The sequence below is a fragment of the Grampus griseus genome, assembly GCF_964374135.1.
Source record: "Grampus griseus genome assembly, chromosome: 1".
Lineage (NCBI taxonomy): Eukaryota > Metazoa > Chordata > Mammalia > Artiodactyla > Delphinidae > Grampus > Grampus griseus.
In genome coordinates, this window is record NC_139017.1 from 28412096 (window position 1) to 28484184 (window position 72089).

Consider the following 72089-nt stretch of genomic DNA (forward strand, 5'->3'; position numbering starts at 1 on the left):
CCACCTCATTACAAATAGCTCAATTTTGTTTCTTTTTATGGCTGAGTAATATTCCATTGTATATATTTGCCACATCTTCTTTATCCATTCATCTGATGATGGACACTTAGATTGTTTCCATCTCTGGGCTATTGTAAATAGAGCTGCAATGAACATTTTGGTACATGACTCTTTTTGAATTATGGTTTTCTCAGGGTATATGCCCAGTAGTGGGATTGCTGGGTCATATGGTAGTTCTATTTGTAGTTTTTTAAGGAACCTCCATACTGTTCTCCACAGTGGCTGTATCAATTTACATTCCCACAAACAGTGTAAGAGGGTTACCTTTTCTCCACAACCTCTCCAGCATTTATTGTTTCTAGATTTTTTGATGATGGCCATTCTGACTGGTGTGAGATGATATCTCATTGTAGTTTTCATTTGCATTTCTCTAATGATTAGTGATGTTGAGCATTCTTTCATGTGTTTGTTGGCACTCTGTTTATCTTCTTTGGAGAAATGTCTATTTAGGTCTTCTGCCCATTTTTGGATTGGGTTGTTTGTTTTTTTTGTTATTAAGCTGCATGAGCTGCTTATAAATTTTGGAGATTAATCCTTTGTCAGTGGCTTCATTTGCAAATATTTTCTCCCATTCTGAGGGTTGTTTTTTGGTCTTGTTTATGGTTTCCTTTGCTGCGCAAAAGCTTTTAAGTTTCATTAGGTCCCATTTGTTTACCTTTGTTTTTATTTCCATTTCTCTAGGAGGTGGGTCAAAAAGGACCTTGCTGTGATTTATGTCATAGAGTGTCCTGCCTATGTTTTCCTCTAAGAGTTTGAGAGCTTCTGGCCTTACATTTAGGTCTTTAATCCATTTTGAGCTTATTTTTGTGTATGGTGTTAGGGAGTGATCTAATCTCAAACTTTTACATGTACCTGTCCAGTTTTCCCAGCACCACTTATTGAAGAGGCTGTCCTTTCTCCACTGTACATTTCTGCCTCCTTTGTCAAAGATAAGGTGACCATATGTGCGTGGGTTTATCTCTGGGCTTTCTATCCTGTTCCATTGATCTATATTTCTGTTTTTGTGCCAGTACCATACTGTCTTGATTACTGTAGCTTTGTAGTATAGTCTGAAGTCAGGAAGCCTGATTCCTCCAGCTCCATTTTTCGTTCTCAAGATTGCTTTGGCTATTCGGGGTCTTTTGTGTTTCCATACAAGTTGTGAATTTTTTTATTCTAGTTCTGTGAAAAATGCCAGTGGTAGTTTGATAGGGATTGCACTGAATCTGTAGAATGCTTTGGGTAGTAGAGTCATTTTCACAATGTTGATTCTTCCAATCCAGGAACATGGTATATCTCTCCATCTTTAATTTCTTTCATCAGTGTCTTATAATTTTCTGCATACAGGTCTTTTGCCTCCTTAGGTAGGTTTATTCCTAGATATTTTATTCTTTTTGTTGCAATGGTAAATGGGAGTGTTTTCTTGATTTCACTTTCAGATTTTTCATCCTTAGTGTATAGGAATGCCAGAGATTTCTGTGCATTAATTTTGTATCCTGCTACTGTACCAAATTCACAGATTAGTTCTAGTAGTTTTCTGGTAGCATCTTTAGGATTCTCTATGTATAGTATCATGTCATCTGCAAACAGTGACAACTTTACTTCTTCTTTTCCGATTTGGATTCCTTTTATTTCCTTTTCTTCTCTGATTGCTGTGGTTAAAACTTCCAAAACTATGTTGAATAAGAGTGGTGAGAGTGGGCAACCTTGTCTTGTTCCTGATCTTAGTGGAAATGGTTTCAGTTTTTCACCATTGAGGACGATGTTGGCTGTGGGTTTGTCATATATGGCCTTTATTATGTTGAGGAAAGTTCCCTCTATGCCTACTTTCTGCAGGGTTTTTATCATAAATGGGTGTTGAATTTTGTCAAAAGCTTTCTCTGCATCTATTGAGATGATCATATGGTTTTTCTCCTTCAATTTGTTACTATGGTGTATCACGTTGATTGATTTACGTATGTTGAAGAATCCTTGCATTCCTGGAATAAACCCCACTTGATCATGGTGTATGATCCGTTTAATGTGCTGTTGGATTCTGTTTGCTAGTATTTTGTTGAGGATTTTTGCATCTATGTTCATCAGTGATATTGGCCTGTAGTTTTCTTTCTTTGTGACATCCTTGTCTGGTTTTGGTGTCAGGGTGATGGTGGCCTCGTAGAATGAGTTTGGGAGTGTTCCTCCCTCTGCTATATTTTGGAAGAGTTTGAGAAGGATAGGTGATAGCTCTTCTCTAGATGTTTGATAGAATTCACCTGTGAAGCCATCTGGTCCTGGGCTTTTGCTTGTTGGAAGATTTTTAATCACAGTTTCAATTTCAGTGCTTGTGATTGGTCTGTTCATATTTTCTATTTCTTCCTGATTCAGTCTTGGCAAGCTGTGCCTTTCTAAGAATTTGTCCATTTCTTCCAGGTTGTCCATTTTATTGGCATATAGCTGCTTGTACTAATCTCTAATGATCTTTTGTATTTCTGCAGTATCAGTTGTTACTTCTCCTTTTTCATTTCTAATTCTATTGATTTCAGTCTTCTCCCTTTTTTTCTTGATGAGTCTGGCTAATGGTTTATCAATTTTGTTTATCCTTTCAAAGAACCAGCTTTTAGTTTTATTGATCTTTACTATCATTTCCTTCATTTCTTTTTCATTTATTTCTGATCTGACTTTTATGATTTCTTTCCTTCTGCTAACTTTGGGGTTCTTTTGTTCTTCTTTCTGTAATTGCTTTAGGTGCAAGGTTAGGTTGTTTATTCGAGATGTTTCCTGTTTCTTAAGGTAGGATTGTATTGCTATAAACTTCTCTCTTAGAACTGCTTTTGTTGCATCCCATAGATTTTGAGTCGTCGTGTCTCCATTGTCATTTGTTTCTAGGTATTTTTTGATTCCTCTTTGATTTCTTCAGTGATCACTTCGTTATTAAGTAGTGTATTGTTTAGCCTCCATGTGTTTGTATTTTTTACAGATCTTTTCCTATAATTGATATCTAGTCTCATAGCGTTGTAGTCGGAAAAGATACTTGATAAAATTCCAATTTTCTTAAATTTACCAAGGCTTGATTTGTGACCCAAGATATGATCTATCCTGGAGAATGTTCCATAAGCACTTGAGAAAAATGTGTATTCTGTTGTTTTTGGATGGAATGTGCTATAAATATGAATTAAGTCCATCGTGTTTAATGTATCATTTAAAGCTTGTGTTTCCTTATTTATTTTCATTTTGGATGATCTGTCCATTGGTGAAAGTGGGGTGTTAAAGTCCCCTACTATGAATGTGTTACTGTTGATTTCCCCTTTTATGGCTGTCAGTATTTGCCTTATGTATTGAGGTGCTCCTATGTTGGGTGCATAAATATTTACAATTGTTATATCTTCTTCTTGGATCAATCCCTTGATCATTATGTAGTGTCCTTCTTTGTCACTTCTAATAGTCTTTATTTTAAAGTCTATTTTGTCTGATATGAGAATTGCTACTCCAGCTTTCTTTTGGTTTCCATTTGCATGAAATACCTTTTTCCATCCCCTTACTTTCAGTCTGTATGTGTCTCTAGGTCTGAAGTGGGTCTCTTGTAGACAGTATATATATGGGTCTTGTTTTTGTATCCATTCAGCCAATCTGTGTCTTTTGGTGGGAGCATTTAGTCCATTTACATTTAAGGTAATTATCGATATGTGTGTTCCCATTCCCATTTTATTAATTGTTTTGGGTTCGTTATTGTAGGTCGTTTCCTTCTTTTGTGTTTCTTGCCTAGAGAAGTTCCTTTAGCAGTTGTTGTAGAGCTGGTTTGGTGGTGCTGAACTCTCTCAGCTTTTGCTTATCTGTAAAGGTTTTAATTTCTCCATCAAATCTGAATGAGATCCTTGCTGGGTAGAGTAATCTTGGTTGCAGGTTTTTCTCCTTCAACACTTTCAATATGTCCTGCCATTCCCTTCTTGCTTGCAGAGTTTCTGCTGAAAGATCAGCTGTTAACCTTATGGGGATTCCCTTGTGTGTTATTTGTTGTTTTTCCCTTGCTGCTTTTAATATGTTTTCTTTGTATTTAATTTTTGACAGTTTGATTAATATGTGTCTTGGCGTATTTCTCCTTGGATTTATCCTGTATGGGACTCTCTGTGCTTCCTGGACTTGATTAACTATTTCCTTTCCCATATTAGGGAAGTTTTCAACTATAATCTCTTCAAATATTTTCTCAGTCCCTTTCTTTTTCTCTTCTTCTTCTGGAACCCCTATAATTCGAATGTTGGTGCATTTAATGTTGTCCCAGAGGTCTCTGAGACTGTCCTCAGTTCTTTTCATTCTTTTTTTTTATTCAGCTCTGCATTAGTTATTTCCACTATTTTATCTTCCAGGTCACTTATCCGTTCTTCTGCCTCAGTTATTCTGCTATTGATCCCATCTAGAGTATTTTTAATTTCATTTATTGTGTTGTTCATCATTGTTTGTTTCATCTTTAGTTCTTCTAGGTCCTTGTTAACTGATTCTTGCATTTTGTCTATTCTATTTCCAAGATTTTGGATCATCTTTACTATCATTTCTCTGAATTCTTTTTCAGGTAGACTGCCTATTTCCTCTTCTTTTGTTAGGTCTGGTGGGTTTTTATATTGCTCCTTCATCTGCTGTGTGTTTTCCTGTCTTTTCATTTTGCTTATCTTACTGTGTTTGGGGTCTCCTTTTTGCAGGCTGAAGGTTCGTAGTTCCTGTTGTTTTTTGTGTCTGTCCCCAGTGGCTAAGGTTGGTTCAGTGGGTTGTGTAGGCTTCCTGGTGGAGGGGACTAGTGCCTGTGTTCTGGTGGATGAGGCTGGATCTTGTGTTTCTGGTGGGCAGGTCCACGTCTGGTGGTGTGTTTTGGGGTGTCTGTAGACTTATTATGATTTTGGGCAGCCTTTCTGCTAATGGGTGGGGTTGTGTTCCTGTCTTGCTAGTTGTTTGGCATAGGATGTCCAGCACTGTAGCTTGCTCGTCGTTGAGTGAAGCTGGGTGCTGGCGCTGAGATGGAGATCCCTGGGAGATTTTCACTGTTTGATATTATGTGCAGCTGGGAGGTCTCTTGTGGACCAGTGTCCTGAAGTTGGCTCTCCCACCTCAGAGGCACAGCACTAACTCCTGGCTGCAGCACCAAGAGCCTTTCATCCACACCGCTCCTTAATTTGGGATGATTTGTTGTCTATTCATGTATTCCACAGATGCAGGGTACATCAAGTTGACTGTGGAGCTTTAATCCGCTGCTTCTGAGGCTGCTGGGAGAGATTTCCCTTTCTCTTCTTTGTTCTCACAGCTCCCAGGGGCTCAGCTTTGGATTTGGCCCTGCCTGTGCGTGTAGGTCGCCGGAGTGCGTCTGTTCTTTGCTCAGACAGGACGGGGTTAAAGGAGCCGCTGATTCGGAGGCTCTGGCTCACTCAGGCCGGGGTGTAGGAAGGGTCACGGAGTGCGGGACGGGCCTGCGGCGGCAGAGGCCAGCGTGAGGTTGCTAGCCTGAGGCGCGCCGTGTGTTCTTCCGGGGGAGTTGTCCCTGGATCCCGGGACCCTGGCAGTGGCGGGCTGCACTGGCTCCCTGGAAGCGGGTGTGGATAGTGACCTGTGTTTGCACACAGGCTTCTTGGTGGCGGCAGCAGCGGCCTTAACGTCTCATGTCTGTCTCTGGTGCCCACACTTTTTAGCCGTGGCTCACGCCCGTCTCTGGAGCTCTCTTAAGCAGCGTTCTTAATCTCCTCTCCTCGCGCACCAGGAAACAAAGAGGGAAGAAAGAGTCTCTTGCCTCTTCGGCAGGCCCAGACTTTTCCCTGGACTCCCTCCCGGCTAGCCGCGGTGCACTAACGCCCTGCAGGCTGTGTTCACGCCGCCAACCTCAGTCCTCTCCCGGCGCTCAGACAGAAACCGGAGCCTCAGCTCCCAGCCCCGCCCACCCCGACGGGTGAGCAGACAAGCCTCTCGGCTGGTGAGTGCCGGTCGGCCCCGATCCTCTGCGCTGGAATCTCTCCGCTTTGCCCTCCGCACCCCTGTTGCTGTGCTCTCCTCTGCGGCTCCGAAGCTCCCCCCCTCCGCCACCCGCAGTCTCCGCCCGCAAAGGGGCTTCTAGTGTGTGGAAACCTTTCCTCCTTCACAGCTCCCTCCCGCTGGTGCAGGACCCGTCCCTATCCTTTTGTCTCTGTTTATTTTTTTCTTTTGCCCTAACCAGGTACGTGGGGGGTTCCTTGCCTTTTGGGAGGTCTGAGGTCTTCTGCCAGCATTCAGTAGGTGCTCTGTAGGAGTTGTTCCACACGTAGATGTATTTCTGGTGTATCTGTGGGGAGGAAGGTGATCTCCGTGTCTTACTCTTCCACCATCTTCCCGGAAGTCTATTCTTCTTATCTTAGTGCACTAGCCAGTGTCCATAGAAAAATGTTGAATAGTAAGATTGATAGAAACCTTGCCTTATTCTGACTTTCATGAAGTTTCTTTTATGTTTCACCATCATGTTATGATGTTTTCTGGCAGATATACTTAAGTTGAGAAAAATTCTTTCTATTTTTATTTTACTAATAATTTTCTTTTTTAAATTAGGAATAAGCATTGTATTTTAGTAAGTGCTTTTGGGGGGACTTCTATTCATATCTCATAGTTCTGTACTATTAATCTATCCAAGTGATTGAATTGCATTTCTAAATATTATATATTCTAATTGTTCCAGATGAATTTTTCTGTTGGCAAACAATGAAAAATAGTCACTGAATAGTAATTTTAAAAGGATGTATTGGAAATATAGTGAAGGTATTTTGCAGAAGCACAGTAGAAGCTGAATGATTAAAGCTCGAAAAGGACAGGAATTGGGACTATGTCAAGAGCAACAGAAAGTAGTGCGTCATTTTTCTACTATGGCACCATTGTATAATTTGTCCTGACTGCCTTTGTTGCCTTTTGACTTTTTTCAACAACAAGATTTCAAGCAGAGAGAATTCTGATTGGTCAGGCTTAGGTCACGTGTCCAGTCCATTGTTGAGCAGGAGTTGTTGTGTGCTCTTTTGGAATGGGGGAAGAACAATCCCTTAAAGAAAGTGCCACTATTACCAAAATGTTAGTTGTTGGTGGTGAGAAAGAAATGTGTTAGCCAGGAAAAACACTGCCATAATACATGCTGGATTGGATTGTCAATTTAAAAAATAATTTTTGCATCTTTGTTGTTCATATACATTTGCATCTTTGATGCTGAGTTAGTTTTATTGTTTTTGTGCTGTTTGAAGCTTTCTACTCTTTGAAAATATATTTTGAAAAATTTAATTAATAGCAAAAACTTTTTTTCTAGATTTCTTGATAGAATTTGCCTGGGTCTAGTATATTATTATCATTGGTTAATTTATAATTTATTCTATGAATAATGATATTTTTAGGTTTTCTTGCATCTTCATTAAGTTTTGACTAAATTATACTTTCATGGAAAATTGTCCAATTCATGCAGATTGTCAAAATATATTGTTATAAATTTTTGTCTAATATTTTCCCATATTTTAAAATTTTCTTCCTACTTGTAGTTCAGGTATTTTCTCCATTTTTAATCCTGATTTTTTTTTCTTTCTTCCTAGACAGACTTGTCATAAGCTTTTTTATTTATTGGTCTTTTAAAAGAAACTGCTTTTGCTTTTAACTATGTGTTTTTTAATTAAATGAGTTCATTTATCTCCATGTTATCTTCATCGATTCTTTCCTTCTACTTTCTTGAAGGGTTATTTTGTTGCTCACTTTCTAGTTTTTTGAGTTGAATACCGATTTATTCATTTTTATTACATTTCCTTAAAAAATCATTTTATGATCATAATTATTCCTATGAATAGTTCTTTTGCTGCTTTTCATAGGATTTTCTAAAGAGTCCATAATTTATACTTTTATTTATTATTTGTTTAGGTAGTGTTTAAAAATTTCAAAGTGTATGACTTTTTTCCCCTAAACTTTTCTATTATTGAATTTTAGTGTCATTGCTCAGCAGTCAGTGAATCTGGCCTATGTTTGTTCTACTTTTGAAAATTATTTAGATGTGTACATTGAGGTATAAGAGTAACCAAATAATACAGGCAGAGACAGCCAAAACATAATCCCCCAGTTATTATTATGGCTGAGGGACTTTAAAGAAAATGCATGTCTAATTGCTATTTGTTTTCATTTTGTTTCTGTTTTGCCAGGGTGTACCATGTTGTTCATACTTACCCCAGCCCATTAACTCAAGTCTTTTGGAAAGCACTCTATGCACACACAGATTTGAGTTGATGGCAGTTTGGGCCACGAAGTGATTCGGGCAATAGCCTGTGGTAGTGGCTGGTATATCAATGTGGCACAGAAGAGAAACTGCACGTGCAAGAGGCACACAGTGGGGCTGAGATGAAGCATTTAGAGAGAGCTGGGAGGGGTGGTATAGTAGTCAGGTTTCTCCAGAACAGCAGAACCAATATGTTATTGACACATGAAAGATTTATTTTAAGTAATTGACTCACATGATTGGGGCTGGTGAATCTGAAATCTGCAGGGCCAGCCAGAGGATGAAGACCCAGGGAACAGTTCATGTTTCAGTTTGAGTTTGAGGGTCATCTGGAGGCAGAATTTCCTCTTCTTCAGGGACCTGGCAGTTTTTTTCCCTTAAGGCCTTCAGTTGGTTGAATGATACCCACACATATGATGAGGGATAATCTGCTTTACTCAAAGTTTGCTGATTTCAATGTTAATCTCATCTGAAAATACCTTCACAGAGACATCTAGACTAGTATTTGACCAACTTTTGGGCACCATGGCCTAGCCAAGTAAAATTAACCATCACAAGTCCACCCCTTGTCACTTTGGCACCCAAACATATCTCCTTAAACTATATTTAATTGCCAAATAAAAACAATAACAAGGCCATACTTCCTCCTAACATGATACAACTACATTGTATCATGTACAATTCTACATTCAACAGAAAATGCACTAACCCTTTTCCCAGAAGAGGATGCCAAGTTCTTGGTGATGTTACCTCTCCTCTTTGATATCCTGTGGTGCATAGAAGTACCTGGGAGCAAATCTTCCACTCAGTCCTCCACCTTTCCCAAATCTTGCAGATATTGGAAGTGATGCCAGCTTTAAGCCATGTTTTCCTTAGAAATAAAGGACAACATCCCCAGGAGCTGACTCCTGACCTTCACAGACTTTGCCTCCTCAACAGTTTTGCTGAGAACCAGCCATGCTCTGGCCACTCATAGTACCTATATCCTAGGTCAAGGTCTGGAAGGAAAAGAGTGGAAAAATTAGGAGCATCTCAAGCCTCTCTAGGATTGGTTGAATTCTTTTGAGATAATTCTTCTCATTTATAGCATGTCATAAAATAATACTAATCACAGAATCTTAGAGTTGGAAGGGCTCTTATAGGCCACCTAGTCTTTTGTTTTATAAGCCCTGGTCTATCCCTAGGATTTCATGGAGAAGATTTTATGTAAAGGGGTTTTTCTGTCCTAAGAATATTTGAGAAGCTCTTAGTCTAATCCAAACCCTCTGGTTCCTGGATCTTCTCTTCTTTGTTCAATCAAATGGTCAAGGTGTTTTGGGATGGAGTTCATATCCTCCCTAGGCAGTGGGTTCCTTTTTTGTATGACTTTTTATGATCACTCTATAACTTAACCAATTACAGGCATTACTTCTTTTTTGACTACTCAAATAAAGTAGAACCTTAGCATTCATAGATTTAACATCAGCAATTTCCATTTCCAATTTCTATCACCATGGTCCTCGAATGTTGATGAAATGGCCTAACTCATAATTAGAACATCAACTTGCGTGATGTTTTCCTCTAGGCTCGTCTGTAGAATTGAGTCACTTAGCTAGTAAGTCAACCTATCCAGAAAGTCAGCATTCACTTGATTTTTTTTCTCCTCTTTATGTTCATAGTAACTCGCATGAAAAGAGTAAATAGCCTTATAAAAATGACTTTGATCCTATATTTATTAAGTATAAAATATTGAAACAAATAACTTCAAATTTTTAACAATTTGTTGTTAAATTTTTCAGGAAAATATATGCTCTAGTGATATTTATGCATTTAGGATATTTGAAGGCCTTGGGAAGTATTCCTAATGAATGCCAATTGTCTACCGTGTAATCTGTTTCTACAGGGCATTTCTCCAAAGAGCTCTGAACACTACTTTAGCATTTCTTTATTACTGGGAAGGAGGTGGGAAGGGATATATATATTGAAGCCCATAAAGATTTTGACATGTTTAAAATTAAGTAACATTTTAAAGGGAAACTAAAAGAATAGCACCTGGATTAGCATTAGCATGGAGCAAGCCAGTGGCATGCTATGACCAATATGTGCCACAATTCTTTTGATGGAAATCCCCAAGATGAATATCTGTGCCCAAAATTTACATGATGGAAACTTTAAATTTAGTAACTCTTCTTCACAAAATGAATCTATTTATATCATTTTATTTATAATCCCCTTTGCTCCAGAACTGTTTTGAGTTGGCTTATAAGGCTATTGAATTGATAATACAGTATGAGTAAAAAGGTAGCAATAGAGTAGGTGACTTTCTAAAAATCTGTTTTATAAGTAAAAAGGAAAATGCATTCAAAAAGACTACCAAAGGATATCATGTATATCAGGGATCAGCAAACAATGGTCCATGGGCCAAACCTGGCCCTATTTATGTATAGCATACAAGGTAAGAAAGGTTTTTATATTTTTTAGTGGTTTTAAATGAAAAATAAACCCAAACAAAAGAATAATAATATGTCTGAGCATGTAAATGTTCACCATAATTTGGGAGATAATAATAGAGTGTTGAAAATGTTTCATGATATTGAGATTAGAGATTCTGAACAGCTCAAACATTGGCTAGCTAGTAATTGCTACTCCAACCCCCACTCCCTGCCCCACCTCATCCACCCCAGCTGCAGCTCCCTTGCCTTAGGGGTTACACTTAAGGAATTGCAACCAAATAAGAAGCAAGGTGCCAAGCCAGCACCCAATATTTCTGGTGATGACTGGTAAAAGCTGGGTTAGAGGATGAAGTTTAAGCTGTGGCCTAAGTAGTTACTATCTTCATTGCCCTAATGGAAACTGGGATCTTACTACCTTCAGTTTTCCATAGTAGAGGAAGCTGTTACACAGCCAGCAGTCAGGCATGCATGCAGGCCATACAACCCATAAGTTAAGAGCATGTTTCAAGTTTATGAACCCATAGCCTCATCAGAAAAAGAAGTTCAAAGAAGAGTCAGAAGAGATAATCTCTTGACCTACCCTACTGGTTCAGAGTTCAGAGTGGCTGTTAATGACATATGACACCATTCACTAGTGAAGGGGCCATATCAATGACTTGGAAGATGGCAAAGTAAAGTAGTGAGAAAGTAGTACCATGTTCTTTGTAATAATTATTTCCCAGTTTTTTTTGTCTGTAAAATAAAGATGGACTAAGTGATTTCGAAGGCAACTTCTTGCTTTAAAATTCTATATTCATAACTTCTACAAATGAAGAAACTATTTCAAATTCTATCTCTTACTGTTCTGATGAATCTTGTCCAAAAATGCTGCTGATTAAACGCTTGAAACAGACAAATGTGACCCCAAATTATCTCATAAGTCTTACTCTAATGAGTTCAGAAATAGCATACTTCACACCGACTTAATGATGCTGACATGTTGAAATATTTGCAATTCAAAATCTCAAGCTATTGATTTAAAATAGATTTCATGGTTCCAGTCCAAGATGGCAACATTGGAGTCTCCTTAACTCCCCTCCTCCCATGGACACAACAAATCTACACTGCACACAGAGCAATTTTCTCTGAAAGAAATCCAGAAACTATACATTGACTCCTATACATTGGGCAAATGAGAAAATACCCACATAGAAATGGGTAAGACTGAGACACACTCTTTCTATAAGCCACACCCCAGGCAAGATGCCATATAATCAGGAGGGAACTCCCACTCCCAGATTTTCCCTGAGGGGCAAAGGGTTTAAACCCCACATCTAGCACCCCACTTTTAAGACTCCCACCTGAGGAGTCTTCAAACACCTCTCTCTAAAAGCCAATGGGACTCACATCTACAAGACCCACAAAACTATATCAAACAAAGAAATAGTTCTTAACTGGCTCATAAGGACTCACCATGGTTATGCCCCAGGACTTAGTACAGAGGGAGCAGGCAAAAAATCCCCATCACCCAGTCTTTCCTTGAAAGATGCCTATTTGCATACTTTAAAAGCTGGTGCCTGAGTCAAGCTTCTAATTTAATACACATCTAGGGGCTGACTGTGATCCTCAGAGACAGAGGAAGCCAGCAGACAACACCTCAGCCTTCTCCCTCTAGCCCACTGCAAATTGCCCATATCTCTCTAGAAGGAGATTTTACCCATAACGAGTACTTTAACTTTTGCAGCTGCCACCCAAAAGATGGGTCCCTGGATCACCTAGCTTTGAGAGCAATGGGACTTGCCTTCACAAGTCCCTCAAGACTTTAGCAAGTAAAAAATCAGTTCTTAATGGGCACAGAAGCATCCCTCTGCCCTGTGGCTGTCCAATGCAGAGGGAACAGGCCAAAATGCTCACTTCCCAATTTCTCCCTGGATGGGCCTACCCACAGACTCTCCCAGCTGTCACCTGAGGGTCTGCTTCCAGTCATCCTACATCTAGGTGTTAACTGCAGTCCTCCCCTTTGGAACACTGACAGGTCTGGGCATACCTTCAACTACTGGGAGCCACTTAGAATAAACAAGGTGTCTTAGACAACCGCAAAGGTTTAAAAGTCAACCAAAAGCTTGCACCAGGATGGTGGGTAATGTTCATCCCCTACATGAGACCATTAAGTCAAGACTGGAGAAGGTGGTTGTATTATCTAACACACAGAAACTATTATAACACAGGAGTAAAGAATAATGGAGAAACAGAGGAATATGTTCCAAAAAAAAAAAGAAAAAAGAAAACTTCAGAAATAGACCTTAATGAAACAGGGATAAGAGATGTACCCTATAAAAAGATCAAATTAATGGTCATAATTAAAGATCAAAATAATAGGCTTACCAAAGTCAGGAGAACAATGCATGAAAAAAGTGAGAATTTCAACAAAGAGAAAAAATATATAAGAAAGTACCAAACAGAAACCACGGAGCTGAAGAATACAATAAATGCACCAAAAAATTCAATAGAGGAGTTCAACATCAGACTAGTTGATCAGATCAATTGGAGATAAGGACAAGTTTATAGCAATAAATGCCTATATCAAGAAAAAAGAACGATCTCAAAAAAAAAACAACCCTAAATTGGTGCCTTAAGGAACTATAAAAAGAAGACCAAACTAAGCCCAAAGTTAACAAAAGGAAAGAAAGAAATATCAAAGCACAAATAAATGAAATAGAGACTAAAAAGACAATAGAAGAGACTGATGAAAGTAAGAGATGATTTTTAAAACAACAAACAAAATAGAATTTTAGCTAGACTTGCCAAGGAAAAAAGAGGACTCAAACAAATAAAATTAGAAATTCATTTTTAGAAGACACTACAACTGATACCACACAAATACAAAGGATTTTAAGAGACCACTATGAACAATTATACACCCACAACTTGATTAACCTAGAAAACATGGTTAAATTCCTAGAAATATACAACCTACCAAGACTGAATTGTGAAGATATAGAAAATCTGAACAGACTGATTAAAAGACTAGTAAGAAGATGAATCAGTGATCAAAAATCTCCCAACAAACAAAGTCTAGTACATGATGGCTTCACTGGTGAATCCTATCAAACAATATCAAAATATTAATAAAATTCTTTTTAAACTCTTCCAAAAAATACAGAAGGGGGAATACTTCCAAACTCATTTTATCAATATAAAGCTAGCATTAACTTGCTCCCAAAACAAGAAAAGAATACCACAAGAAAAGAAAATTACAGGCCAATATACCTGATGAACATAGATGCAAAAATCCTCAGCAAAATATTAGCAAACTGAATCCAACAATATATTAGAAGGATCATACACCATGATCAAGTGGGATTTATCCCTTGTATGCAAGAATGCTTCAGTGTCCACAAATCAATCAACATGACAAACCACATTAAAAAAATTAAGGATAAAAATCATATGAGCATCTCACTACACACAGAAAAAGCATTTGAAAATATTCAACACCCATTTATGCTAAATACTCTCAACAAAGTAGGTATAGCAGAACACACCTCAATATAATAAAGGTTGTATATGAAAAGCTCACAGCTAATATCATACCAACTTTGAAAAGCTTAAAGCTTTGTCTTTAAGATCAGGAACAAGACAAGAATGCCCACTATTCAACATCCTATAGGAAGTCCTAGTCAGAGCAATTAGACAAAAAAAGAAAAAAAAATATCCAAACCGGAAAGGAAGAAGTAAAACTGCATCAATTTTCAGAAGACATGGTATAATCTATGGAAAACCCTCAAGAAACCACTGAAAAATGATTAGACTAATAAACAAATTTAGTAAAATTTCAAGATACAAAATCAATACACAAAGATACTTGCATTTCCATACATTAACAATGAACTATCAGGAACAAAAATTAAGAAAACATTTATAATTGTTTCAAATTACAATTTACAAGTGTATTGTAACATTTACAAGTGTATCAAAAGAATAAATTTAACCAAGGAGGTGAAAGACCTATACATTGAAAACTATAAGATATTGATGAAAAAAAATGGAGTAAGACACAATGAAATAAAAAGATATTCTTTCAAAAAAATTTTTATTGGAGTATAGTTGGTTTACAATGTTGTGTTAGTTTCTGATGTCCAGCAAAGTGAATCAGTTATACATATACATATATCTACCCTTTTTCTTTTCTCTTTTTTCTTTTTTTTCTTTTTTTGCGGTACATGGGCCTCTCACTGTTGTGACCTCTCCCGTTGCAGAGCACAGGCTCTGGACGCACAGGCTCAGTGGCCATCTGTGGCATGTGGGATTTTCCCAGACCAGGGCATGAACCCATGTCCTCTGCATCGGCACGTGGACTCTCAACCACTGCGCCACCAGGGAAGCCCTATCTACTCTTTTTTAGATACTTTTTCCATATAGTCCATCACAGAGTATTGAGTAGACTTCCCTGTGCTATACAGTAGGCCATTATTGTTATCTATTTTACATATAGTAGTGTGTATATGTCAATCCCAATCTCCCAATTTATCTCTCCCGCCCCCCCTTACACCCTGATTGCCATAAGTTTGTTTTCTACATCTATAACTCTATTTCTGTTTTGTAGATAAGTTCATTTGTAACCCCTTTTTTTTTAAAAAAAACATCTTTATGGAGTATAATTGTTTTACAGTGGTGTCTTAGTTTCTGCTTTATACAAAGTGAATCAGTTATACATATACATATGTCCCCATATCTCTTCCCTCTTGCATCTCCCTCCCTAGGTGGTCACAAAGCACCAAGCTGATCTCCCTGTGTTATGCGGCTACTTCCCACTAGCTATTTATTTTACGTTTGGTAGTGTATATATGTCCATGCCACTCTCTCACTTTGTCCCAGCTTACCCTTCATCCTCCCCGTATCCTCAAGTCCATTCTCTAGTAGGTCTGTATCTTTATTCCCGTCTTGATCCTAGGTTCTTCAGAACTTTTTTTTTTATATTCCATATATGTGTGTTAGCATATGGTATTTGTTTTTCTCTTTCTGACTTACTTCACTCTGTATGACAGACTCTAGGTCCATCCAACTCACTACAAATAACTCAATTTTGTTTCTTTTTATAGCTGAGTAATATTCCATTGTATATATATACACACATTTGTACCCTTTCTTTAGATTCCACATATAACCAATACCATATGATATTTGTCTTTCTGTGTCTGTCTTACTTCACTCAGTATGACAATCTCTAGGTCCATGCATGTTGCTGCAAATGGCATTATTTTGTTCTTTTTTATGGCTGAGTAATATTCCATTGTATATATGTACCACATTTTCTTTATCCATTCCTCTGTTAATGGCCATTTAGGTTGCTTCCATGTCCTGGCTATTGTAAATAGTTCTGCAATGAACTTTGCAGTGCATGTACCATGGTATTCTCTGGATATGTGCCAATGAGTGGGGTTGTTGGATCATATGGTCAATCTGTTTTTAGTTTTTTAAGAAACCTTCATACTGTTCTCCATAGTGGCTGTACCAACTTACATTCCCACCAACAGTGTGGGGTTCCCTTTTCTCCACACCCTCTCCAGAATTTATTGTTTGTAGATATTTTGATGATGGCAATTCCAACTGGTGTGAGGTGATGCCTCATTGTAGTTTTGATTTGCATTTCTCTAATAATTAGTGATGGTGAGAATCTTTTAATGTGCTTTTAGCCATCTGTATGTCTTCTTTGGAGAAATGTCTATATAGATCTTCCACCTGTTTTTTTTATTGGATTGTTTGTTTTTTTTGATATTGAGCTGTGTAAGCTGTTTGTATATTTTGGATATTAACACCTTCTCAGTTGTTTTGTTTGCAAATACTTTCTCCAACTCTGAGGGTTGTCTTTTCATTTTGTTTATTGTTTCCATTGCTGTGCAAAAGCTTTTAACTTAATAAGATTCCATTTGTTTATTTTTGTTTTTATATTCATTATTCTATGAGGCGGATCAAAAAAGATCTTGCTGCAATTTATGTCAGAGTGTTCTGCCTATGTTTTCCTCTAAGAGTTTTATAGTGTCTGGTCTTACATTTAGGTCTTTAACTCATTTTGAGTTTATTTTTGTGTATGGTGTTAAGGAGTGTTCTAATTTCATTCTTTCACATATAGCTGTTCAGTTTTCCCAGCACCGCTTATTGAAGAGACTGTTTATTTTCCATTGTATATCCTTGCCTCCTTTGTTATAGATGAGGTGACGATAACCCACCCCATAGGTGTGTGGGTTTATCTCTGGACTTTCTATCCTGTTCCATTGATCTGTACTTCTGTTTTTGTGCCAATACCATACTTTTTGATGACTGTAGCTTTGTAGTATATTGTGAAGTCAGGGAGCCTGATTCCTACAGCTATGTTTTTCTTCTCAAGATTGCTTTAGCTATTCAGGATCTTTTGTGTTTCCATACAAATTGTAAAATTCTTTGTTCTAATTCTGTGAAAAATTCCCTTGGTAATTTGATAGGGATTGCATTAAATCTGTAGATTGCTTTGGGTAGTAGTCATTTTCACAATATTGATTCTTCCACTCCAAGAACATGGTATATCTCTCCATCTGTTTTTGTCAACTTTTATTTCTTTCATCAGAATCTTATAGTTTTCTGAGTACAGGTCTTTTACATTTTTAGGTAGCTTTATTCATAGATATTTTATTCTTTTTAATGCAATGGTAAACGGGACTGTTTCCTTGATTTCTCTTTCTGATTTTTCATTGTTACTGTGTTGGAATGCAAGGGATTTCTGTGTATTCATTGTATCCTGCAACTTTACCAAATTAGTTGATGAGCTCTAGTAGTTTTCTGGTAACATCTTTAGGATTTTCTATGTATAGTATTATGTCATCTTCAAACAGTGACAGTTTTACTTCTTCTTTTCCAATTTGGAGTCCTTTTATTTCTTTTTCTTATTTGATTGCCATGACCAGGACTTCCAGTAGTGGTGAGAGTGGACATCCTTGACTTGTTCCTGATCTTAGAGGAAATGCTTTCAGTTTTTCACCATCAAGAATGATGTTTGCTGTGGATTTGTCATTTATGGCTTTTATTATGTTGAAATATGTTCCCTCTATGCCCACTTTCTAGAGAGTTTTTATCATAAATGGGTGTTGACTTTTGTCAAAAGTTTTTCTGCATCTACTGAGATGATCATATGGTTTTTATTCTTCAATTTGTTGGTGTGGTGTATCACACTGATTCATTTGTGGATATTGTACAATCCTTGCAACCCTGGGTTAAATCTCACTTTATCATGGTGTATGATCCTTTTAATGTGTTGTTGGATTCAGTTTGCTAGTATTTTGTTGAGGATTTTTGCATCTATGTTCATCAGTGATAATGGCCTGTACTTTTCTTTTTTTGTGTGATATCTTTGTCTGGTTTTGGTATCAGGGTGATGGTGGCCTTGTAGAATGAGCTTGGGAATGTTCTTTCCTCTGTAGAATGTTTGACAGAATTCGCCTGTGAAGCCATCTAGTCCTTTTGTCTGTTGGAAGATTTTTAATCACAGTTTCAGTTTCAGCACTTTTGATTGGTCTGTTCATATTTTCTGTTTCTTCCTGGTTTAGTGTTGGAAGGTTGTAACTTTCTAAGAATTTGCCCATTTCTTCTAGGTTGTCCATCTTATTGGCATATAGTTGCTTGTAGTAGTCTGTTATGATCCTTTGTATTTCTGTGTTGTTCATTGTAACGTCTTCTTTTTCATTTCTAATTTTATTGATTTGAGTCCTCTCCCTCTTTTTCTTGATGAGTCTGGCTAAAGGTTTATCAATTTTGTTTGTCTTTTCAAAGAACCAGATTTTAGTTTCTTTGATCTTTGCTCTTGTTTTCTTCATCTCTATTTCATTTATGTCTGCTCTGATCTTTATGATTTCTTTCCTTCTACTAATTTTGGATTTTGTTTGTTCTTCATTCTCTAGTTGCTTTAGGTGTAAGTTTAGGTTGTTTAGTTGAGATTTTTCTCGTTTCTTGAGGTAGCATTGTATTGCTATAAACTTCCCTCTTAGAACTGCTTTTGTTGTGCTCCATAGGTTTTGGGTCATTGTGTTTTCATTGTCATTTGTTTCTAGGTATTAATATTTTTTTTATTTCCTCTTTGATTTCTTCATTGATCCATTAGTTATTTCATAACATAATGTTTTGCCTACACATATTTGTGTTTTTTACAGTTTTTTTTCCTGTAATTTATTTCTAATCTTATAATGTTGTGGTCAGAAAAGATGCTTGATATGATTTCATTTTTTAAAAAATTACCAAGGCTTTATTTGTGACCCAAGATGTGATCTATCCTGGAGAATGTTCCATGTGCACTTGAGAAGAAAGTGTATTCTGCCACTTTCCGATGGAATGTCCTATAAATATCAATTACATCTACCTGATCTAATATGTCACTTAAGGCTTGTGTTTCCTTATTAATTTTCTGTCTGTGTGATATGTCCATTGGTGTAAGTGGGATGTTGAAATACCCCACACTTATTGTGTTACTGTTGATTTCACCTTTTAAGGCTGTTAACATTTACCTTATATATTGAGGTGCTCCTATCTTGGGTGTATATATATATATATATATATATATATATATATATATATATATATATATATATATATATATATATATATGATTGTTATAGCTGCTTCTTGGGTTGATCCATTGATCATTATGTAGTTCCTTGCTTGTTTCTTGTAACAGTCTTTATTTAAAGTCTATTTTGTCTGATATGAGTATTGCTGCTCCAGTTTTCTTTTGACTCCCATTTGCATTGAATACTTTTTTCCATCCTCTCACTTTCAGTCTGTATGTGTCCTTAGGTCTGAAGTGGGTCTCTTGTATACACTGTATATACGGGTCATGTTTTTGTATCCATTCAGCCAGTCTTTGTCTTTTGGTTGGAACATTTAATCCATTTACATTTAAGGTAATTATTGATATGTGTGTTCCTATTTCAATTTTCTTAATTTTGGGGGGTTTGTTTTTGTAGGTCTCTTTTCTTTCTTTCCTGTTTTGTTCTCTTCTCATGTGGTTTGATGACCATCTTTAATGTTGTGTTTGGTTGCTTTTTCTTTTTTGTGTGTGTATCTATTGTTTATTGGTTTGCATTTCACAAGAAGTTTTGATAAAAACAGTGTTTATATACACACGCACACACACACACACACACACACACACACACACACACGGTTATTTTAAGTTGCCCTTCTCTTAATTTCAAATGCAATTCTTATTTCCTGCTTTTGCACTCTCCTCTTCTCATGGTTGCTGGTTTTGATATTACGTTTGTGTATGGATGCCTGGAGACCCTCCCAGGCCCAATATCTTGACCCACCTGGGAGGCACTGGGGACAGTCTGCCACTCCACTACCCACTGGACCCAACCCCCTCAACATGGAGCACAGGGGTAGGCACACCAGTGTGGGAGAGTTGTTGTGCTATGGGAGGAGCAGCCCAGTGCCCCCAGTCACATGGCAAACCCCTCGGGTGTGGGCGCCAGAAGAGGGGAGAGCGCAGTGACCGGTCTTGCTCCCTCAGCCCCAGGATTTGGTGGGCTCTGCTTCCGGGGTGCTGTAACACTTGGAGGGTGGGCCCACCACAGTCCCTCAACACCCTCTGGAAAGAGGGAGGGGAGAAGATATGACCCCTGAGCCACCTTTCCTGCCAGGCTTCCCAATCATCCCAGAGCCAGTTGGGGCATACCACCTTGGTGGAAATGCACTAAAAAGATATTCTGTGTTCCTGGATTGGAAAAATGACTACTGTTAAAATTTCCCTACTTCCAAAAGCAATCTACAGATTCAAAGCAATGTATACCAAAATTATAAATGGCATTTTTTCACAGAAATAGAAAAAATAATCCTAATATTTGTATGGAGCCACAAAAGATTCTGAACAGCCAAAACAATCTTGAGAAAGAAGAACAAAGCTGTTGGCGTTACACTTCCTGATTTCAAACTATATCACAAAGCTATAGTAGTTAATATAATATGTTATTGGCATAAAAACAGACACATAGATCAATGGAACAGAACAGAAAGCCCAGAAGTAAACCCATGCCTATATGGTCAATTAATTTATGACAAAGGAGTCAAGAATATAAAATGGGGAGAGAATAGTCTCTTCAATAAACAGTGTCTGGAAAACTTGACAGGCTTCCCTGGTGGTCCAGTGGTTAAGAATCTGCCTGCCAATGCAGGGGACACAGGTTTGATCCCTGGTCCAGGAAGATCCCACATGCCGCAGAGCAACTAAGCTCATGTACCACAACTACTGAGCCTGCTCTCTAGAGCCCACGAACCACAACTACTGAAGCTCGCACACCTAGACCCTGTGTTCCGCAACAAGAGAAGCCACTGCAATGAGAAGGTCGTGCATGACAACAAAGAGTACCCCCCGCTTGCCACAACTAGAGAAAGCCGATGTGCAGCAAGGAAGACCCAACACAGATGAAAATAAATAAATAAATTTATATAAAAACAAAACAGGGCTTAAAAAAAAAAAAACTTTACAGCTACACACAGAAAGGAAGCTGCATCAATACCTGCTTTGGACCAGAACTGAAAACACTTGGGATAGATTTTCTCAGTTTAGTAGATGTTGTAGAAGCATGGGCTCCTTGAGCATCCTAGGTGTACTCTCTGTAGATTTTGGTTCATTAGAGAGAGGGTGGGACATGCATTGAGAAGATTTCAGTTTCCATCTGGCCTCCACTTGTTACAAGTGATATGTCTTGGGCAAGTCACATGCCCTCTGATTATATTTCCTCATTTGAAAATTGAGAATTTATATGATATTGTCCCTATTTTCCAGGGATTATGTAAGGCCATAAGTTAACATTTATTAAGGTTACACTATTCTCCAGTTTGTGGGCTAAATGTTTTATGTACAGTAGTTAATTTCATTGAGAGCTTGGACTCACACTCAAGACTGTACTAAATATTTATTGTGTCTATTACGTGCAAAATATTTGAATTCAGTGGTAAATAAGATAGATATGTCCCTGCCCTCCAGGAATCACATTCTGTCAGGAGCCAGACATTAAGCTACACACTTACAGAAATAATTGCTCCATGACAAATATTCTCAGTGCCATGAAGGCAAAGTACAGAGTCCTATGAGGGCTAAAGAAGGGAATGTGACTTATGGTGAAAAGTCAGGAAAGACTTCCTTGGAAGGAGACACAGAACCTATTCTGGAGGAGGATTAGAAAGAAGGCAAATTGGTGGAAGGTTTTCAAAGATGAGGTTTCCACATATGAAAAATCAAAAATGTTAGGAGTAAAAATGAAATTCTTCTCATTATAAGAAGAAGGAAGGATTGTAAAGATCTGTGTTTGGAAGGGGAGGCAAGAATGTTTTAAATTGCTTATTTCTCCTGTTTTCCCAAGTATATACATGTATACATTCTTCTCCACATAAGTGAGAAAATTGGGCTGAGTTGTATAACCTTTAACTGTAATTACTTTTATCAACAAGCTGAAATTCTTCAATCCTAGCCAATTCTGTCCTGCCAAATTCCCACTGAAGTTGAATTAATAGATGATCTGAGAAATAAACACCTTGTACCATTTCTCCACACAGTTGGAAGTCTGTCACTGTAAAATTGGAAGATATCCAGGACCAGCATTCTCCTCAATTCTCCCTTACTCATAAGGTTAGGGCCCAGGAAACGCCTTTGTCATAAAATATACTACAGCTGCCCGTTGGTAATTTTCATCATCAGCAAACCTCCATGGTTGGCTTGCACAAAATTACAGTATCAGCCAAAAACATAAGATGGTAGAAAAGTATTGAAGGTAAGTGGGAAGCCAACCAAAATACCAATATTCTTCATTTGTTGATGGTTTTATTGCCAGATTGGAGAGAAAATAACTAACTTGAATTTTTTTCTGAGGATTAAAAACTTCTCTAGGGCACATAATGTCTTTAAGACACTTGGTATCAAACCCTTTCAAATGACTTTTCCCTAGTCTTCAATATCTAATAAAAAACTTCATATATCTGATTTTACCTTCTTGGAGGTAAAACTGTTACCTTCTTAATACTACCTTTTAGCTCTTTAACATACAGATCTGTAACAGTGGCAAACTAGAGAATGACAAATAACAGCTTTAACCTGAGAACTTGAACTTTATCTTTGGCAATAAATACTGTCAGTTGTTTTCTTGAAGTCCCTGGCTTACTTTGTTTATTTTTAATAAATAGTCCTTAAATATCCAAGTCTGATTGTCAGTTGTTCTTTCAAGTAAAAATAGTGTTCAGTGAGAAAAGTGGGTAGATCAGCTCACAATGAGAGCAATTGCACTAGTGCTTTTCTGCAAGACAACCATGAAATTTCACTGCGCATCAGAAGTACTTTATGTATAGTTCCCATTTCATCACAGAAAATATTAAAAAGACATGTTTTCATGAGTTAATAAAATTAACACCTTTTTACTGCTTCTTTGTGGATATCCTTAAGGGACACCGACCTTTCTTTTTCTGTGTGTGCTTGGTAGTGAAGAATAGTGACTGCTAGGATGGTGTGGAGCCACCACCTTGATTCATCCTAAGACACCAGCAGTTTTACCCACCTTAGTGCAAACGTCAGCACAGTGGAAAAGGTGAATATATTATAGTATTACTACAAAAAATAGTTTTGAACTCACAGACCTCCTGAAGGATTGTGGGGATCACTAGGCATCCATGAACCACATTTTGAGAAGTGCTGTTACAAGATGTAATTGTTTCCATCTTTTTTAGAAATTCAATCTCATTTCTATTCTTTTAGGATAATTAGAAGGTTTTAGAATTTGGTTATTTATTTGCCAAATACTAATTCCTAAGAATTCTAGATCCTTTGCCTTTCCATATAAATTTTAGAATCAACTTGTTGATGTCTATAATAAATCCCTCTGGGATTTTGATTTTGCAATTTTGGAATCGCATAATATCTGTAGACTAATGTGGGGAGATTGTGTCTTCCAATTATTTGCATGGTTTATATCTTCTTTTATTTAGGTCTTCATTGTTTCCTTTCATTATTGTTTTGTAGTTTTCAGCACTAAGATCCTCTCCAGATTTTGCTAGACTTATAACCTAAGTTGTAGTTGTTGGCAGTGGTGTTGGTGATGGTCCTCTTCCTGCTCTTCCCCCTTCTTCTTTTCCATCTCCTCTTCCTTCTTTTTGGTGCTATGAAAATGGTACTTTAAAAAATTCAAATCCTTGCTGTTCACTATTGATAACTAAGAAGGCAATAGACTTTTTTATATTGATCTTGCGTCCTGAGACCTTGCTGAGCTCACTTGAATTCAGCACTAACTCTAGGTCATTTTGTGAATTTCTTGGGATGATTTTCTACACAAACATTTTGTAAATAGAGACAATATTGTTTCTTCCTTTTCCAATATTGCTGCCTTTAAAAAAATTTTCTTGTCTTGCTGCATTTCTATTATAATGATGAATAGGGGTGGTGAGAAAGGATATTTTTGCCTTTATTTTATTTATTTTTTTTTTTTTGTGGTACGTGGGCCTCTCACTGTTGTCTCTCCCGTTGTGGAGCACAGGCTCTGGACACGCAGGCTCAGCGGCCATGGCTCATGGGCCCAGCTGCTCCGTGGCATGTGGGATCTTCTCAGACCAGGGCACAAACCCGTGTCCCCTGCATCGGCAGGCAGACTCTCAACCACTGCGCCACCAGGGAAGCCCTTGCCTTGTTCTTTATCTTAGGGTGAAAACATTCAATCTTTTAGTATGATGTTAGCTATAGGTTTTTGTAGTTGCCTTTTATCACATTAAGAAAATTTTCTTCTATTCCTGGATTGTTGAGAGTTTTTATCATTAATGGATGCTGAATTTTGTCAAATGCTTTTTTGTTTCTTTTGAAACAGTCATATAAATTTTTTCCTTTTAATTTGTTAATATAGTGAATTATTTTTAAGTGTAAAGCCAACCTTGTACTATTGCTGGGATAAACCTATTTGGTCATGATGTCTTATCTTTTTATATGCCTTTGGATTCCATTTCCTAAACTTTTGTTTAGAGAATTTAAATCCACATATATAAGGATGCTGCTCTGAGTTTTCAAACCTAAAATATCAAGGTATCAAAGTATCAGGTATCAGGGTAATGCTGACCTCATGAAATGAATTGTTTTGTCTTCTAATTTCTGGAAGAGATTATGTAGAGTAGGTATTTTTTTTTCTTAAATTTTTTGTAGAATTTATCAGTGAAACCAGCTTGGCTTGGAATTTATTTGTTAGCATATTTTAAATCACAAAGTTACTTGGAAAAATAGATTTAGGACTGTTCAGGTTATTTCCTTGTAAGTTTTGGTAGTTTTTATCTTTCAAAGAATTGGCTCACTTTATCTATATTGTTGAATTTATGGGAATAGACTTGTTAGTAGTATTCCCTTTTATTCCTTTAAATGTGTGCAGGGTCTGTAGCTATGTTCCTTTTTGAATTCCAAATGTTTGAAGATTTTCCAGATATCTTTCTGATTAATTTATTGTTTAGTTCCAGTCTGGTCTGAGACCATACTTTGCCAAATTTCTATACTTCTTTTTTTTTTTTTTTTTTGCGGTTCACGGGCCTCTCACTGTTGTGGCCTCTCCCATTGTGGAGCACAGGCTCCAGACGCGCAGGCTCAGCGGCCATGGCTCATGGGCCTAGCCGCTCCATGGCACGTGGGATCTTCCCGGACAGGGGCACGAACCCGTGTGCCCTGCATCAGCAGGCAGACTCTCAACCACTGCACCACTGGGGAGGACCTCTATATTTTTACCTTATTTTAAGGTATATGACTCAGAGCATGGTCAATCTTGGTGAATTTCCCATGTGTACTTGAAAAGAATATGTATGCTGCTATAGTTGGGTAAATTGTTCTATAAATGTCAATTAGTTCAAGGTGATTGATAATGCTGCTCAAGTCTTTATCCTTACTGATTTTGTATTAGTTTGTTCTATCAGTTATTGAGGGAGGTATATGAACTCTCCAAGTGTAATTGTGAATTTTTCTTCCTATTTTGCTTTACCAGTTCTTGCTTTATGTATTTTGATACTTTCTTGTTAGATGTATGTGCCTTTAGGATTGATACATGTTGTTAGAGAATTGACCTCTATTGTTATATATTGTTTCTCCTTATACCTGGAAATGTTTCTTGCTCTGAAGTCTACTTTCGCTACTCTTTATATAACTACTCCAACTTTATTTGTTTAGGGTTTTTATGTTACATATTTTTCCATCCTTTTAGTTTTAACCTATCTATGTCTTTATATCTTAAGTGAGGTTCTTGTAAATAGCATATAGTTGAGTCATGCTTTTAAAAAAATCCAATATGGCAGTCTTTTGATCAGTGTCTTTTAATTGGCTTGTGTAGACTATATTTAATATATTTATATGGTTGAATTATAAAATATACCATCTTGCTAGATTTTTTGTTCCATCATATATATATATATATATATATATATATATATATATATATATAAATCCTTTCCTTGGGTTAATTGAGAATTCTTTATGATTACATTTAAAATAAGATAAAGTGTTAGTTATACTTCTTGTTAAAATATTTTCAGAGTTTGGCATAAAACTTACAATTTACAATCAGAATCTACCTTTAAATATTGCTGTACTGTTTCACATGTAGTTTAAGGATCCTACATCAACAAATTCCCAATTTCTCTCCTATCTTTTGTACTATTTTTGTCATACACTTTGCTTTTGTATATGGTCTGAAAACAAAATATATTTCTTTTTATTGAAGTATAGTTGATTTACAACATTGTGTTAGTTTTAGGTGTACAGCGAAGTGATTCAGTTATATATATATATTCAAATTATTTTCCTTTGTAGACTATTACTATTATAGATATTTAATATAGTTCTCTGTGCTATATAGTAAATCCTTGTTGCTTACCTATTTTATGTACAGTAGTTTACATCTGTTAATCCCATACAACTAATTTATCCCTTCCCCCTCTCCCTTCCTCTTTGATAACCAACCATAAGTCTGTTTTCTATGTCTGTGAGTCTGTTTTTGTTTCGTAAATAAGTCCATTTGTACTATTTTTTAGATAACATTTATAAAAGTGATACATATAATGTTTTTCTTTGTCTGACTTACTTCACTTAGTATAATATTCTCTAGGTCTACCCACATTGCTGCAAATGGCAATATTTTATTCTTTTTTATGGCTGAGTAATATTTCATCATATCTATATCTATATCTGTATCTATATCTATATCACATCTTCTTAAACCAGTCATCTGTTGATGGGCACTTGGGTTGTTTCCATTTTTTGGCTTTCGTAAACAATGCTGCTAAGAATATTGGGGGGCATGTGTTTTTTTGAATTAGATAAAAACACAATATATTTCTACTATTATTGCTTTAGACAGTCACACTTTCATATTTTTGGAGCAAAAAGTATGAAAAATAAATTTTATTTTTAAATTAATTAATTTCATTTCTGACACACTGTTTTCTATAAATTTAAATTTTTATGTGGTATCATCTGCCTGAAGAACTTCTTTTAACATTTTACTTTTTTAAACATTTTTCCCCAGATTTATTGAGATATAATTAAGAAAATTATATATATTTAAGGTATACAACATGATGGTTTGATATACATATACATTATAAAATGATTATAACAATCAAGTTAACACATCCACCAACTCACATAGTTTCTTTTCTTGTCACGGTGGTGATGATGAACACTTAAGATCTACTCTCTAGCAAATTTCAAGTACACAAGACAGTGTTATAAACTATAGTCACCATGAGGTATATTAGATCTCCAGAATTATTCATCTTATAACTGAAAGTTTGTATCCTTTGACCAACATCTTATTTTCCTCACATCCCAGTGTCTGGCAACCACCATTCTATTTTCTGTTTCTATGAGTTTTTTTTTTTTTAAATTTCCACATATAAGTGATACCATACAGTATTTGTCTTTCTCTGTTTGACTTATTTCACTTAATATACTGCCCTCCACATTCATCCATGTTGTGGCAAGTGGCAGGATTTCCTTCTTTTAATCTCTGAATAATAACATCTTTATCCATTGATCTGTCAATGGACACTTCAGTTATTTCCATGTCTTGGCTATTGTTAATGATGCTGCAATGAACATGTGGGTGAAGATATCTCTTCAAGATACAGATTTCATTTTCTTTTGATATATACCTAGTAATGAAATTGCTGAATAATACAGTAGTTCTAATCTTAATTTTTTGAGGAAACTCCACATTATTTTCCATAGTGGCTGCACCAACATACATTTCACCAATAGCGCACATGGGTCACAATGTCTGCGTAGTTACATCTAGTGAAAGTTGGGTACAACAGATTCTTTGGGGCATACTCAGCGAGGATTGTGGAAAGAACTCAAGGTTAGAAAGATAGACAATTGGGTTCTATCTTGGCTTTTCCTCAATTGAGTGGGTGACTTGAGGCAAGTTCCTTTACTTCCCTTGGCCTCAGTCATCTCATCTGGAAAAGGAGACAAATAAACTAGATGGGTGTTTTTAAAATCATTATTTGATAGTGGGGCCTCTTTTAAACAATGAATTCTTACATTGTAAATAGCTAAAATTGGAGTCCCTGAGGTCACTCCATGGAACTTTGAAACTTGCAAAATGACAACATCAACAATAGTAATAATTTAAAGGCTGACCTTTGATTATCCACTCGACAAATGCTTACTGGGAAAATAAAACAACTTGGGAAAAGGCAAGTAAGCAGGTCATTATGAATTGTGAGAAATGTCAGGAATAGTGAACTTTCCACTCTGGAAATATTCTGAGACACATCAAGAGGGGTTGTGAGATAAAAAGCTGAGAAAAGCAGGTGGGGGCTTGTGGTTGAGGGCCTGAGATGCCAGGGAGATATGTGCTTTGTTCATTGAGCAATGCAAAGGTCAGAGCCAGGTTTTGGGTAAAATCTCAAATGGAAAGTAAGTTCCTTAACAACACAAACTTTGTTCAGCTTACCATTGTTTTCTCAGAACTTACAATTATGCCTGACTCATAGTAGGTCAATATTTGCTCATTAAGAATTTGTCAAGTGGATAAATATTTTAACATTCTTTTAACCTTTTTTTTGTGGTAAAGTTCTGATGGCAATGAACTTTCTCAATTTTTATTTGCCTGAAGAAAAATATCTTTATTTATCTTTTATTTTTGAAAGATACTTTCTCTACGTATAGAATACTGGGTCAACAGGTTATTTTTTCCCCTTTTAGCACTTTAAAGTCTTGTGATTTGTATGGTTTCAGACAAGGTCTGTTGTAATTCTTATCTTTGTTACTTTCTATGCAATATGTCTTTTTTCTTTGCCTGACTTCAAGAATTTCTCTTTATCTTTTGTTTTTAGCATTTTGAATATGATGTGTGTAGTGTTTTAGCATCTTTGTGTTCACTGAGCTTCTTGGATCTGTGGTTTAATGTCTGTCACTATTTTTAGTTTTGTGTACAATTCTAGCTTCTTCTTATCAGTTTACTGATGTGTCTTCCCATCTAAGCAAGTGCATGTGTTCTGTCTCTCCCTGAAGGCACCTATCTTTCTTTACAGATCAGACTAGTTGGTAACCTCTGACTCGTGATGGATTTAAGAAGTCATGACTTATAACTTGTCAGGCTTCTTGTTTTGTTTTTGTTATAAGGATGAGGGAAACATTATTTCCAGTTCACTACACCCCAAGAAGAACTAAATCATAAGTCCCCTAATCAGTGGAACCAATTTCACAGAGAAATAAGTAATGCAATGAGCTGATGCACACAGGCTTCATGAATCTTACCATGTACTTATTTCCTATAAGCAACTGGCCTTAGTGCAAATAGAATGACTTACTGAAATCTCAGTAGACACTGGTCAAGAGACTCTTTTTCAGGTTGAGGACCTGTTCTCCAAGTTGCAGTATGTTCAATTTTGGTGGCCAATATATTGTCTGATTTCTTCCATAGTCAGAATACAAGCATTGCCCAACCAAAGGTTGAAAATAAATTATAGAGGTATCTTATACTATTTTTGAGATGCTTACTCACTCACTTTCTTTCTTTACTTTCTTTTCCTCTGCAACTTGGAACTCTGCTGGTTTAGAGATCAGAGTTTCTAAGGGGTAAATGCTGTCTTATGGGCTATCACAAATATTCCATAAGTTCAATGTTAAAAATTGCTACCTTTCCATTTAGAGGTCCTTATGCCACATCATGAATATGGAACAGAGAGGGTTACTATATTAATGCACTGATTCATCCAAATTACTAATGGGAAACAGGGTTATTCCTATACAATGGCAGGAAGGAGAACATGTCAGGATAAGAAGTGATCCTCTGGGGCAATTCTTGGTATTGTCATGTCTCAAGGAAAAGTTAATTGAAGTTTATAGTAATACACAGACAAGACTATCAAGGGTCTCTGAAATTCTTGGAATTAAGTGTTGGGTATCCCTGCAAGGTATAGACACCTGGCCTATTTTGGTGCTCGGTGAGGAACTTAGAACATAGAATAGAGAAAGAAAATCAATTAAACCAACTATAGCCTTGTGAACAGCTGCAGAAATAAGGATATAACACTGATGTATACTTTATCTCTAGCTGCGCCATTTATGTATTCTAGATTAACTAATTTTATTATTATTTCCTGTCCCTTTCTTCCACTTTTAAAATATAGGGTATGCTGTGATGATTTACTTTATAATGTAGTTTATACATTACACAATATCAAGATGAATCCTACATGTTTTATTGGTTAGTGGGACTCCTGAATACAGAATTAGGAGTAGTCAGTGGGGGTGAATCATAACCTCTGAGCCTCCAGATTTGTGGTTAAAAGGTTACGGGCAGAGATAGTAAGGTTCACCATATATCCCTGTGCTCCCCTTCATTTCCAAGTCTTCTTCCAACTGAGTTGTCCTGTGTGATCAGTTCTAGCTAATGATCAATGTGTGGGAGCAACATGGGTTGCTTTTGGACTAAGGCAGTTTATAACTGTGTGCCTCTTTCTGTGTGTTCTTCCTCCATTACTGAAATCTTGGAGGCCATGTGTCCAAGGTGATATAGCCACAAAAGAAGGCTGAGCAATCTTTGTATTACTTTTGTGGGTGAGAAATAATCTTTATTGTGTTAAATCACTGAAAGTTTGAAGTTATTGTTATTACATATAGCCTATTTTATAATGATTAAGATTGTAGCATTGATGTGTATATGTATTGCAAACACATATACACACATATATAAAGTTATATTTTAGGATATAATTAGACTCATACTCTTCATAGAGTTTCATCTTGACTCTTCACTTACCTTGATCTTCTTTGGTATTTAAATAGGAAGTCATGAGCAGTCCTACTGTGCATTGCTTATTTGCTACCATGTTAACGTAGAAATCTCCATCTCTTTGCTATGATTTATATGTGTGTGTGTGTGTGTGTGTGTGTGTATTTATCTGCATAACACATACATATATGTATGTGGAGATAGATATAAGTAGATATCAATATAGATATAGATCTCAAGTGCTTTTTTTTTTACTGGGAGCAACAATTCAGAGATCAGAACAAGACAACATAGAGATTTTTTCACTGTTATCAATGAGGCCCTTGGTTTCTGAAGCAAAAGACAAGTAATGCTATCTCTCACCTTGAATCAGCATGATCCAAGAGACCAACTCAAATAACCCATATAAAGACAGAGACACACGTGGCCTGAATGCCAGTGTGCTGTAAAATGCCTAAGAATAATAGCAAGTGTTTAACATTATAGTCCTTTTTATTAAGATTTTTCATATACAAAATAAAATGCTGATTAGAGGCACAGTGACTTTTTTCTGATTAATAACATGCAGGACTTTTACCTTTCTTATTTGTTTTCTCTGTAGGAAGTTTAAAACAGGATGAAAAAAGTTATTGTGTGTTTCTGTTGAAAGATCATGAAGCTGGTACATTTCTAAAATATTTTGCTGATTACTTCATTTGCAAAATGAGAACAGTTGGATCTGGTCATCTCTGAGGTTTTTTTCTGCTCTTAAATTCTGTGATTCTGCTATTGAAAAATGTAATTTTCAGAAAGCATATCTAAAGTTAATTTAATTTGTGGTCACCTTTATGATCTTTAGATTTTTCCAAGTGATGTTTTAAAACATATTACCCTCTGAAGAAGAGAATCAGCTGCAAGGGTATGGGAGATAAGAGGGTGGTGTAACCATCATTTATCTTTGCTAATGGTATCTGGATGAAAATCTTCCACTTGGCAACAGAGGTACTTTTGAGGTCCACTAGACCTGGCTCCCAGGGTTACAGGGAGCCTGCTGAAAGGCCTGCTTCACTAGAAACTTTTCTTCCCAGCCCTACCCAAGGCTGCCTCTGTACTCCACAGCTGTTATCTATTACACTGGGGAGTGCTCTGTTAGACTATTAACTTCATTGGTAACAACAATAATAACAACAACAGTCAAGGACCTGTTATTTGGTCCTGCCCTAAATAAAATTGGAAAGTCAGGGAAATCAGTTATTCTCCCTGCAGTCATTCCTTTGCCAGTCATTTTCTCCACTTTTATGCTCTGAGGTTGAGGACTGTCCCTCCAATCATGAAAAGGTCTGACAAACTCATCCTTATTATAAGAAACTCAGTGTAGAGTCTCTGAAAAGATATTTTAAAATAGACCTAATGAGAAAAGATAGACTCCAACACAAACAAATTAGACTCTAATGCTGTAATTTTATACATAAGGATAGGAAAGGAGGGGTAAGGCTTCCAGCAATCCTCATCTTTTAAAGTAAGGAGACTTTATTTGACCTGCTTCAGGCTAACTCTTCTCCTTGCATCTAATTACATGTAGCTTAATCTCTGAGCAAATTTCTTAGGCCACTCACTACTTCCAAGTACTTTCTTCCATCTCTGAAGACTTCATGTATGCCAGATGCATTGCTAAGCAGACCAACTCTCATGGATGAGATTTTGTGAACCTGGGTTAATGTCTTTCCCCTGCTTTGACTCATGTATTAATGACCAACAATCATTTTCAACCCTGGCAAAGAGGCAGATAAAATGAGTCCTCTGTCTTAATAACTGTTCTCTTTATCTTGGCAAAATCTACCATCCAGGAACCAAACCCCATCCAAAACCTAGGTGCTCTCCTCCCAGGATACCCCTCCTGGACAGAGCAGGCCTTGCAATCAAGTGTTTGCACCCTGTCTGGTTAGAGCTGTGTGAAGTTCTTATACATAGTTGGGTATGGGGGACTTCATCATAAAATAAAAATCCTAAAACCTAGCAGTAGAACCATACCATCTCCTGCTCTTAACCAATCGAGGTAAAACCAGAGAAGAATAGAATTTGATTAGTTGTCTGATGCAGACTATTTCATATACATAGACAACAAATAGGCAACATTTTAGTGGGAAAAAAAATAAAACAAAGGCATGAGGTTTGGAGCCAGAAAATCATGGTTTGAACTCAGTGATTAAGTGGCCTCAAATAATTAACTTTACCCCCCTCAATATCTATTTACTCATCAGTTAGAGCAAGAATGAGAGTCATAACAATGCTGGTAAATGGGATAACATCCACCTCATATTGCATTTGTGTGAATTAATTACAAGGAATAAAAAATGCCTGATATCGTGCCCATTTCTGACAAAACAAGTCAGCTTCCTTTTCTTCCTCCTAACACTTTTGTCCTGCCCTTGTTTTCTTAAGACAAAATGGGATCAGAGTTTTATCTCTCAGCAGACATCTTTTATAACTGCCATCTTCCAATGAATTAACAAGATAGTTATTAAGCACATGTTATGTAAAAAGTAGTCTTCTATGTCATGTGGAAACTACAAGGAAATATGAGCTTGAACTCAAGGTATTTGCACATTATAATGTAAACATATTAAACAGCTTAATTTCATAGGAAGACACCATTTATAAGAATTCTCTGAATTAAAGATGGGAACAGTCCATGATATTAAAGCCCCCAGGAGGTCTGCCCTCATTTCAAAGTGGTAAAATAAGGAAAACATGCTTCATCCTTCTGCATTTGGACAAAAACATATTTTTCTCCATGATAAAAATGTCCAGGGTTGGATGGGCTTATGTATATGCAGAATCAATTGACATATGAGGCAACCATTTCGCTGGAAAAATGAATAACTTACTCTTTCCTACCACTGATTCTGTACATTGCAAGGCTTCCATAGCTGACAAGAAACTCTACATTTGTCATTTGTGCCTTCCTCCAAATCTTGTGGGCTGTCAGATTGCTTGGGTTATGGCCTGGTTTTCTGGCTAATGGCAGCATGATGATAATTATGCAATCCAGGTTTAATGTGAATGGAAGAGTTGGGGTAAATTTTAGTTAACTTTTCCTCAAGAAATACACAGATTAAAATATTTTAAATTAGGTTTATGCTAAATTCAGTATATTTTAAATGGTAGGTAATCTTTTTAAATGATTACATGCTTGACTAAGAATGGGTGAGATTTAGAAAGCCTGCCTGCCCATCCACAGAGGGTTTGTGAAGCATGTACGAGGAATTGAAACTCAGTAGTCCTTGCAAAATCCACTGGGTTCTACTGCTTGAGTGCTCTTCCTTATGTGGGCCGCTGTGTAGCCTTGTTATAACTTCCTCCATTTCAATCTTGGATCAAGGTCATTTATAAAAAGATGTCTTTTGTAGACAAATTTTATTTTACAATGAAAAAGTTTTCCTTTCAGAGAAAGTCACTTTTGAGCTCATAATTCTCAAGTGATGCTGGAATTTTAACATAAATATTGGGTTTCTTTTTAGAGCAGCCACATCCTTAGTGCAAAGAATTAAGTGGCAATGGATTTACTGTTAATGAACATAGCAAGTCCAAATTACAGACTAACTTCAGAATCAATCTTCTTTTCATTGTATTATGAAATATTTGATGAAAAAAGATATGGTATGGATATATACACAAGTGAAAATTTGCCAATCTATAAACTTAAGATTTGAGATTTGTGTATTGTACTTTATGTAAGTTATACCCAGAAAGTAATCAGCATGGAATATAATAAGTATCCCAATTATAAAACATTATGATTTAACAAAGAGTTGTATTCTTATCACCCAACTTGAGCTACAACATTATCAATACTGTGGAGGGTCTTTTCCTTGTTCTACATAAATGTATCCCTTTCTCTGCCTTTCTAGGACTATCTATCTAGAGAACTCTAGGTTAACTGTTTACTTTTATTTTTTTATATTTTAACACACATGTAATTATACCAAATGGCATCATTTACTTTTGTCTGGTTTTGAACTTCATGTAAAGTACATCAAGCTGTTTCTACTCTCCAGCAACTTACTTTTTTTTACCCTCAACACTATGTTTTCTAGATTTATCCATGTTGATTTGTAGAGCTGTTATACCAGGACTCAGAGAAAATGGAGTATTTCTATGCCACATTAGGGTAAAGAGCTTAGGCTGCTTGTGGCCAGACAGTACTTCTCCTAGGGTCTTTAGCATTCCTTGACCTTGTGCGGAAGCCCCAAGTACTTTGTATCTATATATGGTGTGTGTGTGTGTGTTGTATGCATGATTGTTTTGGTGAAAGTTTTCTAGCCTTATAAAGTGAGTTGTGTATTACTCCCTCTTTTTCAATCATAAGGCAGAGTTTCTGAAATACTGGAACTATCTCTTTATCAACTATTTGATAGAATTTAGTTTCGCTGCACAACTACTTGGCCATAAGACAATTTTACTGTAACAGATAAAATCATGAAAATAAAATAAAATAAAAGAGAGACATTAAAAAGGACATAATGAAACATGAAAAATTAATTTTAAAGAGATTTCATTGTGAAAAATGAAAATTCAAAAAATGTCTGAACACATTAAACATGTTTGTAGACTCATGGTTATAGTTGTATCCTTGTATATGTTAGAGAAATCAATAATACTTCCTTTTCCAAAGATGATCATTAGGATTCAGGATCTAATGTCAGATGGTATATAAAAAAATCTGCTGAAAAACTCTTCAGAGTTCCCTGGAAGTAAAACGAACAGGTGAGAGATGCTGCTGTTTCCTATCAATACATATAACATTATGTAACTGGCAGTACATATTTGGACTACGTTGAAATGTTCCATTACATACACCACAGTCCTTGTATTTTACCAAATCATCTAAGCCAGATTCTATGCCAAATCCCAAAATTCTTTCTCCATCATGTTCTCCACTATCAAGTAGAAAAAAAATTTCACCCTTTTCAAGAAACTTATACTTGTCAGTAATCATGCAACCATTTCTTTGGGGGAAGATAGGAGAAACTTGATTTCTTTTGTCTTCAACTTCTAATTATTACATGATAAATTTGGGAAAGATGGCAGGAGAAAACAAGTCATTGTATCTAAATTAGCCAAAGAATCGATCATGAATGCCCTCAAAGGCTGTTATGAATTATTAGCTGCTTCTTTTATATTTGCCTAGCTTGGTTTCAAGGGGTGCAGATGACCATGCACACCAAAGAATTTTCAAACACTGATAGATTATCATTTTCTAGTTATGAAACCAAAATGGTCGATCAACCAGTCATTTTATCTTTTATGGCAAATATCCTTACAGCCAATTAGTTTTGTGGCAAAACTGCTTGCTGCAGATTCTTATGGCTAAAATACTTAGAACTAGCTCTATACTGTATCTCCCTTTCCATGCCTAGAATTGTTACTGTGCCTTCTTCCTTTTTTATTTTTCCTTTTTACTACAGATTTAGCGATTTTATTAGTCATCAAATTTAGTTTTGTTCCTTTTTTGTTTTATTTTAATTTTTTATTTCATAGTGTCTGCTCTTATCCTTAGTAATTCCTTCATTTCTTCCAGGTTCTTGGGTTATTCCCTAATATTTTAAGATGAATGCTCACGAATTTTCAGCCTTTCTCCTTCTCTGTTATGAGCTTGTAAAGCTATAAATTTCTATGTAATGCCTTATCTATGTAAAAGGAAAAATCTCCCCCGTTTTTTCCCTCTTAGAAAAATTCAGTTCCTCCCTACTGGTGCAAACTCAGTCTTTCACCTGTGTGTCTGTTACTACCACACTCATACAGAACACTTCACTTCTGACATTTCTGGTCCCCACATGTGGGGGGTTTTCTCCACACTAAGCAATTCTCTGTGACACCAGCTGAACTTCTCACAATTTAACTCAATTTTCACATTACTTACCTGGAGGTAGTGTTTCATAAGACTGCCTCCCACCTCACTTCACATGCCAATCACAAGTAGTAGTTCCCCAGGTTATCCATAATTTCTGTATGACTTGGCTATATATTGGAGGTTTCCTTGATGCCCTTTTCAGGTTCTTGAATTTGTTAGAGGAGCTCCTAGAACTCAGGGAAACATTTACTTACATTTACAAGTTTACTCTGAAAGGATATGATAAAAGATATACATGAGCATCCAGAAGGGAGAGCTATGTAGGGCATGTATGTGGGAAGAGGCATGGGGTTTCCAAGCCCTCTCTGGGCACATTACTTTCCCAGCACTTCCATGTGTTCATCAATATAGAAGTTCTGCAAACCTTTGGAATTTTGTGGAGGCTTCATCATGTAGGCCTGATCCATTATTGACTCCATTTTCAGCTCTTCTCCCTTTTCATGAGAAAGGGGGTAGGAAGGCTGAAAATTCCAAGCTTCTAATAGTGGCTTGGTCTTTCTGGTGACCAGTTCTCATCCAGAAGCCCAACCAGAGTTGCTTCGTTAGAACAAAAGATGCCCTAACACTAGGAGATTCCAAGGGTTTCAAAAGACTTGTGTCAGGAAACAGGATCAAAGACCAAATATTAGAACAAAATGCTAATATTAAAACAAGATGCTAATAGAGCTCTTCTCACTTAGGAAATTGTAAGAGTTTTAGTAGTTTTGTGCCAGGAACTGGTGGCAGAGACCAATACAAATTTTCTATTATTTCATAAACTGCATCTCACATGTCTTTTTTTTTTTTTTTTTTTTTTTTTTGCGTTACGCAGGCCTCTCACTGCTGTGGCCTCTCCCGTTGCGGAGCACAGGCTCCAGACGCGCAGGCCCAGCGGCCATGGCCCATGGGCCCAGCCGCTCCGCGGCATGTGGGATCCTCCCGGACCGGGGCACGAACCCGTGTCCCCTGCATCGGCAGGCAGACTCTCAACCACTGCGCCACCAGGGAAGCCCTCACATGTCTTTATATGTGGTTTAGTTGTAAAATTAGAAATTTTACTCAGATTTCTTCTTTGACTTATAAAAGTGATTTAAAAGTGCATTTTAAAAAATGTCCAAATGTATGGGATAACTTTAAAGTTATCTTTTATTATTCATTTCTAAGTTGATTATATTATGGTCAGAGAATTTAGTTTATATTATGCAAATTTTTAAAAATGCCTTGACTTTTTTTTTAACATCTTTATTAGAGTATAATTGCTTTACAATGGTGTGTCATAACAAAGTGAATGTTATACATATACATATGTCCCCATATCTCTTCTCTCTTGCATCTCACTCCCTCCCACCCTCCCTATCCCACCCCTCTAGGTGGTCACAAAGCACCAAGCTGATCTCCCTGTGCTATGCAGCTGCTTCCCACTAGCTATCTATTTTACGTTTGGTAGTGTATATATGTCCATGCCACTCTCTCACTTTGTCCCAGCTTACCCTTCTCCCTCCACGTATCCTCAAGTCCATTCTCTAGTAGGTCTGCATCATTATTGTGGTCTTGCCCCTAGGTTCTTCTGACCACTTTCTTTTTCTTTTAGATTCCATATATATATGTTAGCATACAGTATTTGTTTTTCTCTTTCTGACTTAATTCACTCTGTATGACAGTCTCTAGGTCCATCCACCTCACTACAAATAACTCAGTTTCGCTCCTTTTCATGGCTGAGTAACATTCCATTGTATATATGTGCAACTTCTTCTTTATCCATTCATCTGTTGATGGACACTTAGGTTGCTTCCATGTCCTGGCTATTGTAAATAGAGCTGCAATGAACATTTTGGTACATGACTCTTTTTGAATTATGGTTTTCTCTGGTATATGCCCAGTCGTGGGATTGATGGGTCATATGGTAGGTTTCTTTAGTTTTTAAGGAAGCTCTATACTGTTCTCCATAGTGTCTGTATCAATTTACATTCCCACCAACAGTGCAAGAGGGTTCCCTTTTCTCCACACCCTCTCCAGCATTTATTGTTAGTAGATTTTTTTGATGATAGCCATTCTGACTGGTGTGAGATGATATCACATTGTAGTTTTGATTTACATTTCTCTAATGATTAATGATGTGGAGCATACTTTCATGTGTTTGTTGGCAATCTGTAAACCTTCTTTGGAGAAATATCTATTTAGGTCTTCTGCCCATTTTTTGATTAGACTGTTTGCTGTTTTGGTATTGAGCTGCATGTGTTGCTTGTATGTTTTGGAGATTAATCCTTTGTCAGTTGCTTCATTTGCAAATATTTTCACCCATTCTGAGGGTTGTCTTTTCGTCTTGTTTATGGTTTCCTTTGCTATGCAAAAGTTTTAAGTTTCATTAAGTCCCATTTGTTTATTTTTGTTTTTATTTCCATTTCTCTAGGAGGTGGGTCAAAAAGGATCTTGCTGTGATTTATGTCATAGAGTGTTCAGCCTATGTTTTCCTCTAAGAGTTTCATGGTGTCTGGCCTTACATTTAGGTCTTTAATCCATTTTGAGTTTATTTTTGTGTATGGTATTAGGGAGTGTTCTAATTTCATTTTTTACATGGAGCTGTCCAGTTTTCCCAGCACAAGTTATTGAAGAGGCTGTCTTTTCTCCACTGTATATTCTTGCCTCCTTTATCAAAGATAAGGTGACCATATGGGTATGGGTTTATCTCTGGGCTTTCTATCCTGTCCCATTGATCTATATTTCTGTTTTTGTGCCAGTACCATATTGTCTTGATTACTGTAGCTTGTAGTATAGTCTGAAGTCAGGGAGCCTGATTCCTCCAGCTCCGCTTTTCCTTCTCAAGATTGCTTTGGCTATTCAGGTCTTTTGCATACAAATTGTGAAATTCTTTGTTTTAGTTCTGTGAAAAATGCCATTGGTTGTTTGATAGGGATTGCATTGAATCTGTAGGTTGCTTTGGGTAGTAGAGTCATTTTCACAATGTTGATTCTTCCAAAGAACATGGTATATCTCTCCATCTATTTCTATCATCTTTAATTTCTTTCATCAGTGTCTTATAATTTTCTGCATAGGTCTTTTGTCTCCTTAGGTAGGTTTATTCCTAGATATTTTATTCTTTTTGTTGCAGTGGTAAATGGGAGTCCTTTCTTAATTTCTCTTTCAGATTATTCATCATTAATGTATAGGAATGCAAGAGATTTCTGGCAATAGTTTTGTATCCTGCTACTTTACCAAATTCACTGATTAGCTCTAGTAGCTTTCTGGTAGCATCTTTAGGATTCTTTATGTATAATATCTGCAAACAGTGACAGCTTTACTTCTGCTTTTCCAATTTGGATTCCTTTTATTTCTTGTTCTCCTCTGACTGCTGTGGCAAAAACTCCAAAACTATGTTGACTAATAGTGGTGAGAGTGGGCAACCTTGTCTTGTTCCTGATCTTAGTGGAAATGTTTTCAGTTTTTCACCATTGAGGACAATGTTGGCTGTGGGTTTGTCATATATGGCGTTTATTATGTTGAGGAAATTTCCCTCTATGCCTACTTTCTGGATGGTTTTTATCATAAATGGGTGTTGAATTTTGTCGAAAGCTTTCTCTGCATCTATTGAAATGATCATACGGTTTTTCTCCTTCAATTTGTTAATATGGTGTATCACATTGGTTGATTTGCATATATTGAAGAATCCTTGCATTCCTGGGATAAACCCCACTTGATCATAATGTATGATCCTTTAATGTGCTGTTGGATTCTGTTTGCTAGTCTTTTGTTGAGTATTTTTGCATCTATGTTCATCATCAGTGATATTGGCCTGTAGTTTTCTTTATTTGTGACATCTTTGTCTGGTTTTGGTATCAGGGTGATGGTGGCCTTGTAGAATGAATTTGGGAGTGTTCCTCCCTCTGCTACATTCTGGAAGAGTTTGAGAAGGATAGGTGTTAGCTCTTCTCTAAATGTTTGATAGAATTTGCCTGTGAAGCCGTCTGGTCCTGGGTTTTGTTTGTTGGAAGATTTTTAATCACAGTTTCAATTTCAGTGCTTGTGATTGGTCTGTTCATATTTTCTATTTCGTCCTGGTTCAGTCTCACAAGGTTGTGCATTTCTAAGAATTTGTCCATTTCTTCCAGGTTGTCCATTTTATTGGCATATAGCTGCTTGTACTAATCTCTCATGATCCTTTGTATTTCTGCAGTGTTCAGTTGTTACTTCTCCTTTTTCATTTCTAATTCTATTAATTTGAGTCTTCTCCCTTTTTTCTTGATAAGTGTGGCTAATGGTTTATCAACTTTTTTTATGTTCTCAAAGAACCAGCTTTTAGTTTTATTGATCTTTGCTATAGTTTCCTTCATTTCTTTTTCATGTATTTCTGATCTGATGTTTATGATTTCTTTCCTTCTGCTAACTTTGGGGGATTTTTGTTCTTCTTTCTCTAATTGCTTTACGTGTAAGGATAGGTTGTTTATTTGAGATGTTTCTTGTTTCTTAAGGTAGGCTTGTATAGCTATAAACTTCCCTCTTAGAACTGCTTTTGCTGCATTCCATATGTTTTGGGTCGTTTTGTTTTCATTGTCATTTGTTTTTAGGTATTTTTAAATTTCCTGTTTGATTTCTTCAGTGATATCTTGGTTATTAAGTAGTGTGTTGTTTAGCCTCCATGTGTTTGTATTTCTTACAGATTTTTCCTTTACTTGATATCTAGTCTCATACCGCTGTGGTCAGAAGAGATACTTGATATGATTTCAATTTTCCTAAATTTACCAATGCTTGATTTCTGACCCAGGATATGATCTTTCCTGGAGAATGTTCTATGAGCACTTGAGAAGAATGTGTATTCTCTTGTTTTTGGGTTGAATGTCCTATAAATATCAATTAAGTCCATCTTGTTTAATGTATCATTTAAAGCTTGTGTTTCCTTATTTATTTTCATTTTGATGATGTGTCCATTGGTGAAAGTGGGAAGTTAAAGTCCCCTACTATGATTGTGTCACTTTCAATTTCCCCTTTTATGACTGTTAGTATTTGCCTTATGTATTGAGGTGCTCCTATGTTGGGTGAATAAACATTTTAAATTGTTATATCTTCTTCTTGGATTGACCCCTTGATCATTATGTAGTGTCCTTCTTTGTCTCTTGTAATAATCTTTGTTTTAAACTCTATTTTGTCTGATAGGAGAATTGCTACTCCAGCGTTCTTTTGGTTTCCATTTGCGTGGAATATCTTCTTCCATCCCCTCACTTTCAGTCTGTATGTGTCCCTAGGTCTGAATTCATTCTCTTGTAGACAGCATACATACGGGTATTGTTTTTGTATCCATTCAGACAGTCTATGTCTTTTGGTTGGAGCATTCAATCCATTTACATTTAAGGTAATTATTGATACGTATGTTCCTATGACCATTTTCTTAATTGTTTTGGGTTTATTATTGTAGGTCGTTTCCTTCTCTTGTGTTTCCTGCCTACAGAAGTTCCTTTAGCATTTTTTGTAAAGCTGGTTTGGTGGTGCTGAATTCTCTTACCTTTTGCTTGTCTGTAAAGGTTTTAATTTCTCTGTAAAATCTGAATGAGGTCCTTGCTGGGTGGAGTAATCTTGGTTGTAGGTTTTTCTCCTTCATCACTTTAAATATGTCTTGCCAGTCCCTTCTGGCTTGCAGAGTTTCTGCTGAAAAATCAGCTGTTAACCTTATGGGGATTCCCTTATGTGTTACTTGTTGCTTTGCCCTTGCTGCTTTTAATATTTGTTCTTTGTATTTAAATTTTGATAGTTTGATTAATATGTGCTTTGGCAAGTTTCTCCTTGGATTTATCCTGTATGGAACTCTCTGTGCTTCCTGGACTGGATTAACTATTTCCTTTCCCATATTAGGGAAGTTTTCTACTATAATCTCTTCAAATATTTTCTCAGTCCCTTTCTTTTTTCTCTTCTTCTTCTGAGACCCCTATAATTAGAATGTTGGTGTGTTTAATGTTGTCCCAGAGGCCTCTGAGACTGTCCTCAATTCTTTCATTCTTTTTTCTTTATTCTGCTCTGCAGTAGTTATTTCCACTATTTTATCTTGCAGGTCTCTTACCCGTTCTTCTGCCTCAGTTATTCTGCTATTGATCCCTTCTAGAGAATTTTTAATTTCATTTATTGTGTTGCTCATCACTGTTTGTTTGCTGTTTAGTTCTTCTAGGTCCTTGTTAAATGTTTCTTGTATTTTCTCCATTCTGTTTCCAAGATTTTGGATCATCTTTACTATCATTATTCTGAATTCTTTTTCAGGTAGACTGCCTATTTCCTCTTCATTTTGTTAGGTCTGGTGGGTTTTTGCCTTGCCCCTTCATCTGCTGTGTGTTTCTCTGTCTTCTCATTTTTCTTAACTTACTGTGTTTGGGGTCTCCTTTTCTCAGGCTGCAGGTTCATAGTTTCCATTGTTTTTGGTGTTTGTCCCCAGTGGCTAATGTTGGTTCAGTGGGTTGTGTAAGCTTCCTGGTGGAGGGGACTAGTGCCTGTGTTCTGGTGGATGAGGCTGGATCTTGTCTTTCTGGTGGGCAGGTCCATGTCTGGTGGTGTGTTTTGGGGTGTCTGTGGCCTTATTATGATTTTAGGCAGCCTCTGTGCTAATGGATGGGGTTGTGTTCCTGTCTTGCTAGTTGTTTGGCATAAGGTGTCCTGAACTGCCGCTTGCTGGTCATTGAGTGGAGCTGGGTGTTGGTGTTGAGATGGAGATCTCTGGGAGATTTTCGCCATTTGATATTACATGGAGGTGGGAGACCTCTTGTGGAGCAGTGTCCTGAACTTGTCTCTCCCACCTCAGTAGCACAGCCCTGATGCCTGGTTGGAACACCAAGATCCTGTCCTCCACATGGCTCAGAATAAAAGGGAGGGGAAAAAAGAAAGAAAGAAAGAAAGAATAAATAAAATAAAGTAAAATAAAATTATTAAAATAAAATATAATTAAGAAAAAATATTTAAGTAATAATAATAAAAAAATAACATAAAAAACCCAGGACAAATGGTAAAAGCAAAGCTATACAGACAAAATCACACACAGAAGTATACACATACACACTCACAAAAAGAGAAAAAGGGGGGAAAAATATATACATATATCTTTGCTTCCAAAGTCCATCTCCTCAATTTGGGATGATTCTTTGTCTATTCAGGTATTCTACCGATGCAGGTACATCAAGTTGACTGTGGAGATTTAATCCACTGCTTCTGAGGCTGCTGGGAGAAATTTTCCTTTCTCGTCTTTGTTCACACAGCTCCTGGGGTTCACCTTTGCATTTGGCCCCACCTCTGTTTGTAGGTCACCTGAGGGCATCTGTTCTTCGCTCAGACAGGACGGGGTTAAAGGAGCAGCTGCTTCTGGGGCTCTGGCTCACTCAGGCTGGGGTGAGGGAGGGGTACAGATGAGGGGCAAGCCTGCGGTGGCAGAGGCCAGCGTGATGTTGCACCAGCCTGAGGTGCACGGTGTGTTCTCAGGGGGAAGTTGTCCCTGGATCACGGGACCCTGGCAGTGGCGGGCTGCACAGGCTCCCTGGAAGGGGGGTGTGGATAGTGACCTGTGCTCACACACAGGCTTCTTGGTGGCGGCAGCAGCAGCCTTAGCGTCTCATGCTCATCTCTGTGGTCCACACTGATAGCGGCATCTCGTGCCCATCTCTGGAGCTCCTTTAAGTGGAGCTCTTAATCCCCTCTCCTTGCGCACCAGGAAACAAAGAGGCAAGAAATAGTCTCTTCTCTCTTCGGCAGCTCCAGACTTTTCCCGGACTCCCTTCCGACTAGCCGTGGCGTACTAGCCCCTTCAGGCTGTGTTCACGCCGCCAACACCAGTCCTCTCCCTGGGATCTAAGCTCCGAATCCCGAGCCTCAGCTCCCAGCCCCGCCCACCCCGGCGGGTGAGCAGACAAGCCTCTCGGGCTGGTGAGTGCTGGTCGGCACTGATCCTCTGTGCGGGAATCTCTCCGCTTTGCCCTCCGCTCCCCTGTTGTCGTGCTCTCCTCTGTGGATCGGAAGCTCCCCCCCTCCGCCACCCGTAGTCTCCGCCCGCAAAGGGGTTTCCTAGTGTGTGGAAACCTTTCCTCCTTCACAGTTCCCTCCCACTGTTGCAGGTCCGTCCCTATTCTTTTGTCTCTGTTTTTTCTTTTGCCCTACCCAGGTACGTGGGCAGTGTCTTGCCTTTTGGGAGGTCTGAGGTCTTCTGTCAGCGTTCAGTAGGTGTTCTGTAGGAGTTGTTCCACATGTAGATGTATTTCTGATATATTTGTGGGGAGGAAGGTGATCTCCGTGTCTTACTCTTCCGCCATCTTGAAGCTCCTCCCCCAAGACTTCTTTTATAGCTTGGTATGCAGTTACTGTTCCTAAAAGTTATATGTATGCTTGAAGACAATGTGTATTATTCCCCTTTTGAGGAAGGATTCTATATATGTTTATTAAACCAGTAATTGTGTTTTCATATATGTATTGATGTTTTTCTTTCCTTTATTGGTCAGAGTTGTGTTAAAATTTCCCACTTTGATGGGTGAATTTTTCAGTTCCTCCTATTTTTGTCAATTTTTGTTTTAAAAGTTTTGAAACTATATTATTAATTGGATAAAGTTGTAGGATAGTTATAGTTTCCTGAGGAATTAATCCTTCTGTCACATGAACTTCTATCTATAATAAGATTTTTGCCTTAATATCTATCTTATTTGTTACTAATATAGCTACATTTATTCTCTTTTGCTTGGTGTATCTTTCTCTTTTTTTACTTTTAAATATATATTACATTATATATATTTGAATATATATCTCAACCATCCATCAGCCAGACCCAACAACAGTTAAGTCATGTCAATATTGTTTCATCTATAACTCCATCTACAACTGTCATACCTCCCTCCCCCTAGATTAATTTGAAGTAAATCTCAGGTATATTATCATTTCATTTGTAAATATTCAATGTGTTTTCTTTAAAAATAAGGACAAAGACAGTCTCTTCAGCAAGTGGTGCTGGGAAAGTTGGACAGCTGCATGTAAATCAATGAAGTTAGAATACACCCTCACACCATGCACAAAAATAAACTCAAAGTGACTTAAAGACTTAAATATAAGACATGACACCATAAATCTCCTAGAAAAGATAATAGACAAAACACTCTCTGACATAAATCATAACAATGTTTTCTTAGGTCAGTCTCCCAAGGCAATAAAAGAAATAAAAATAAACAAATGGGACCTAATAAAACATACAAGCTTTAGCACAGCAAAGAAAACCAAAACCAAAACCAAAAGACAACCTATGGAGTGGGAGAAAATATTTGCAAATGATGCGACCAACAAGGCCTTAATTTCCAAAATATACAAACAGCACACACAACTCAACAACAACAAAAAAACAACCCAATTGAAAAATGGGCAGAAGACCTAAGTAAACATTTATCCAAAGAAGACATATGGATGGCCAGTAGACACATGAAAAGATGCTCAATGTCGCTAATTATTAGAGAAATGTAAGTCAAAACTACAATGAGGTACCATCTCACACCAGTCAGAATGGCCGTTATTAACAAATGCTGGAGAGAGTGTGGAGAAAAGGGAACCATTTTACACTGTTGGTGGGAATGTAAATTGGTGCAGCCAATATGGAAAACAGTGTGGAGGTTCCTCAGAAAACTAAAAACAGAATTATCATATGATCCAGCAATCCCACCCCTGGGTATATGCCCAGACAAAACTATAATTCAACAAGATACATGCACCTCTATGTTCATAGGAGCATTATTTACAACAGCCAAGACATGGCAACAACCTAAATGTCCATCAACAGATGAATGGATAATGAAGATGTCATATATATATATATATACACACACACACACACACACACACACACACATAATGGAATATTACTCCACTATCAAAAAGAATGAAATAATGCCATTTTCAGCAACATGGATGGACTTAGAGATTGTCACACTAAGTGAAGTGAGTCAGAAAGGGAAAGACAAATACCACAATATATCATTTACATGTGGAATCTAAAGTATGATACAAATCAACATATCTAGAAAACAAAAACAGACTCACAAATATAGAGAACAAACTTGTGGTTGCCAAGGGGTTAGGGGAGGGAAGGATTGGGAGTTTTGGATTAGCAGAGTAAACTATTATATGTAGGATGGATAGACAACAAGGTCCTACTGTATATCACAGGGAACTATATTGAATATCCTGTGACAAACCATAATGGAAAAGAATATGATAAATTATCTATCTATCTATCTATATATATATATATATATGGATAACTAAGTCACTTTGCTGTACAGAAGAAATGAACACAACATTGTAAATCAACTATACTTCAATAAAATTAAAAACAAAAAAACAGAAAAACAACATGACACTTTTAAAGACATAATGATGTCATTACTACACTTAAAAAATTAAAATTAATTTCTTAACATCATCAAATATCCATCATTGTTCAAATATCCCTTTTTGTCTCATCTTTTTAAATGCTTAGTTTGAACTTAAATCCAAACAAGATCTTTTTATTTTAATAGCTTAATATGTCTCTCATGTCTCTTTTAATCTAAGATGTCTGCTCCCAACTTCTTTTTTTCCATGGATTTTATTTATTGAAAACTGTCTTGTTTGTCCTATACACTTTCCCATATTCTGGATTTTGATTATTGCAACCTTGTAAAAGATTTTAGTTCATTCCTCTGTATGCTTTGTTCTGATATTTATTTTCCTATAATTTTATTTAGAACCTTTGTATATACAGTCTTATGTTCTAGGGTTGGCACTTTTAAACATGATATATCTGAGTTTTATAGTCCAGTCATGGTTATTATTTTTTTTTTTTAAGGGTGACTTGGAGCTCAACTTTCTTTCTTTTTTTTTTAATTTATTTATTTAGTTAGTTAGTTTTGGCTGTGTTGGGTCTTCATTTCTGTGCGAGGGCTTTCTCTAGTTGCGGCAAGTGGGGGCCACTCTTCATCGTGGTGTGCGGGCCTCTCACTATTGCGGCCTCTCTTGCTGCAGAGCACAGGCTCCAGACGCACAGGCTCAGTAGTTGTGGCTCACGGGCTTCATTGCTCCGTTGCATGTGGGATCTTCCCAGACCAGGGCTCGAACCCATGTCCCCCTGCATTGGCAGGCAGATTCTCAACCACTGTGCCACCAGGGAAGCCCCATGATCATTTTAATAAAGCTATTTTGGTTTGATTTTCATCATCTTTTTTTTGTTTCCTATTAGTTCCACTTTTTCTCTTTGGTCTTTCTTGCTCTCTTTTGAATTAATAGTAATTTTTTAAAAATTCCTCCAATTAAAAATATCTGTAGGTTTTTGTGATCCATAACAGCTCCTTCTGCCACAGTTGTCTATCCCAGAAACCTGTGCATTTCCAGTTTAGCATTTATCACAAGCATTATTTTTAGCTTACTTAAAAATAATAAGAAACATTTATTGAATGCAGTTCCAAATGTTTTATCTGAATTACATTTTTATTCTACACAAATGAGATATGTTCTACTTATTATTATTTATTTCACATATGAGGAAACTGAAGTACAGAACAGTACTTCCATGGTCCATAATTTACTCATGATCACATAGATAGTAAGGGGTGCAGTGCAAATTTGACTTCATGATTAACTCTAGAGCCTATGTCTCTTGCTTAGAAAACAAGCTCCTTGAAGGCAGGACCATGCTTTTCATACTCCCCATGTTATCCATAGCACAAGCTCAACACAGAATGGGTGTTCAATTTTTTAAGAAATAAATCTCTGCTATATCTATTCCTGATCCCAATATAGGAAGGATTTGTGGGGAATGGGAAGCCCTGGTTTCTGGCATTATATTCTCCTCCCACTCCTCTAATAGTTAACAAATAAAAATATAGAATTCCTATTAAATGTGAATTTCAGATAAACAACCAAACAATTTTAAAGTACAACTCAAGTAATATTTGGGACATACATATAACAAATAATTATTTGTTATTTGTATAAAAGTTCAATTTATCTGGTCATTATAAATTTATCTGGCAACTCCATATGGGGCATTTCTTGGGAGAAACATTTTGCTCCTGATACTAATCCATTGTTCCTGCCCTTTTCTCTCTCAGACAGAGCATGAAAATTGTGGCATTGAGCAAAGTTTGTACTGTCTTCTTACACTGTCACCTTCTTCAGTCACTAGCCTAATTCATTTTCTGTTTTGACTGATTAAAAATACATACCTCAATTACCGGGGTGGGGAGAGGAAGGGACAGTTAGGGAGTTTGGGAATGACATGTACACACTGCTATATTTAAAGTAGATAACCAGCAAGGATCTACTGTATAGCACAGGGAACTCTGCTCAGTATTATGTAACAACCTAAATGGGAAAACAATTTGAAAAATAATAGATACATGTATATGTGTAACTGAATCACTTTGCTGTACACCTGAAATTATCACAACACTGTTAATCAACTATACTCCGATATAAAATAAAAAGTTTAAAAAATTTTAAAAATACATAACTCAAGTGACTATAAATTATAGATTTGTTTCATATTATCTAGCTTGTTCTGCTCCGTTATCCGTAACTTATTAGGCTTTCAAAGCTTTACTGATATTATTCATTATCAGAAATATTTTCTATTCTAAAGTTTTAAAATGATAAATTATTTACTAAAGAAAATCTAAAAGTAATAAAGAAAAAAGGAGAATACATGAAAATGGAAAGAAGAGAAAGTGATCATCTTTAAATTCCCTTATTAAAAGATAGCCATAGTTAAATTGATTTTTAATCTATTTTATGCCTTTTAAATACTTAAATCACGTGTACTTGTTTATACTAATCTATATTTTTAAACATTTATCCCACTTAGACTGAGATTTAAACAAACTTTTGTTTAACTTGTTTTTAACTTTATATTTTACAAATAGCTTTAATAAACATCATTTTAAATCCACTTTTCATATTCATGCATGTGACTGTCACTATTTTTTTTAAGTCTTTTTTGTGTGAATTCTAGGTATCCTTTTTTTTTTTTTTTAATTTATTTTTGGCTGCATTGGGTCTTTGCTGCTGCCTGTGGGCTTTCTCTAGTTAAGGCGAGTGGGAGCTACTCTCCATTGTGGTACACGGGCTTCTCATTGCTGTGGCTTCTCTTGTTGCAGAGCACAGGCTCTAAGCACATGGGCTTCCATAGTTGTGGCATGCGGGCCCAGTAGTTGTGGCTCGCAGGCTCTAGAGCGCAGGCTCAGCAGTTGTGGCACAACGGGCTTAGCTGCTCCACGGCATGTGCGATCTTCCCAAACCAGGGCTCGAACCCATGTCCCCTGCATTGGCAGGCAGATTCTTAACCACTGCACCACCAGGGAAGTCTGACAATCATTGTTATATGCCCCAGAGCTACAACAGTACATACAACAAAATCCCTGACCTCAGACAATTGACAGGGGAGATAGAGGATTACCAAATATACAAGTAAGCATATAATATATCAGGTGGTGATCAGTGCTATGAAAGAAGATGAGAAAATAAAGTCATAGGGAGAGAAAGTGGGGTGCTATTTTAAAAGAAAGATGAAGGAAGGCCTATCTTAGACGACCTTTAAGCAGAGATCTGGATGAGTAGGGAGTGAGCCGTGAGGACATGTGGGGATAAGCATTCCAGGGAGAAGAAACAGCAAGTGCAAACGCCATGAGGCAGGCTGCTCTTTCCTGTTTAATGCAAAGAAGAAAGACTATTATTGCTGGACTGTGGTGAACAGTGTAGTGGAAAATGAGGCCAGGGTTTGGCTTTTATTTCTAATTGCGTGGGAAGCCGTTTGTATTTTATGCATGCCATTCTGGCTTTTATGTGAGGTGGGTAAGAGCAGGAACAGGCATACATTAGGATGTTATTGCAGATGTCTGAGAGTGGAAATGATGGGGACTGGAGTTTATAGTGATGGATATGTGAGAAGTGGTTATATAAATTTTGGGATTGTTGTTGACAGCACTTGCTGATAGATTGTTGTGGGATGTGAAAGAAAAGTGAAATCGAGGAGGATTCTGGTTTCAGTTTTTTGCCTGAGTGAATGGTGGTGTCATTCTCTGAGACAGGAAAGACTAGAAGATTTGAAGTTGTATGTGTGCTTGTGTTGGGGTGGGGTGGGGAAATAGTGATTGTAGTGGAGAATCAGCAGCTGTTTTTGACATGTTAATTGTGCAATGGCATTTAAATTTGAAAGTGAAGATGTCTAATGGACAGTTGGTGCTAGGGTCTGAACACTTGAGCAGGCCATCACCAGAACCTGACCATTCTGGCACCCTGAGCTTGGACTTCCCAGCCTCCAGAACTGTGAGAAATAAATTTCTATTGTTTTTAAACTACCCGGTCTGTGGCAATTTTTTATAGCAGCCCTAACAGACTAAGAGAGTCGGATGCACAATTCTGTAACTGAGATAGAGGTCAGACAGAGTGCAGTGCGGAGCTGAGACATGTTGGGGCCTGAGGCTGAAGGAAAAATCAGGAGTACGGATTGGTCTTTATTTAGCAGTTGGTGTTGATATTTTATTCATGATGCACCTGGGGGGACATTAATTTTGCTTTTAATAAATATTGCATTAAAATATTATTTATCATTATTACTGAGTTTTTTTGATATCCCTTACAGTGCCTCCCTTGCCTCATCCTAGTCCTGTCCCTTCAGGATTCAATGCCACGTTGAAGTATTTAAAACTAAATGACAGAGGGAACATGAGTAGAGAAGTCAGGAAGAGAGTACTCAGCAAAGGAGACAGTGGAGTCAGCAACCAGTGAGTTGGGAAGAAAACAGGGAGAGGAGGTCACGGGAGGTTCAATGTGCTCCATGTTCAACGAGGCGTGAGTCGTCAGCTGGGATGCTGAGGAGAGAGCCAGTGAGCTGACCACAGAGAACTGACTGACCGGGAGCTTTGTTTGTGTGGAGCTCTTGGGTGACATGCAAAGTTCAGTCAGAGAGTTGGGGTGGGCTGAGGAGATATTAGAAGGTGAAGAATACAGGCATCATCAACAATTTCAAGGAGTTTCCTTCTCAAAGTAAAAGTGGTAGCTAGAGGTGCATATATAGGGTGCATAGAGGGCTTTTTCTTTAAAGATGGGTGATGTGAAGGTAAGAGGGATCTGGTTACCAGAAGACCCCTATGGGGCAGGAGTGAGAGGGGGCGGTTTGTCAGAGCAGCATCCTGGGGCAGATGGAGGTGTGTATGCTGAGCACACGTCGGGGAGTTGGCCTGGAAAGGAATAGGATGTTTACTCCTCTGGGACACGAACAAAGACAAAATATGAGGCTACAGACAAGATGGCTCGCTGGTTCGTTGAGAATATGAGCCTCTTGAGGTGTGATTGCCTCTGTGCTCTCAAACACCTCTGAGACGAGTCATCAGCTGAGAAGTGAGGGGAAGGGCCTGGGAGATTTGAAGAGAAAGGAAAACGTGAACTGCTCATCTTGGAGAGTGAGAAAGTGGGTTTCTATGGGCAGGGTAGCAGGCTTGTCTTTTATCCAGCCACTTTACAGATCACATCAAATTCAGTAATTTTTCTGCTCTACTTCTGGGTTTTCCAGATAAATAACATATCATTTCTGCAAATAATAAAAATTTACCATTTTCTCTTCTCTGTTTCATGCCTTGTGACCTTGGAGAGAACTTCTAGAGGAAGGTGGTGGTGGACATCTTTGCTTTCCTTCTCATTTTAATAGGTTTACCTTAATCTTATATTGTTAATTATGATGTTATCTCTTGTTTGGAAATAGATTTTCTTTATCAAGAGATACTAATATCATTCCAGGGCCAATTTATTAAAATGTTTCACTAGAAATGATTGTTGAATGTCCATTAATTTCTGATCATTACATAAAAGCTTTTTCTTTCCTTGTTTTAAAGATTTAATGTGTTTCAGACCCAGTGGGTGACTTCTCTTTCTCTCTCATGTTTCCCAGCTTTAATTCGATCATAATTTAGACTTACCTAATATCTTGTTAGAGTCTTCTCTTAAATGCTCCCATAGCACCCCATTCCAGCCCCTATCATAGCATCTACCACATTGTCCTATTAATTTATCTATCTTTCTTGATAGACTTAAAACTACCTCAAGGACTTGTTTTATTTACCATCATATTCTCAACTCCTAGCACAATAATGTTTGTTGAATGAATTAATGTTGTAGTCATCTGTGTGCTAGTTTTCTTTATCATCAATCCTCCAATTATACTTGCCCTAACTTGCAGGCAAGGAATGTGCTTTTATCATTATTAACAATAATAACCACCACTGTAACAAATGCATTGTATTTATCATCTCATTTAATCATTATAAAATTATATAGAAATAAGTACTATTATTATCCCCATTTTGTAGATGAGAAAATGGAGACCTAAAAAGGCTAAGTTGTCCAATATCAATATGACCCAGAATCCACTATGTATGCTTTTGATTACTATATTCTTTTGCATTCTTTTATTTATACCCACACCTCCCTCTTTATTGTGTTCTCTGCAATTTTTGAGACTGTAACTTAGGCCGAGTGGGAAAATGCTTGCTGCATTGAATTAGATGGTAAGATGGGCACCTGTTTTGTGGGAACTCTAAGTCATTGAGATACAGTTAATGATATGGACATTTGCTGGATCAAAAAGTCTGCAGTACATTTTGTTCTCATTTCTTCTTAAAAAAATCTTTCTCTTTCCTATATTGTGTGTTATTTACCCTTCCATCTTGGTCTTGATGTCGTCCAGCTCAAACAAGCGTTTTCCTTAAAGAGTCTTCGATAAAGCATTTGCCTACACTTCTTTTCTCCTGTAAATGTACGTGTTGATGTCACAATTTGTTGCAATGTGCTTGGGATTACTCTGTGGGATTGTTACTAAACTGGATAATAATCTTGTAATACTTAGCATTTATTGAACATTTACTCTGAGCCAGGAGCTGGGCTAAGATCTGTCATGGATTGTCTCATTTCTTTTTTAAAACAATCCTATGAACTAAATACTGCGACAGTCAACCTTCCTTAGATGAGTAACCTGAGACATGCAGTGAATAGATCATTTAACCAATAATACAGAGCCAGTAAGTCACAGAGTCTGAATTAAACTGACAAAATCTGAGTTCTGCAGCACATTCTACTACCTCCCTTGTTATAACCAGTCCCTATTATCATTGGAAAAATTTGTGTTCTAGACGCAGTTATGGAAAATTTGGGATTCACACATTTTTGATGTGTTTCTCATATTATTTTATCCCTCTAAAATTGTGTACACCTATTCATAATAGCCTGAGGTGGCCAATATTGATAACTCCAGGGTTCATGCTTTCCAGCAGTGACAACACCTGTTTATTTCTTTCAAACCCTGCTGGCACGCAGCTTTCGTCTTTTAGATACTATTAAGTCAGCACTCTGTACCACACAAATTTCTTAAATTGACCTGGCCCTTCTGATAACCTGGCAGCTTGTTTGACATATATACTTGGAGTCAGAAAAAAATATTTCCCAACTTCATCTGGCAGAGAGTGAAAAGCTGCTTATCTTCTGTTTTCTCAATGGCACTCACCGTCAACAATAAGCCCAGTAAGGCAGAAGAAACACAGGTCTGGTAAATGTTTCATGACATCTGAATACAGAGGGAGGAAATTACTTCATAGAGAGGAAAGCATTTGCCTTTAACTGTCAACAGAATCTCAGACTGGACAAAATTTCAGTGCTCTCCTGAGATATTTTGGCTTCTGTTCAGTATCTTTTAAGTGGTTTTCCAGTGGTGATTGTCCTCTCCACCATAGATGAATGATTTAATATTTTTCCATCTATGGAAATTTGGTCAACTTTCTTAGCCTTTCCAGGTATTGTACTGAATTTTTTTCTCTCCAGCCCTGAAGAAATTTGTGTGCTCCAATAATCAAGGATCTTATTTCCAAAGATGTTGGCCAACTAGGGTTTGTCATGGAATAAGTGAGCCAGTCAGTAAGTGTGCCAATGCCCTCCTGTTCTCCTCTTCTTGGAATGCTTTCTTCACCACCTGAGCCCCAAGTGATCATATCCTTTTATGGGCACTGTCATATTTATTTCCTCTCAGTGGTTCCCATATGTCCTTTTATGGACAGACTCTCTCAGAATCACCTTGGTCACTTATGAAAACTGTAGGTTGTCAAGTCAACATCCCAGATCTACAGAATCAGATTCTCTATGTTTGGCCCAAGAAGTTATATTTTTAATAGACTCTCCAGATGAGTTATTTTGATATAAAGCATCCTGCTCTCTGACTGCTACCACTTAACCACTCTGCCCAGATGCTCTAGAATCCCGTCCCCAGACATCTCTCAAGCACCGGGACCTCCAGTCCATTGACACCACCACTTTTCCCCATATCTCTCTCCTCATGTCCTCACTTCATATCGTGCCCTGTAAGACAACACAGCTTAGCAACATCAATTCCTGACATCTTTTGTCTCTCCCCTGTCTCTTTCTCCCTCCAAGTAGAAAATGGGAATATTTTTCTTGGAAAAATTCCAGTTCTGATTTTGAATAACTATCTTCCTACCCTGTACGTGCACCTGAGCAGCTAAATATTTCAGAAGAAAACCACAAAACCAGGCTGATTGGCCAAGCTTTAATTTATTATCATAAATTTCATAAATATATTCAATGCTGCCAGAAAATCCTAGCATCCCTTCCCCATCCAACTATTTCATACGTTTTTTTTTCTCTCTCTAAGTCTCTAAGCCTCTCTCAATTCTCAAAATAGAAGCACTCAAATGAGAATTCTGCATCTTGCCACCAAATAGTCCAGCAACCCACCAGCATCTGTGCCCTCATGCTTTGCTTTCATACCCACTGCACTGGAAGATGCATCCTGCTTCTATCTAAAGCCGACTCCTCCATTTGTACTTTGGATCCCATTTACCCTTCCATTCTCAAGAATTTTATGCTACAATTTATCCCACAGTCCGTCTTCTGCATTATTATGTCTTTCCTTTCTTCTTGATCATTTCTATCGGTAGATAAACATGCCTTCATATCTTCTATTTAAAAAAAAAAAGACTTCTTTGAATCCATGTGTTTCTCTACCTACTATCCATTTTTTCTGCTCATTTTACAGTAAAAGCTTTTGTGAGATTTGACTGTCAGCTATCTTATCTTTTCATAGCCCTGTCTCATTTCATTCCAATAGAGCTGTTGATCCCAATGACCACTTCATTGAAATTTCATTTAATGAGGTATCTAATAAGTTCCACCTTAACAGACTCCACTGTCAAATCTCTGTTCTTCCCTTTACTCTGTATCTAATTTGACTTGGCTAATATAGTCGATTACACTCGTCTTCTTTAAAATACCCTCTTCTTTAGGCTCCACAGTTTTCTGGTTTTCCTTCTGTCAGTTTTTTCACAGGAGGTTCTCTTTCTCCCTATTAGTCTCCTTCATCAAAAATCTAGGAGTTGGGGCTTCCCTGGTGGCGCAGTGGTTGAGAGTCCGCCTGCCGATGCAGGGGACACGGGTTCGTGCCCCAGTCCGGGAAGATCCCACATGCCGCGGAGCGGCTGGTGAGCCATGGCCGCTGAGTCTGCGTGTCCGGAACCTGTGCCCCGCAGCGGGAGAGACCACAACAGTGAGTGGCCGCGTACCAAAAAAAAAAAAAAAAAAAAAAAAAAAAAAAAAATCTAGGAGTCATCTTTGATTCCATTCTTTTCTTCATGCCCAATGTCTGACCTATCAGCTAGTCTGGTGAGCATTACTTCAACAAGTAGCCTGAATCCAATAACTTCTCACCATTCATATTGCTACAATTCTAGGTCAAGTCACTATTCTCTCTCACCTGGCCTGCTGAAATAAGCCTGTTTCCTGCACTTCCTTCTAGTCTTCACTCCTTCAAATCAATCTCCACAAAGCAACAATTGTGACCTTGTTAAAACATAAATCTAATACTATCATTTCCTTATCTCATTAAAATCCTTCTTTGGCTTCCCATTTCAATTAGTTAAGAATATAAACACCTCCTCACGTTCTATAGGGTTCTATGTTTACTCATCATTCAACAAAATGCATCTATGAGCCAGATACTGTTTTAGGTATTGGAAGAACATTACTGAACAAAATTAAGGTCCTTCCCTTATGAGGCTTACATTCTAATGGGGAAGGCAGGTGATAAACAAATTGATAAATAAACTATATAGGCTATCAGATGGTGATAAATGCTCTGCAAATAAATAAAGCAGGGAGGTGGGAAGAGACTTCAGGCAGATATTGGTGGTGCAATTTAAAATACGGTAATAGACAAAGACCTCACTGAGAAGGTGGGATAATAACCTCTGCAGAATATCCAGAAGAGGAGAGGGGAGAGCCATGGACTGTCTGAGAGGAAGAGAACTCCAGACAGAGGAATATTCAATGCAAGAATCCTGCTGTGGAAGTAGGTGGGGTCAAGAAATGACCAGAAGGCCAGTGTCCTCTAGTAAGGAGAGTGAGCAAGGGGGCATTTGTAGGACAGCCAGAGCTGTAAACCAGAAGTGAGAGATAGAAAATGTGGGGCATTGTCAGTCATGCTGAGAACACTGGCTTTTAACCTGAGTGAGATGGAAAGATATTAGAAGATTCTGAGCAGAAATGACTAACATTTTAACAGGATCACTGTGGGGCCTCTATGTAAAGAACAGACTGAAGGATAGATTCTAGGAGATCAATTAGAAGATTGCTGCAATAATCCCCCTGAGAGATGCTGGTGTCTCAGATAAGGGTAGAAGCAGTGGAGGTGGTGAGAAGTGATCAGATGCTGGGTACATTTTGAAGGTGGAGTCATCGGGATTTGGTTACAGATTGAATGAGGGGTATAAGAGAAAGTGAGGAGTCAAAGATAACTCCAACATTTGTGGTCTAATTGTAATCAACTGTAATGAGGAAGATGCAGAAAGAGCAGTTGATAAGGGAAGAGCAGTAGTTGAATTTCAGTTGTGTTATTTCAAGGATATATAACTGTCTAACTCTTTTATTAAACCATGGTCCCAGTGACACCTTAGTTGCAGCCTTTTTGGGACCCTGCAGCAGGAGACTCAACTAAGCTGTGCCTAGACCCATGACTCACAGGAATTGTGAAATTATAAATGATGTTGTTTTAAGCCACCAAATTTTGGTAATATTGTTACACAGCAGTAGATAACTAATACGGTGAGAGTGTGCTGTGATTGGTTAGGATGCCAAAGTATTCCATTGTTTTAAAGGGTGATATTTCTAGTACATTCAAAATATGATTTTATTTATCAAAATTAAATTTAAAATTTATTCAATAACATATATAGTATAAGGTGAGGTTACTTGTCTTAAGAGCTAAACCTTAGGATTTTAAGAGCTTTTTAAAATATTTTTCTTTGGAAATTTCTATTTTATCTGTGTTTCCAAAGTGCTTTTTGTAAGCACTGGTTCTTTAATCTGGCATATCTCATACTGATTCAGTCGAGGGTAGCTAAAAACAGAAGGATGAAAGTGGTATACAGTCCTGGAGAATTAATTTTATCTGACAATTTGGGGAAATGAAGATTTGAATTCTTATGACATTGAAATATTTTGTAAAATGAATGTGCAGGTAAATTCAGCATACTGCAAATTATATATGTTGGACAATTCAAGGGGAGCAAGTGAGTGGAAAATTTGGTTGTTTTGAAATCTCAGGAAATCTAGTGCTCTTAGCCCTGCTAGTAACAAAAGAGCTATGAGGACAAATGAAGTTTGGTTCATGCAGCATGCTGTGTATTGTCAGAGAGGAGGTGCTACAGTATCAGCATTCCCAGAGATACTGGAGGCTGGCAAGGTAGGTTTGAATTTTGCTTATTTGTTTGTCTTAATGCACTTTTCACCATACCAACAAATGATTTTTAAGCATACAGTTAGACCAAAAAGCCATTAGCTACCATAAATCAGTATGTTTTGCCTTGATTTCAATTAACTATTTAGTTAACAATTCACTGATTTTGCCAATACCATAAGGTCTCCATCCCCCAATATTTTATTTTTTCACAAATTTGTGGCAATATTTATCTTCTAAAAGAGAAATAACTTTCAAAATTATATTTTTTAATGGGAACATACAATTATGGCTAAAAGCAGGAAGTTAGAGGCCTTAGTTTGAATACAGAGGGAATGACCAAGATCATACTGGGTCAGGTATCATCAGAGGAGCTCCCCATTTTTCATCTGACAGTGCAAATGAGAAGCACCCCGAACCACTCCTGGAGAATCAATGGTCATGGTGGCAGTTGATACAAAAGTTTTTCATTTTTGTAAGGATGCAAAGAAGACTAAGCCATGTAAGAATCTATTGCATTGATGGCATCAAACCAATAATATTGGGTGAGCCAAAACGTGCTTTCTTTTTTTAAGTAAAAATAAAAAACACATTTTTCATTTTCACCAAGAACTTTATTGAACAATATATTCACCCTTTTGTTCCACTACCTTCTGCCATTTTTCCGGCAACTTCATAATTCCATCTTCCCAAAACTTTTTATCTTTTTTGAGCAAGGAACTGTTCCAGGTGCCTTTTACAGTCTTCCAGGGAATTGAAATTTTTTCCATTAAGAGAAATTTGTAAAGACCAAAACAAATGGAAATCCGAAGGTGCAATGTCTGATGAATATGGCAGGTGAATCAGAACTTCCCAGCCAAGCTGTAACAGTGTTTGGCTGGTTATCAAAGAAACATGCAGTCTTGCGTTATCCTGATGGACGATAATGCATTTTCTGTCGACTAATTCTGGATGCTTTTTGTCGAGTGCTGCATTCAGTTGGTCTAATTGGGAGCAGTACTTGTTGGAATTAATTGTTTGGTTTTCCGGGGGAGTTCATAATAGAGGACTCCCTTCTGATCTCACCATACACACAACATCACCTTCTTTGAATGTAAACCAGCCTTTGGTGTGGTTGGTGGGGGCTCATTTCACTTGCCTCGCGATCTCTTCTGTTCCACATTATTGCACAGTATCCAATTTTCATTGCCCATCACAATTTGTCTTAAAAATGAAAAGTTTTCATTACGTTTAAACAGAGAATCGCATGTGGAAATACGGTCAAGAAGGTTTTTCTCGCTTAACTTACGTGGAACCCAAACATCAAAGCGATTAACATAACCAAGCTGATGCAAATGATTTTCAACGTTTGATTGGGATATTTTGAGTATGTCAACTATCTCCCACGTGGTATAACATTGATTGTTCTCAGTTAATGTCTCAATTTGATCGCTATCAACTTCAACTGGTCTACTGGACTGTGGAGCATAGTCCAGCAAGAAATCTCCAGCACAAAACTTCGCCAACCACTTTTGACATGTTCAATAAGTCATAGCACCTTCTCCATACACTGAACAAATCGTTTTTTGCGTTTTGGTTGCGTTTTTACCTTTCTTGAAATAATAGAGCATGATATGCTGAAAATGTTGCTTTTTTTCTTCCATCTTCAATATTAAAATGGCTAAAGAAAAATTCACCAATTTTGATTAGTCTTTTTAAAAATGCATGCTGATATGACAGCTGTCACATACAATCTAACAAAATTATTCTGAATGAAGTTAAAGACAACTAAATGATACTAGACCATCTTATGGGAAAATCCGAACGAACCATTTGGACAACACAATATAAAAATTTATAATGTTAATTTAGAATAAAATACCTGCAACTGAATATGACAGATGTTGGTTAGACCATCCAATGAGAAGTAGCATTAAATAAACATTTTTTAGTGTTTTGAAGCTTCCAATAAAGTCAGTTGCAGCACTTATGTCTAGGTTCCACTTACCTAAAAGGAGACCATTGGATGAAACCTCGAATCTGTTTTGGGTCTAAAGTAGCTACCTAGCTTAAAGGAGACAATTATTAAGTGACACTTTCTATGATACACTTTAATGTGCTCAACAGACATACTGAAACAGCTGGCTGGAGATTGGAGTTGACCTTGTTCCTTCCATTATAGATAGCTGAAGGTGTGGGCATGAATAATATGCTTGTTCTATTGGTCATAGATACCATATTTATAGTTATGTTGTCCTTGAAGGTGTTAATTTGAAAAGAACTTTTGGCAAAATAACTGGTGAAGACATTCTCAACAAGATGTATGAGGTATTTAGCAGGCACTGTATCAATTACACCAAAAAATGCTTGGCCATGTGCACAGATGGAGTAAATCTGGAAAGGCAAAGCTGAGAAGAGGAATGCCTCACACCAAGACTGTTAGTACACCCAGGAAAAGACCAGCATCCACTGGATCTTTTACCAAGATACCTCACCTCAGAAGCTGCCACTTTCTCAGAGTGTTCAATGGGGGTGGAGGACATAAAATTGTGACTTTTCTAAAAAGTCATAAATTGCTTAAAATTCTCATCTTTTAAAAACAAATTTGTCAGAAAACCAGAAATGTCTCTGAAAGCTGGCTGTACTGCAAAGACGTAAGCTGGCTTAGCCAAGAGAAAGTGTTCGTCAGAATTTATTTTTCCCAAATGGACCTCAGGGCTGCAATATTGGTGAGTCATCAGCCTGTTTCACGTTAGATGGCTATCTTTAATTTACCCATAAACCACTTTTATGTTATTTATTTTAAAATACTTTAAATAATGTTATGGACACCTATGAACTCACCACCAGTTAAAAAACTAGAACCTTATTAATGGCCTACATCTACCAATGAGCTTTTCTCTGTGCTATTGCCCTGCCTCCTTCCCAACATCCTGAATTTGGGGGTTATTGATTGCCTGCTTTAAAAAATACGTACACATGCATTGTTTCAGGTAGCTATAGTTCATTTTCACTATAATATTTCATTGTGTGAACATACCAGATAAGATAAACCCAATTTTTCGGGATGTAATATCTCCTTTTACACTACTGGATTAAGTTTGTTAATACATAGTCATGTGTTCAATGTGCCAGTGATTTTCTTTTTTAGGCTGTTCCTGTCCAATTTTGGTATCAAATTTATATTGGCCTAATGGAAGCAGTTAGAAGTTTTTAATTAAACTTTTTGTTTTGAGAACATTGTAAATTCACATGTAGTTATTAGAAACAGAGAGCTCTCATATACTCTTTGTGCTTTCCCTAAATTGTAACATTTTGCAAAACTAAAGCACATTATCACACCAAGATATTCATATTGACACAGTAAAATACAGGATAGTTTCATCACCAAAGGGATTCCTTATTTTGTCCTTTTATAGCCACAGCTTTCCTACTACACCCTTCCCCCAACCTCAACCTCTAGCTATCACTAATCTCTTTTTCATTTTTATGATTTTATCATTTCAAGAGTGTAATATATGGAATTACATGGTATGTAGCCTTTTTTTTTTTTTTTTTTTTGTGGTGCTTGGGCCTCTCACTGTTGTGACCTCTCCTGTTGCGGAGCACAGGCTCTGGACGCGCAGGCTCAGCGGCCATGGCTCACGGGCCCAGTGCTCCGCGGCATGTGGGACCTTCCCAGACTGGGGTACGAACCCGTGCCCCCTGCATCGGCAGGCGGACTCTCAACCACTGCACCACCAGGGAAGCTCGGTATGTAGTCTTTTGAAATTGGATATTTTTTACTCATAATTCTCTGGAGATTCATCCAAGTTGCTGTGTATGTCAATGGTTCACTTCTTTTTACTGCTGAGTAATATTCCACAGTATGGATGTATCACAGTTTGTTTAACCATCACCCATTGAAAGACATCTGGGTTGTTTCCAGTTTTTCACTATTATGAATAAAGCCGCTATAAACTTGTGTGTACAGGTTTTTGTGTGAACATAGTTTTCCTTTCTCTGGGTTAAATACCCAGGAGCGCAATTGCTGGGTCATGTGGTAGTTGCATATTAAGTTTTTTAAAAACTGCTAAAATGTTTTCTGGAGTGGCTGTAACATTTTGCATTCTCATGAGCAGTAAGTGAATAATACAGCTTCTCTACATCCTTGATGGCATTTTGTGTTGTTACTATTCTGAATTTTAGTTGCTGTGATAGGTGTGTAGTGATATTTCATGGTGGTTTTAGTTTGCATTTTGCTAATGGTTACTAATATTGAATATCTTTTTATGTGATTATTTGCCATCTGTATATCCTCTTGAGTGAAATGTCTGTTCATGTCTTTTGCCCATTTCCTAATTGGATTGTTTCTATTTTTACTATTGCTTTGAGAGTTCTTTATATATTGTAAATATTAATCATTTGTTGGGTATGTGGTCTGGAAATATTTTCTCCCAGTGTGTAGTTGTTTTTTCATCATTTTAACAGGAACTTTTGCAGAACAAAGTTTTGCTAAAGTTTAGTTTTGATGAAGTGTAGTTAATCAATTTTTCCTTTCATGGATCATGCTTTTGGTGTCAAGTTCAAGACCTCTTTGCCTAGCCCTAGGTCCTGAAGATTTCTCATGTTTTTTTTTCTAAAATTTTCACATTTTTAAAATTTACATTTAAGTCCATGATCCATTTTCAGTTACTTTTGTGGTAGTTGTGAGGTTTAAAGTTCTTTTTTTTTTTTTTTCTTATGGATATCCAATTGCTCCAGCACTGTTTGTTGAAAAGGTTATCTTTCTTTCCATTGAATGACTTAATTTCTGGCCTCTGTTTTCAGTTTCATTGATATATGTGTGTATCCCTCTGCCAATATACAAAGTCTTAATTAATGTAGCTATATAACAAGTCTGGAAATGGGCTACATGCTTTTTCCCACTTATTTTTCAAAAGAAAAAGAACTAGCTATTCTAGTTCCTTTACTTTTCCATATAAATTTTAGAATAATCTTTTTATAACTACAGAACATCTTGCTCAGATTTTGATGGGTACTTATTTATCTATTTATTTATGCTACATTTGGGAAGTATACAGTCATTATTTCTTTGAGTACTTTTTCAGTCCTGCTCCATTTCTTCTCTCTTTCCTAGGTACTACTGATAAAATAGTTAGATATTTTTTTTTATATTTCTGCAGATCTCTCATGCTCTGTTCATTTTTTCAGTTTATTTTCCCTCTTTCATTCAGATTAGGTAATATCTATCTTTCTGTCTTCAAGTTCACAGATTCTTTTCTCTCTCCTCTCCATTCTGCTGCTGAAATCAACTGTTTGGGTTTTTTATATCAGTTATTGTATTCTTTAGTTTAAAATATTTACTTGATTCTTCTTTATATTCTATATTTCTTTGCTGACACTTTCTATTTTTTCATTTGTTTCAAGAATTTTGCATTTGCTTGCTAAAGCATTTTCATGATGGCTGCTTTAAAATCTTGTCAGATAATTCTAACATTTCTCCACTGACATCATGGTGGGGTGATTTTGTTACTGCCTTGAGATGATAAAAGTGTAACTCCATACTTGACCTTCTCTGACACTACTCTGAAGGCAGTTACCGCCTCATGAAAGTAGAAGTCTAGGCTCCTCCCTTGGCCTTTGATGATGTGGGTGAGGATGGGGCCACAGTTTTTTCTGTGGCTTTGGCTGGAATAGAGCAGTTATTGTCTAAAGTTTTTGTCTTCATAGACCTCACCTTTCCTGATCTTTTAGCTAGAGAGGGCAAGCCTTTGTTTGGGTTATTTTGTCTGAGTCCATTGGCATTTCCAGGTTTTCAGCCCCAAATATGAGATGTTTGAGGCAAACAAATAAAAAACAACCCCAGGGAACTCATCACTATGTTATTCCTTGGATACTGAGATCCCTAGCAAGTCTGTCTCAGAATATTCTTATGTTTATTTTAAATATACTGTCCAGGGCTTCTAGTTGTACTTAGCAGAAGGAATACAAAAAGGTACATCAATTCCATCTTCTTTTAAAAATTGATCTCTATTCTTCAAAAAAACTGGAAGAGAATACATCTCATTTCATTCTATGAGTATTATTTATTCATTATTATACATTCATTACTTAGAATGAATATTACTCATTGTAGTATTTTCCTGATACTGAAACCATATAAAGACATCACAAGCAAAGAAAACTAGAGAACTATATTCATCTCTCATGAATATAGATGCAGAAATCCTCAATAAAATACTATCAAACCAAATCCAGCAATATATAAAAATGATTATACACCATGACCAAGTGGATTTATCCTGGCAATACAAGGTTGTTTCAACATATGAAAATCAATCACTGTAATAGACCACATAAACCGAAAAAAAAGGTAAAGCCACATAATCATCTTAATAGACACAGAAAAAGCATTTGACAAAAGCAAACACCTTTTTATGAGAATACACCTCAAAATATGAGAAATAGAAGGGGACTTTTCTCACCTGATATAGAACCTCTATGAAAATTCAGAGCTAGCATCTTACTTAATGGTAAAAGACTAAAAGCTTTCCCTCTAACATCAGGAACAAGACAATTATTGCCACTTAAATCCATTATTGCCATTTCTAGTCAAAATTTTACTGGAGCCAGTAAATTTTGGCAATAAAATGAAATAAAAGACCTCCAGATTAGAAAGGAGAAAGTAAAATTCTCTTTATTTGTGGAGAACATGATCATATATGTAAAAGATCCTAATGAATCCCTAAAAGCAATTAGAGCAAATAAACAAGTTCATCAGGGTTGTGGGTATAAAATCAATATACAGAAGACAATTGTGTTTCTATAAACTAGAAAGGAACAATCCAAAAGTTAAATAAGAAAACAGTTCCACACACAATAGTATCAAACTAATAAAATACATAGGAATAAATTCAAGAAAAGAAGTGAAATAGTTGAACACTGAAAAATGTAAAACATCATTGAAAGAAAATACCTAAATAAATGGAAGGACATTTATTTATTTATTGTGTTTATGTATTGGAAGATTTAATATTGTTAGGATGGCAATATTCCCCAAATTTTGACTATCAAAATCCTGTTTTTCTTTCTTTGCAGAAATCGACAAGCTCATCCTAAAAGTCATATGAAATGCAAGGGATCCAAAATAACCAAAGCAATCTTGGAAAATAAGAACAAAGCTGGAGGACTCACACTTCCTGATACCATAATTTATTACAAAACTATAGTAATCAAGGCTGTTGCTACTGGTATAAGGACAGACATGTAGCTCAGTGGAACAGAATTGAGAGTTCAGAAATAAACCCATATATCCATGGTTAATTGGTCTTCAGCAATGTACCAAGACAATTGGAGAAACAATAGTTTTTTCAACAACTGGTACTGGAACTATTGCATCTCCAAATATAAAAGAATGAATTTGGACTTCTTCACACTATATAAAAAAACTAACTCAAAATGAATCAAAAATCTAAGTGTAAAAACTAAAGCTGTATAAATCTTAGAAGAAAAGACGTGTGTAAATCTTTGATCCCTTAGATTGGGTGATTATTTCTTAGGCATGACAGCAAAGGCATAAGCAACCAAAGGAAAAAATAGATAAATTGGACTTCATCAAAATTTAAAACTTTTGTACTACAAAGGACACCACTGATAATGTGAAAAGACAATGGACAGAATGGGAGAAAATATTTGAAACTCAAACCTGATAAGGATTTAGTATCCAGAGTATATAAAGAGCACTTACAACTCAGTGGTAAAAAGACAAATAATCAAATTTTAAAAAGGACAAAGGGTTTGAATAGACATTTCTCCAAGGAAGATATATAAATAACCAGTAAGCACATAAAAAGTTTCAGCATTATTAATCTTTAGGGAAACAGAAATAGAAACCACAACGAAGTACACCTCACAGCCACTTTTATGGTATGTGAATTATAGTTCCTAATAATTGGATGAGGAAAAAAAATTGGTGTCTATATCTTCCACCTGTTAAATATTGGCATATTCTCACGTCCTTTGATTTCCATTCTTCTCCTTTGTTTAAATAGATTGTCTAGACTTTTAATTTGGAATTTTCTATGGACACAACTTTTTATTTTCTCAAGTCTTAGTCCAATCCCCCATATGTGTATTTCCTTAAGGGTAATGCATACGGGGGAAGGACACAAGGTCAAGCCTAATTTGTGAGTGTGTGTCATCTCTGGTTAGTTCAAGCAGAAGGCTCCCTAGGAGAACTATTAACACCAGAAGAACCCACAATTATCACCACCTTCACTCTCACACCACCATGCAACTCCTAAAGTCAGGGCTTCACCTTTAAAGTCCCAGGGAGATATGCACTGGAAGGAATAATCTCCTTAGCTTGAATCCATGAACTGTGGGGCTTTCAAGTAGAGTAGGTGAAAGAGTGGCTCGCGGCCAATTGGACCCAAACTGTTGTCATTACCTCTTCATTCCAGAGGGATTTTTAAAGGAGAAAATGAACTATTTGACCTTGATATTTATGTGATTGTGAATTCTCAAAATCTGTGATACTAAGTCAGAGATGTTTTAACCATTAGGCAGATTTAGGGCTTTTGAATGCAGCCCAATTTTGATAGCTCCACTACCACAATATCTTTCATTATTTAACCAAGGAGCCTTGAAGAAATTTGTTTCTTTTCCCTGATGGTAATTGAAAATGTTATTTTTATGTTGAACTACATGGATATATTATGAAATAGAATGCAAAAATTATGAATTTTGACAATAAAACACCTAACTTGCAGTCCATCACGTCAGTATAAACTGAGATCAGACCAATGGAAATCCCTTTCTCTCTGTCTAAAAGAATATTTTTAGTAAAAATATTTGAGCAACATGATTTCAGTTCAATAATCTACCATTCCTTACTTGACACTATAGATTAGGGTGAGTGGTATCATGTTTAAATAAGATTTTAAGCTCCTGTGCACTAACTCCTGAAAACCACATTGTAGTTTTGGAAACACACTGTAGTTTTGCTTAATGTAAACTTGATGTTCTTTCACAGTTTTACAATTCATGTTTAAAAATGATCAAGTTTCCTCATTTACAGTGGCCACTTGATGTCATTCCCAATGCAATCTTTGGCACAAGGGCTTCCTTGAAGAATTCATTCTGGTTTCCAAATGTGGGAAAATTTCATAATGCAGTTGACAGTGTGATTTTTGAAGAGGTCCAATCCCTCTAACAGCACTTAGAAATATTAGTACTAATATTTGGCTTGATCACATAACATTGAGAAATGTTATTGTAGGAGGCAAATAGCATAGAAATTGAAATGGGGTTTTGACATATTTTTCAAGGAGGGGCTAAAGGGAGGAGGTTTGGTGGCAGGCATCTCTGGAGAACACCACTGACTAAAATGAAAAATGATTCTTCAACTTTCCCATCAGCTACACATTGTATTTCTCCTGCAAATACCAAGTTTAATAAAACATACCTCCTGAATCTAAAATACGTTGAAGGGGTAATAACAATCACCAACTTTTGCCTGTTTAAATGTTTACTCTAATAAAGGCATTGCCTGCACAGCTGTTCAGTTTTATAATTTCTCATGGTGACTAGTCCTCATTTTCATCTTTGAAATATTTTTTTAAAATCTTGGAAAGAACATTTAGTTTTTAAACTGAGCAGATTAGTGATAATCTTATTAGCAATCTGGATGGTAATTTTCCTTTAGTAGGTGGCTTCTCTGTGAATCTTTGGAAATTTTATTATTCATTGCTCCTAAAATTTCTGCTCAAAAATTTCTTACCTAAATAGAAAATCTCTGTCATGCATGCTATTGTAAATCTTGGCTCCTAAAGGAACTGGCAGCCTTGATTGGTACCCTGAGAGTGATGAGGTGGAATGTATAGGTCAGTTTTGGACACTAATACTTCATAACAAACCACTCCAAAATACAACAAAAAGTACCTATTTCTAGCTTATGAATATATGAATCAACTTGTCTGGGCTCAACTGGGCTTGACTCAAGGCCATGGGTTCAATTTAGATCTGCTCCAAGCATCTCATTTTTCTAGGACAGGTGGACTAACCCTTGAGGCATGTTCTTCTGGTGGTGATGACAGAGGGCAAGAGCACAAGCCTAATCATGCTAGTACATCAGGTCATATCCCACTGCCCAAAGCAGACATGCTGCCAAACCCAAGTCATGGGCAGGGAAGTACATTCTGCCCCTAGTGGGAGGAACTGTGAAAACATAGGGCAACAAGCATGGTTACAGAAAAGGCTGAAGTCTACCACAGGAAGCTTTGCTTAGAGTGTGTCAAATTATAATAAAATAAAATTTCTTACCATGAAGTTATAGCATATGTACACACTTTTCTTTTCCTAAATACCCAGATAAACTTATCTGTTGGAGTGTAGTGGTGATTTTCATCTATTCCCTCATTTAAATATTGTTGAAGCCTCAGAACCCCCTTTTAAAGCAATTTTATGTAGAAAATCAATTTATGAAATGGATAATTGTGGAGCTGCTCCAGTGGGAGGGCAGAGTGAAGGGGGAGTTAGGGATATGGGTGCCAGGTCAAATAAGGATGCCCGGCTAAATTTGAATTTCAGATAAATAATGAACAATTTTTTAGTATAAGTATGTCCAAAAGTGTCCTTTTCTTTTTATTTCCTTTTTATTCTTTTCTTCTTCCTTCCTCTCCCCCTTCCTTCCTTCCTTCCTTCCTAACCTCCATGCTTTCTTTTTGCTAAATCTGGCAACGCTGGTTGAGAGCAACACGCAATTCCTCCCCCTCCGCCGCCTCCTTTACTACCTCTCTACTAAAATGCTCCTTGATGCCCCAGGCCTGTTTGAACAAGGCCATCCTTCTCTCCTGCTCTGTGCTGTAGGATCAGCAGGTTTCTAGGCCCTAATCTGTGTTCCCAGAGCTCCTCAATGGGAAACATGGTTCAAGAGTGCCTCCATCCCACAGTGCCTCCTAGTCTTTTCCTGGGTTCTTTAGGAAACAGTCATCAAGGAGTAAAACTAAAACTGGGCTGAAGAATGAGCATAGAAAAGCAAACCAGAGACAGATTGGAACTCTCTCAGTAGTCACCGATGCTAGAATGTGGATCAAGTGCTGAAAAAATAAGCTACATAACTTTTCTGGAAAAAGAGTTCCAGTGCTTAAAAAAAAAAAAAGGAAGGAATGATTGACAATCCCAGGCCGTTATAGTTTCTGACCAGTGTAGTGACTGATTCCTCATTGAGCACCTGAAAGGTTCATTTTTACTCAAGGCAGAGGTACGACTGTCTCCCTCACCTCCCTCTGCCAACACCCAGTCCTCCCCACTGGAGCAATTCCACCATAACGCATCTCATATACTGATCTTCCTCAACCTATGATGCGGTTACAACCTGATAAACCCGTCCTAAGTTAAAAAATATCATGTCAAAAATACATTTAATACACCTAACCTACTGAACATCATGGCTTAGCCTAGCCATTCCTTAAATGTGCTCAGAACACTTACATTAGCCTCCAGTTGGGCAAAATCATCTAACACAGAGTCTATTTTATAGTAAAGTGTTGAGTATCTCATATAATTTATTGAATACTGTAGTGAAAGTGAAAAATAGAATGGTTGTGTGGGTACAGAATGGTTTTAAGTGTATCAGTTGTTTACCCTGTGATCACATGGCTGACTGGGAGAGAGGATTACAGGACATAGCTCCCACCCAGGAAAAGATAAAAATTCAAAATTAGAAGTACGATTTCTACTGAATGTGTATCACTTTTGCACCAATGTAAAGTCAAAACATGATAAGTCAAACCATCATAAGTCTGGGACCATCTGTGTTGAGGTTCTGAATAAACAATTTGAGAGGATCATGGATTCTTGGTGAACAGGGCAAGCACTCTTCTTGCTTTTCAGAAGCCTGGCCTCTTGACCCTCTGACCACGATGTTTTTTGCAGAACAATGAGCACCTTATGTTTAAACAAAGTCAGCACTCATAAAACTGATGTGATTGATTTTCTTCCTTAGTTAGGGATTTAAATTGTGGAGTCAGGGGAAAACTTCAGGCCACAGTGAAATGAAACTTGCTTTAGATCTGTGTGTCTGAAAATCATAAACAGATGGGCATAGAAGAGCCTAAAGACTCTTGTATTAAATATTGCTCCTTTAACAGTATGCCAGGCTTCCTGAAGATTTTAATGAGTAAGAAATGTCTAATCTACTTGCTGACATCAGCAGTGAGCTCAGAAGTTCTGAAAAAAGCTACCTAGGAGCAATTTAACAGCAAAGATTACTTTTGTTGGTGTAACTTTCCATATTCAAAAGAAGTCTGGAAGGTAGAAGTCTCTGGAAAACTTGGATGAAGGCCTTGCTGCAGTTAGTTCTGGTGCGTGTGTGGTGGGGGACAAGAAGAGATGGGGGAGCTTCGGGTTTCCTCCCTCATTTCCATTCTTTTCAGGGGCAGGCTGAAGCCACAGGCACCAGCATGCTCTTTGGCCCCCATCTATCCCTCCAGAAGATAAATAATGCATTGGTTTTATTCATTTACTTTAAAAAGTGACTGCAAAGAAAAGAAGCAAAAATCATTTTCATGTCTCAGAAGTGACAGAAAACTCTATATGCTTTGGAGATAAAAGCTTGCACAATAAATGGAAACATTTGAGCAGAGTAAGGAGATTGTAATGAGAAACCAGAACATTAAACTCAATAAGATGCAATCTGCAGTGATTGTAGGTTAAAGTGGTCACTGTCACTTTAAATGTACATTGAAAGAAACCCAAGATGTTTGTTCTCCTCAGAGTCATGCCCTTTAAGACCAGAAGATTTTATTTTGTTTTATTTCTTTATTTTAAGAGCAGCAGCAATCTGGTGCTGTCATTAAGGCTGGCAGAAGTTGGTTCTCCTTCTGTTTTGCAGAGGACCATAAGACATCCAGAGCCATCGGCATGCAATTCATGTTTCCCTGCTAGATGGCCCTGATACCATTTTCTAGGAGAAAAGAAGTTAGGACCATGCCTGCCAAGGGACTTACCGTGAAGGAGATTCAGGAGCTCCCATTGCATACGAATTTAAGAATCATAGTCACAACATAAATGTTGTAAACCTTTCATTCTCTTGCAAAGTACACAACATATTTGATGCTTCTAATTATTATAAGAACAGCAAGACAGTAAGATAAATCAGTGCCATCAGCAAGATGAAAAACTCTCATAAATGTATGAAAAAGCCATGTGGAAGGAATGAGAGACCAGTTGGGCTTTTAATTTATTGTTTATAATAGCACAGCTCCTAGTATATTAAGGATGCTGTCCTGAATCTTTTTGTGTTTTGTCTAACATTTATTTTTTTCCAGTTCTACTGAGATATAATTGACATTCATCACTGCATAAATTTAAAGCATAAGCATAATGGTTTGACTTACATGTTTTGTAAAATGATGACCACAGAAAGTTTGGCTAGCATCCACCATCACACATAGATACATCAAAAAGAGAAAGCAAAAAAAGAAAATAAATCGTCCTTGTGATGAGAACTATCAGGATCTACTCTCTTAAAGTTCATACATATCATACAGTAGTG